General features: G+C 44.7%; 1 protein-coding gene across 1 annotated transcript; it reads right to left on the bottom strand.

The window, feature by feature from the left end:
- Nucleotides 1-53,952: 53,952 nt before the first annotated feature.
- On the bottom strand, nucleotides 53,953-68,587 carry GDF6 (growth differentiation factor 6). Its single transcript, XM_024572099.3, has 2 exons — nucleotides 68,215-68,587; nucleotides 53,953-54,962 (listed from the first exon to the last, which is right to left on the bottom strand). Exons 1-2 carry the CDS (start codon nucleotides 68,585-68,587, stop codon nucleotides 53,995-53,997), a joined length of 1,341 nt encoding a protein of 446 aa, XP_024427867.2. The 3' UTR covers nucleotides 53,953-53,994.
- Between the last annotated feature and the right edge of the window lie 3,502 nt (nucleotides 68,588-72,089).

The following is a 72,089-nucleotide window of genomic DNA, read 5'->3' as shown; positions in this document are numbered from 1 at the left end:
GTCAACTGCAGTCAGAAGACATCAAGTGGAAAATTCCAGAAATAAACAATTAAATTGTACGCCATTATGAGTAGCGTGATGATTCTTGAGCTGTCTCGCTTCATCCCACTGGGGACATGAATCTTCCCTTTGTCCAGGGCCTCCACACTGTATTCGCTCCTTGCCCATAAGTCACTTAGTAGCCGTCTCGGTTATCAGATCGACTGTCACAGCATTGCAGTGCTTATGTTCAAGTAACACTTATTTTACTTACTGATGGCCCCCAAGCCAAGAATGGTGATGCTGGTGATTCAGACATGCCAAAGAGAAGCCATAAAGTGCTTCCTTTAAGTGAAGAGGTGAAAGCTCTTGACTTAATAAGGGGAAAAAAAAAGTGTACGCTGTGTTTGCTAAGATCTACAGTAAGAATAAATTGTGAAAAAGGAAAAAGAAATCTTGCTAGTTTTGCTGTTGCACACAGACTGCAAACTTCATGGCCACACAGCCTGATAAGTATTTAGCGAAGGTGGAAAAGGCATTACACTCGTGGGTGGAAGACATGAAGAGAAAATGTGTTCCGAATGATGGCAACACGTGTTCAGGTGTTGCCCCCGAAAGCATCGAGCTTCTACATTGTAGTCTACGAAGACTTCAGCAAGCAATCCCCTGAAACGAGTGACCACATTTATATCAACTTTTATGACAGTATGTTATTATAATTGCTCTATTTTATTATCAGTCATTGTTGTCAATCTCTCATGGTGCCTAATTTATAAATTAACTTTGTCTTAGGATGTAGATGCAAAAACAAGCCCAACTGTGTAGAACCCAAAGGGATCTTAGAGACACATTTGCGCATCCTCCTCCTTTAGCAGATCATGAAATAGAGGTCATTACACAGTTAATTATTCTTATCTATAAAGATCACCCCAGAGCCCACAGAAGTCAGCCGAACTAGAGAAGTATCCTTACCAAGGCTCAAGAGGAAAGAGCCCCGTGAGTAAAGTGAGTCATAACGACCTCTTCTAATTGTGGGAACCAAACAGCAGCAGGTTGTAAAAGGAAAACGCAGCGTGTTCCCATAAGCCCTGGGGTAAGGCCCGGAGACAGCGTGTAACAGGCTCAAGAGTGTTCTCCTCTATCTTATCAACCATGGTGCTATCCTTGGGGAGGTCACAGGCTAGTTAATAAAACAAAATATGCAGTCCTCGCAAGGACTGTGAATCACCCTGAGAGCCACTTTCATTCAAGAGCAAATTAATAGAAAGTAAGTTACAAAGAGAGAAGCATCCAGAAATAAAGGAATGTCGTACCGCCCTTTGAAAGACAAAGAGAGCCTGTCACTCATGGCCAAGCAGGACACCTCTCACTGCCCATCCACTGAAGACTCGCTCTGGCTGCTTTTCTTAGTAAGAAAGAAGGGCTGCACCAAATGACCCCGCTTGAGCGTACTGGCTTTAGAGTTTAAAAGAGGCCTCTCATAGCAGCCCATAGCTACATTTCTATCTTCAAATCTGTCTGTCCTTTTGAGAGAGCAACATAGTCATGGGTAAAAACGCCATACTCTCTGCAGCTAGCTTCCTGAACTAAATTAGAAGGTAACATAAAAGTGACACCAAAACATCACGAACTTTGACTTGAGCCTTTCTTGCCTAAGACTGTGCCAGGAAGAACCAACTATCAGAGGTGTAGTCCCAAAGAATCATTTCTCACCTCATGTGTGGACACACAAGGTTGCCTTCATACTTGTCAGAAATAATTGCACTCATTCATGCACACTGCCTTATGCTGGTCTCCTTTTAGTTTGCTTGTAAGTCTCATGGGACTTACTTTCTAGAAGAATGGTCCAAAGTAGGGTATGGGCTAGGGGGGTTCAGCAGATGAAGCATCCTGGGGTCCCCACTTTCCTCTGCCCATGGGATTAGGTTCTTAAAAGAGAAGTGCCACAGGCCTGGGATGCTATAATTATCTCAGCCATTTAAGGATTACGCTCCTGGGAGACTATAATTATCCAAATATTGTTGCATTCAGGGATATTTTACTTACAAGGGAGTGCTTTCATTTTTACAGGATCTTTCAAGGGGGCCGAAAGGGTGTGTCCTCTCTAATGTGGTTCCTAAAAGAAAGTAGAAATAAACAAGTGCATTTGGCACAGGGATAGGGCCTGGCTGGATACAACCCACCCAAGGACTTTCGACATGGGAAGAGGAACCAGCTTGCTCCGTTGTCTTAAGAAATAGTTATCATCCACTCTAGACCAAAACCCAGGGACTTTATTCTCTCATAGTCCCACCCTTCTCCTCCTTCATACCCATGCACAAATACTTCTTCTGTCTGAAATTCATCTATTTTGAGAAATTTTTAAAGAAGTTTCTGAGCATTTAAGATGCAACTTCTTCCTGTGGGCTACATATCATATTATTCACATCATAATATGCCTCCACCTGAAGGCTGACCCTTATTTACTCCCTCTAAATTCAATGAAATGCTACTTGCTGTAGAAAATTATATAGCCTGCAATATGGGTGGGAGCTAGAGAGAAAGAAAGAACTACAGTATAATAAGAAAGGTGCTAAATTCACTTCAGTGGATTTTCTTGATTAAATACCTTTAAAATGCAGTTTTTACCAAATGGCAAGCATTATTCCAAGAATTTTATGTATCTCATTAATCCTGACAGCATCCTTATGAGGTAAGTACTATTACCATCCACATTTTACAGATGAAGCCAAGAAACAGAGAGTTTAGGGGAGTTATTCAGTATCACACAGCTGGTATGTAAGAGGAAGTCTGATACCTGGCACCCTGACCCCAAACCCACTCTTAACCACCAGGCCATGAAATACCCTAATCTTAGGTGCTTGTCCCATGCCAGGCTGTGTAAGCAATGTGATGAGAGGAACAGAACAACTAGAGGACATGGCTTCTGCTTCCGGGACCCTATGAGCTACAGGAAAGAGATATGCAAAAATCACTGCAGTACAAACAGAATGTGGCAGATGTGATTAGAGAAGTGTAGACATACTGCTGCAGGAACTCAGAGAAAGGCCAGATGAATTCTGGTGTAGCATTTGGAATGGTCTCAGAAGTACTGGCATTTGACATTTGAATAGACACAGACAATGCATGGGGTGGATGGCATTTTGCACAGAGAAGAAAGAACATGATCAGATGCCCTGGGACATTAAGGACGAGCTGAGACATAGCATGCAGTGGGGCTGTGGGCTGGGGGGGTGGGCACTGTGAGGTTATAAAAGCCTGCTGGAGTCAGGTGTGCAGAACAAAGAAATGGCTGGGACTGGGACAGGAAAGGACACTGTGGCTGAGGGGAGGCAAGGATGAAGACAGACACTGATTTTAGGGTTCGGCCAAGTTTTGATTCACTGTGATCAAGGAGAAGAACATAAGTACCTGCTGATTCAGTCAGAAAGCTGTATTTTCCTTATATCTGTGACCACTTTTCCCAAATTACCTCTCTTCAAGGTTTCATCCAGGCCAGTTCAACAAACAGCTATTGAGTATCCTCTTTGGTTATTGAATACCAAGCACCCCAAAACTTACTGATTAAAAGAACACTTACATATTTGCTCACAATTCTGCCATTTGGGAAGTTTTTAGTGAGGACACCTCCCCTCTGCTCCGCATGGCATCAGCTGCGGTAGGTCAACTGGGGCTGGAAGATCCACTATCAAGATTGCTTCACTCTCGTGGCTGGTCAGATGTTGCTGTCCATCATCAGGGTGCTCAGCTAGGGCCTCATTTCTCTTCCAGCTGGCCTCTCAATGTAACCAAGTTGGGCTTCTTATAGCATAGCAACCTAGGTATCAGACTTCTTCAGAAAGGGCTGCCAAGTCTTCTTAAAGACTTGTTCTCAGAAGTTCCAGAACATCACATCTACCAGTCTGTTGGGCAAAGCAGCTGGAGGACCAGCCCAGATTCAAAGAGAAAAGACAACCCAAGGGCAGCTACAAAAGCAGTGACCTACCATTAAACCTATTGTCGGTCAAGTTCAAGACTAGAGATAAAATGTATTAACATATGTTCCTTGCCTCAAGTAACTAGTAGTGACCCATATCATGGGGATTTGTGTTAGATTAAAAGGGCATGAAGAGACACAACAACTGTAAGCAGTGCCTAGACTTTAATTTGATCCTGCTTTTTTTTTTAATCCAGCCAAAAAGGCATCTCCAGGACAGTGGGAATTCAAATACAAACTCGGTATTAGATTAAATAAAAAATTGATATTAATTTTTAGGTATAATAGTGGTATTGTGGTTGTGTAGGAAATTGTCCTTATTTTTGAGAGAAGAATTATGAAGTATTTTCAGGAAGAAATACTTAAAGTTACTTTCTGAAAGTTACTTTCAAGTGATTCTGGAAAAAAATATCAATTGGTAGAGCAAAATGGACCAAATGTTAACAATTGTTGAGTATAGCTAGCAATAATTTGATTGACCAATATACTACTATTCAAGTTTTCTAAAATGTTTTGCAATAAAAAATTGGAGATGAGAAGATAATAGCCTAGTTCTGACCTCTCCATGGAAGAGGTTTTCCTAAAATAAATCAACAAGAAATACATATAAAAAGAAATTATAATTAAATGTATAAGATTCCTCATTGCATACTCTGACTTGGAAGGTTCTTGTCAGTAAAAACAGTATTCCTTCCCAAATACTATGCAGAAACCTCAGGTTAAAGTCTGAAAAGAGACCCTCCTGGAGAGGAAGGGTCACTGCATTGAACATTGCTGACTACCCTGAGCTTAAGTTCCTGACTCAGGAGGACCAAATGCTTCTCCTTCATTCTCTTCTGCAGCTGAGAGAGACTACAACTGTCGAGAGACTCTCCTTTATGACAAGGGAAAAACAGACTCATAAGAGATCTACAATCAGCAAAACAACACAGGACAATGATCCTACCACAATTTCCCACCAAACCTGCTACCTTGTCCATATGAAAGCATCATCTTGATGCCAACCATGGTAGCTCCCCCAGAATGGCTTAAGTTTGGGACTATCAGGAGGTGCTGACTATACGCCCTCTCATACCTCCCTAGAGTCTTGCTTCTGTCGTTCTGGTCTTGGGCCTGTGGACATACCTCTTTCTTAGACAATGGTGCTCCAAATGATCACACCTGTCCAATGGGACTCCATGCTTGACACCAAAACCACAATTTAGTATGATTTAAGAGCCATTGTGTTCCTGTAAAAATAATACACATACATCCTTCTCTCCACAAAGCCTCCTCTGCCTTCTTCCTTCTCAATAAAAATCACTGCTGCTCCTCTCTTCCTCCACCATGCCTCCCTACCTAACATTAGTTATAAGTTCATTTTGTTTTTTGTTATTGTTTTAATTTTTTTAATTTTTATTGTATTTTTCCAGTACCACTTAACCCCCTTATACTCCCTACCCCCTACAATCACCTCACTGTTGTCCATGTCCATGAGACTCTTTTCCTTTTTGCTCAATCCCTCCATCCCCTACCTAACATTAGTTATAAGTTCATTTTGTCCTCCACCCACTTCCTAGACACCCACACAGTTTCATTCAAGTTCTCTGTTCCCCTGGATTCCATTGTCCTCTTTTAAACCATCTTCTATGTTGCCAATCTCCTCATGCTCCGTGTCTTTCTCTAGCTCTTTTTCCATCTTAAATGAGCTGTTCACCAAGTATGTGTTTTTTCACTCAGTTGATGGTTTTCAGTTCTGGCTGAAGGTCAGAATAACCTGTGGTACTTTGGAAAGAAATATGCATCAAGTCCTCCTCTTTCTCGCTAGAGTTTCTGGTCCAGTGTGTCTGGGGTAGAGAGCAACCATTCACCAGCTGATTCTGCCATACATCTGCAATGGAAAGTGCTGTTCTGCCCTTTCTCTTCATGAGAAATCTCATCAATAAATGAATCAATAATGAGTAAATGAAGGAATGAATAGCTTCAACAATTATGCCTATGTTGATGACACCCTTCTCAAATAAACTACAAGTTTTCCCTGGATATAAATTTAGCATCTTAAGAAGCCATTTATTAACTTTCTTGTGCCACACAGCTAAGATTTAGCTCCAGCCTTCATCACATCATTGGTTTCCTATAAATAATTATGAACAACTATTGTAGCCATGTTATTTCTAGCCCTAACATCCCTTACAGGTTCTAGCCCAACATGTCCACTGTTCACAAGCATGTCAAACTAAATTTACCTAAAACTGAACTTACCATCTTTCATGCAAACACTGAGTTCCTAGCATCACCACTGTCTCAGTCTCTCAGAACTAAAACCTCAGCATCATCTCTGTCTCTATGTGTGTGCAAAGAGTAGATCTGACTAGTTGCTAAATTCTTTCAATTCTTTTCAGCAGTGCACTTTGCATCTTGCCATAGAATACCCACTTTTGAAATACGCTACTTCCAGGTGCTAGATGCAGTAAATTGTCCTGTATTTTGAAGAGGATGTCTTGGTATGTTCTTAGACCACTGGACCTCTGAAGTTTGACTGATAAGGCAGGCCCTTGAATCTCCTACAGTTTATCTCCCATCCTGTGGAGTCCACAAATGTTATCAGTGCTCTAAATTTACTTGCCACTTTTTAGTCATTTGGTTGCTTGGCATGTTGTCATCAGTAGAGTAGATCAGTGTTATGTTCTGAATGTCCAGGTGGACCAGGTTCCTTTGAACTATGTTATAACATAGAACAGGTGAGATACTGTTACAGAACGGACCTGGTGGGGGCGGGGGGTGGTGAACGATATACTATTACCGAATGGATCCATCCTTGTGCTCCTGGGGTCCCCCACCCCATACTAGGTTCGTCCTGCCCGCTGCCAGGGAAAGACATCTCTCAATGCCAGAGACTGGTGAAAAGAAAAGGGATTATTTACTCAAAGAGTTATACAAACTTAAGAGTAATAACTTAACGTCTTCACTGAGATCCCAAAGTCCTTTAGAATACCCACAAACGCACAGTCCTTCCTTCCCCCTCTGCCCCATCCCAGGTATCGTATCTCAGAAAAAGAAATAGAAGTCCATGGTTCTTCTCTGCCAAAGCCTTACTTCCCATGGCTGCCACGCCTGGGTTTAAATCCCAGTGTCAATCTTCCTCTACCACAGTGTTTCCACCTCCTCCCACAATTGGCCACAGCTGCCAGCATTCCTGTATTTTTCCAGTGTTACTGGGCTGCCATAATAAGTTCGGGCAGGTGTGACCCTGTGGTGTGGATCCAATCATCTCCAAGCTCTTACGCAGGTGCTGTAACCAGGGGGAGTTGCCTCCCAGTTACATCATGGGTTGAAATCACTCCTATCCTCCTGGCTCAAAGCATGGCCACAGCTGTTTAACATATCTATGAAACCAGTTAAAGGTTACTGATATGTTAAATGACCATTCTAGAGGTTATCTGCAAAACTATTGCTACTCAAAACAACTCTCAATGGCCCTGCTCTATGTATCCCATCCCCCAGCTCAGACTTGTTGGGGTGAGGACACCCTATATATTTTTTTTCTAATATTTCCTGGATACCGAGTTCTGGACCCCATTACAAATCCCTATTTGGGACCCCCTTGGCTGCATCCTGTTACAAATCCCTCCTTTCAGATATACGACCCCTTTATAATCATATAAAGGACAATGGACGAAGGTCTTATCTTCTTGTAACTACTTCCAGCTGGACATGGATGTCATCCTACCTACCCTTAGGTCAGGGGTGCCCTGAAAGCGGGGGGGTGCAGCACGGAGGGAATCCTTCCTGTAAAGGGAAGGACCTTACAGAGTCCAGGTCAGTTGGCTGTCACCAGGAAGTTGCAGGCTCGATGTCCAAAGACCGGCATTACTAGACAGTTGGCACCCTTGTCATATTCTGGAGGTACAGAATGGCATATCTGGAGGAAGGTGTGCAAGGCATGCTACACCTATCCAAAACCTTTGTGGCCCACTAAACTTGGGCTGAGGAGAATATATTGGAATTTCCCTCCTTTCAGATTTCTGGGCCCTTTCTGTCCAAGTCGTTAAGACAGAAAAGGGAAAATCAGTTTAAAGTGAAGCCCACAGACCACCCCAGCCCAACCATTTAGTTCAGTCAAACCGTTGAGTCTCAGGGACGATGATGAAGATGGGCTCCTTAAGTGAGGCCTATATTGCAACCAATCACTCAGGTAATGAGGTCTTAGGCATACGCCCTATAAAAACAGAAGGAAGAATACGTGTTAATTTAGGTCAGTCTCTGTACCTGTGAGACTGTCTACTGGGAAGACATTCAGTTGCAAGGCCCTTGCTGCAATGACATCTAACAGTAGCAATTTGACAGGTCCTTCGTGCCTGTAAATTGAACATCTTCGGTGATATTATAAAACAAGTTTCAACTTTCAAATGAAAACAAACTTTCAAGACAGTTAGCTGCACCATTCTGATGTCCAATACTGAGCATTGTGATTTTCCTTGAACCAAGATTTTTCTCCCTAAGATCACCCTCATTGTTATTAAAGGGACTACATTGAGTCCAGCTTTTAATTTTGCCTGTTCGTTTGCATAAACACACCAGGAACAGCCTGAATCACCTACGATCTTCAAGCCCTCTTTGCTGGAACTCACACAGGGAACCTTCAGGTTGACTTTTCAGTCTGCCCCTTGGGGCACAGAAGCAGAGCCACACATCTGCCATCTGGCTTCGCCTGTACCAGTTGTTTCACTCAAATCCTGGAGACTTCCATTGTGCCTACAGGTTCCTTTTTTTGCCATCTTTCAGGAAAGCAACCTTAGTTCCTTCCCTGGAAAAACTGCCACGAACCACACAGCCAACCAAAGTACCAGGCTTCTTCTTGTGGGCTTTCACTAGTTTCGCAAGTCAATCCCAATTCCTCAAGACTTTCTGGTGACAACCAGAACCCAAACATGCTCCTTCAGGCGTGACATTCCACTCAAAATCTCGGTTCACAAACCACCATTAATGACTGGTCTTAATGGATTCATGCAAAGGAACCTTATGCCATCACTCACTCCTTCAGAATGCCAAGTTCTGGAGGGATCAGGTAGGGAGAAAAATACCAAGTGCGAAGGAAAATCCTTTTCCTTCTGATATCCTTTCATACACCTTCTTCATTTACATATCTTACACTCTCCCTTGTTCGCCCTCCTACAGCGTGTGAAGTTTTAACCTTCCCTGGAATCTTCAATTTCCTTTTCAGAGCAGATACAGAGCAAAATCCAAAACACAGACAGAGTTCTAGAAGAACAGTACACGGGTAGAGTCATTCTCTTGTACCAGTACGTCCACTGGTGCCTCCGCAGAGACGTGCTCCTCCAGGCCCAGTCATGGCAGAGACATGCTCCGTTGCCTCGGGCTGAAACACTCATCAGCCCTGAATGACCCTTCCTGGGTCCTGAGCGGCAAAGGCATTCTCCCCAACCGGTTACAGGCGACCTTCACTAGGTCGTACAGATGACCTTCACTAGGTCTTCAGGTACAGAAGACTTCTGATCAGAAACAAAACCAATGGCAGAGACTTGCTCCTTTCCCATAAAACCAGAAAATGATTAGTTGAGGTTTCCTTTCCTCTGGATTTGAAACTTTCACAACCTTTCGTACATAGTTTTACCCATCCAGATAACCGTGGGGCAAGGTTGGCCACCTGTTGTCCATTCCAAGTGAATGCCAACTGTTTCTGATCCTCTTTTCTGATATGGGTGGGGGAAATCCTTTACCAGATTCTCAGATCAGTAGCTCCATACCTCTTGTATATCTGAGGCCACGTCAATCTGTTTTAGCAAAGACACTGCATCTGGAAGAGCAGCCTTACATAAGGGCTTCTAATTGGTTGGGTATGTAAGGATCTACTATCATTTTCCATGATCACCTGGTTTTTGTAAGGATCAGACTAATGAATTAAATATGGACAAAATAGGGGCCACCATCCTTGCATGTGTTAGACCTTTAAAGGTGGCAGCCTTCTCTATCACTCCCCTGCAAAGCAATATTGGTTTTGATTTGCTCTCTTGGCTGGAAGGGGAGGGCAGTTGCAGAGACTTCCACTTGCCTTTCTCCACTACAAGAGCATTTGCTCCAGAAGCCAAGCAACCAACTACTAAGTGTTTCCAGGTGTGTTTATGTTCTCAGGGGACCCACTAGGAACCCGATCTGAGCTAGAACTCCACTTGTCACTGAGGCCCTGTGTGTCCTTATCCAAAAGCAGGCCACGATGACACTTTGGGTCCCCAGGTATAAAGTCAATCATGCTTTGTAATGTTTGGCTACTTCCCTTTCTCCGTATATAGTTACAGCATCCATGACAGAAGGAGAGTTCTTTATGAGAGATTTCTAGCTAATAAAGCAGAAAATTATAAAGCACCATTTGTGGACCCTAATGAAAGACTGAATGCGGGCAACAATTGTCAATGGGCAGTAAAACCATTGAAAATGGGCAGTAAAACCAAATGGATGAGGGTGAACCTTATATAATAATTGGGTGAGGCCGACAGCACCCAAACCCATTGCTCCACCTTAGCAGCTCTAAAAGCAGTACACATTATGTGACTCCTGACACAATAGAATAGGAAGTACAACTGGTCTTGCCTAAATAAAATGAACATGAATCTAATTAATCCTAGACCTAACCTAACAACCAGTTTATAGGAAAATAAAAGGAATAAAATAGTGAGTTAAAGGACACCAAAGGAAGCAATCAGCCAAACCTAAAATGTGAGACATTCTACAAAACAAACTACCCAGGCCCTTCAACAAATAAACAGCACGGGGAAGGGGGTGGCTTACATAGATGAAAGAAGACAGGAGACATAAGTAAATGCAATGTATAAACCTTGTTTGGATCCTGATTTGAACAAACCAACTGTAAAATGACATTTAGAGAAAAATAAAGAAAACTGAAAATTAATTGTGTATTCATGGTATTTAGGGAACATTGTTCATTGTGATACATGTGATGATGATACTGTAGTTAAGTTTAAAAAGCAGCATTTTGGTCAAATGATGTGGAACTTGTTTTAGAATGTCCAGCTAAACCCATGCTAATGCATGTTTTTTTTTTATTTATCCTGCTCCCTCCCATTACGAAATATCAGCTAACGTGACAAAATGGAACAAGATGTGACAAAACCGAACTAAAAAAATCCCCGTAGAACATAATGGGAAGCACCAGCGAACAAACACTTCAGGAGGAATTACATTATTTTGGGATGAGACACTGGCAAGCGGTTTAAGCAACAGATATTCAATAAATCCAGTTCAGCAAGCTGAGAGCCCTCAGAAAGCAGATCGGTTCCAGGGCAGTATCGATGAACCAGCCATGAACCCGAGCTTTGAGTGATGCTCATGTGAGCAGAACTTTCTGCCTGTCATGTTGGATTTTTTTTTTAATTAGTGGTTAGGAGCCAGTTTTGCGCAGTATGGCAGGTCTCCCCTGAAGAGAGTTTAATGCGCATATCTTGCTATCCAACACAGGATATAGAAATCAAAATTCCAGAAACAGAGAATATCTCCGGATATCGCTCCATCTCAGCATATCTGAATTTCCTCCAAATGATAATGTGAAACCTTCATACGATATGATCTATTAAAAATCAAGACCTCAAGAGTCAAATACCAATGTGCAAGTATTTAAAACAGCACTTGGAGGCTAGGGGGTGGAGGGATCGAGCAACAAAGAAAAAGGACTCGTGGACAACAGTGTGGTGATTGCAGCGGGGGAGGAGAGTAGTATAAGGGGGTAGATGATAATGGAAAAAATACAATAAAATTCTTTTAAAAATTAAAAAAAATAAAACAGACCTTAACCAAACTTCTCCCTGCAAACCTATATACATAATCAACCTAAACTTTGTGACCAACAAATTGTATGCAGATTGGAGGCCTTCCCAGATTAAATCTTTGTACAGAAAGGACCTTTTAAAAATCCAAACAAATGCAAACTAAATCCAATATAGGTCCAAATGACAATTTTATATAAACATATTTTCATTCACGCACCCGTTTGATCTTAGTCATACCATTGTGCTTTAACCACTGTCCCATCAATAAACACTTGTTGAATGAATGTTTAGGGTGTAGTATTAGTCCAGACTGTTGAAAAAGTATCTAGTGATTTAAAAAGAAAAACTCAAACTGGTTTATGACTTAAAAAAAAACTGATGGTGGTGCAGATTTATTCTCTGACATAACTAGAAAATTTCAGGCTTAGTCTGGCTTTAGGTCCGGATGCATCAGGTGACACAAACAACGTTATGGGGCCAGGATTTCTCTCCATCTCTCCGTGCCACTTTCCTTTGAGTGTCTCTATGTGCAGACATGCTCTGCCCGGGGCCACCGGCACTCCAAAAACACATGCTTCTCTCTGCAACCCCAGCAGAAAAAAGCATCAGGTTGGCCCAAAAGTTCATATACTTTTCTCCATAAAATAAAAGGCACATTTTTCATTTTCACCAGTAACTTTGTTGATTTGGATATTTTGAGTTTGTTGGCTATCTCCCGCATGGTATAACATTGATTGCTCTCAATCAATGTCTAGATTTGATCACTACCAACTGTAACTGTTCTATCGGTTGAACATCATCCAGCGAGAAATCTCCAGCATTAAATTTCACAAACTACTTTTGACATGTTTGATCAGTCACAGCACCTTCTCCATACACTGCACAAATCTTTTTGTGTGTGTGTTTCAGCTGTGTTGTTACTTTCTTGAAATAATAAAGCATAATATGCCAAAAATGTTGCTTGTTTTCTTCCATCCTCAATATCAAAATGGCTACTCAAAAATTCACCAATTTTGATACATTTTTTAATGCATGCTGATACGACAGCTGTCACAATACAATCTAATGGAATTGTTTCAAATGACGGTAAAGACAACTAAGTGCTACTAGAACCATCTTACAGGGAAAAAAACCCCTAACTTTTTGGCCAACCCAATATTGCACAAAAGGTCTGGCGTTCATTCCAATTAAATAAATTTACAACCCTTTGCCCATCCCTGCACCAGTCACAGGGACCAAGAGAATGTGGTGTTTCTGTTTGCCACCCTGAGCCTATGGAGACTCAAAGCATTTGGTTTCCTGATTGGCCAGCCTGTGTCTCGTGTCTATTCCTGGTGTGGAGAGTGGACCCCTACAGACTTGCAGAACAGAGGACAGGAAGGGTAATCCCAAACAGAAACTTGAGCATTGTTACCTACAGCAAGGGGCAAAAAAATGCAAGCCTATTTACATTCGTTTCATACATAAGTTCATGGTTTTGCAATGAAAGAAAAAACTACTGCTAATGTCAAGTTATTTTGCTTATCCACCACCTGAGATGATTCCACCGAGTGGAAAAGTTTGAATTCAAGGCAGTGACAACACATTTTAGAAAATTAGCCCCTGAAAGCATGCTGACATTAACACAGAGATTTTCTCTGGGACCTGGTACAGTGTAAACCCGGTCTTTCTGTGTCCTCCTACAATTCTGAAGGACAAATCTAAAACTAATGCAGAGGAGAAAGGAAAGAAGACACAATAGGAGTCTGACTAGAGAGTAACATAACAACCTTTCAAGAACGTGAGCCTCTAAATGACTGCTTTCTTCAAAGCTGCCATGGGCAAGAAGTACCGTGACGCCAGCAGACATACCATCAGGAACCCCTTTGAAAGTTGCCTTCAGAGTCCATTCGCAAATGGACTGGAGGCCAGGGACCTTGTCCGTCTTGCTGGCTGTAGAAGCTTCAGAGCTGGCACAATTCCTGGTACTTACTAGGTGTTCAATAAATGCTTTTGAGTGAATAAGTAAGATACTTCAAATCTCCTAAGATTGACTTTTAATTTTGACACCACCTCTTACCTCCTGCAAAGTAGTCAGCTTTAAGTGGCTTTTGTCTGTTTGCATCCTAGTAAAGAGGAGAAAAGTTCCTGAATATCAGTAAGGTATCTCATACAATAAAATGTAGAGATGTTTTCAGCATGCTATCACATATATTCTTATCAAAATGATTCAGTTTGGGACAGGGCATTAATATTATGATGATGGAACTGTTAGATGCTAGAAAACTGAGGTACTAAGGTCACGTGGCTACTAAGTGGATCAGTCAAGGTCAGTATCCCCTTCTTGCTCTATCTTATACTCTCTAATCCTCATGTTGCTATAATCCGTGCGACCTGCAACAAATGTCTAAATAGTGCATCCATCTCTAAAATAGTTGAACTAGGTACAGTAATTTTTTAAATATTTCATAGCAGCAGAATCCATTTTTCAAACAAAATATTAACCACAGCCCCAATTTTAAAAATAAGTAAGTAACGTGAGTCCTCCCTGGTTCAAGGAGGAGTGAATGCTTAGATTCCTGAGGCAATCCTGCTGGAGCCGAACTGAACCAAAATTTGATAATCCTAAAGTTTCTTTCCAGTTCCTGGTTGAAAAGAAGAGAGATTTATTGTCATAAGCAAGATTAATGGCCATTAGTAGCTACTACTCAGGACCATCACCACTGCGTTTTCAATAATATCCCACAGATCCCAAAGGCTCTGCCAACAAATGAGTTTATCCCACCTGCCCAAAGCCCCACAAAGCTTTACCCTTTTTAAACTAGACCAGATTCACCACATTATTTTTGATGTGGGTAGAGTCAATGTGTATCTTCAATTTCAATGTAGTCATCTAACAAGTATATCCTGAGGGCCCATTCAGTGCAGGGCACAATGTTAGAGCAGATGATTCAGAGCTGAGGAGAATGAGGCATCTTCCCTAAGCCAGGGCCAGGTCATATGGAAGAGAGTGACACTGGCGTATAACCAGTGACAGCTGTGAGAGGAGAGCCATTATAGCGGGTTCCATGGGAGCTCCAAGAAAAGCTCTCAAAGAAGAAGAGACTTCCAAAAGAAAGGTTGAGTTGGAATTTTCCGAGTGGGCAGAGATGAGGAACATTCCAGGCTCTGGGAGTCACATGGGAAAGCATCCAGGCAGGACAAAGCAGCGCCTTTATGAGCAACTGAGGGACAGCTGAGGGGCTGCGAGGCAGGGGTCAGGGGCTGATTCTGGAGGGCCTCGGAGATCTTTTGCAGAGTTGAGACTTTATACTACAGGTAATGGATGATTTGGAAAGTGTGATGATAAGATTTCCTTCCTTTTTAAAAAAATTATAGAGGCTAGATTGGGATGGGTAAGGCCAGAGACAGGGAGACCAGTTTGAGTGGGTTTAGCCATATAGTCGACATTACTCAAGATCACCCACACACTATTTCCTCTCCTCCCTGAGCCCATGTGGCAGCTACACTTTCTCAGCTGCCTTACAGTTGAAAAGTAATGTGGTGAAGGCGGGGGAGGGAGTTGGGTGGAGGGGGACAAATGGGCGGATAAATGGGGGACATCTGTAATAGTGTCAATAATAAATAAATAAAGATATATACAAGGCCAATTTTTAAAAAGTAATGTGTGTCACTCCCAGGCTGAGGCTGAGGCTTAATAATCAGCAATAGCGTGAGCAATACTTCATTCCTACCACCAAGGACCTTGTCTATTAAAGAGGGGAGAAAATACCAATGAATCCATCCAAGAATAATACAAGCCAATACGCAGCTGAGAGTAAAATCAAGTGGACAGGTTGTCATGTGAGGAGTAGTCTGGAAGGCTTCATGGAGTAGGTAGCCTCTGTCAGAACCTTGAAGAATGTCAAGTAGAACTTGAAGAGGTCACAGAGGTCATTGGGCAAGTGGTTGAAAGGAACATCACAAGTATGCCTGCTTTAATTGGGAAATGCTTGACTTCTCATGGGCAGGAATCTATAAAAGGATGGTGATAGCTCAAGTTCCATCTGATTGTTTTTCCAAGTGAGGAAGATCGAGCCTGGTTTGTTTTTTTAACAAACCATATTTTTAGTGGAGTCCATTATGAATCTTACATTTTTCAAGCTGTCTCAAAGCTTATTTTATGTTGACATATTTCAAAGCTTGCAAAATTCTTGCTCAGGCCGAGATGGGGAGTTCAAAATGAAAGGAAAATGCATAGACAAGAGCATTACTTCATAACCCATTTAAGAAGAGGGAACTCGAGAGAGAAATGCTCATTTGTGGAATCCCTCACGTTATCATCCTGCTATTTTAAAACACTCCTGTTTATAGTCAGCCCTGCTCAGTGAGAACTCTCTGCAGCCCAGGTGGCCACCTTCTGCTCAGTCCCCTCCTCAGAGTCTACTTCAGAACAAGTCACCCTCCCTGATAACCATTTGGAAGGACTGGAATCAGGGTACACAGGGAACCCCTACAATTCCTTTGTCTCTGTGCCCTATGGCCTTACGTACCACACGGCAAAAATGCAGACTCCCAGACTTAGTACTAGACTTGACTCATTTCATATAGTTCAGCTTTTAATACCCGATCCTAATTAATTTGTTTGATGATTCATTCAACAAATGTTCAATGACGAACTACGTATGATACACAAAACGTGGTACTAAGTGCCAAGGAAGAGATGAAAGTGAAAAAGATGTAATTCTTCTCTACAAGGGACCCAGGTTTTCTATTCTCTTAGCTATGTGGTTAGGCCAGAGGTTGCTTCAGAGAGCTGTTCAGGTAAATCTGAGTTTTCCCTCATGTGGGAAATCAAACTACATCCTCTTGATCTTGGAACTATGCCTCTCTACTAGCTATTTCTTGGGCTAGAGCCAAACTAAAGTCTCAGCCACAGCCAAAGTCATCACCCTCTCTTCTTCTAGCCAGAGTGAGAATACCAGTGTGGGACCTCCAAGAGCCCCAGACACTGCTGTGAATATCAAGTCGTCTCTCTGGGCTTCGAAACCCATCTGGGTACCCCAGATTTTCACACAAAGGTAATTCAAGAGAGAAGCTGTTCTCTTGCTGGCCTGCTGGATGGGGTTTTACTCAACCATCAACCAAGTTGGTTAGCAAAATTCATAACTAAGTGTGGCGGACTAAACAGAACTTACACAAAGGAGCTCTATGTTATCCAGAGAGAAGAAAATGTTCCCCCTAAAATCTGATAAGTGACAGTCTTAATTTAATAATCAGCAATAGCGTGAGCAATAACTCGTTTCCTCCACTCTGCTTCCAAGTATACCTGGCTCTGATATGAACAGGAAGAGAGAGTGAGGTTGGACTCAACAGCAAAAATATGCTTCTACTTAAAGGCATGAGCTAAGCAAGTCAAAATACTAACAATAACTTTATCACCTGAAAAAAAATAAGGGCTTTTATTTTTAGCCATTATTTTTCACTTAAGTTCAATAAATCATACATAATTTTTAACATGACAGTAAAATACATAAGTTCACAGAAAACCTAAAATGAGCAATTATGGAAAAGGGATTAATGGCAGTGATTAGTGATGCTCCTATGAAGAAACTTTTATCTTGGTTTTCCTATACATTTTATCTAGTGGCTGGTTTGTCGTATGTACTATCTGATTTATTTGTGGGCCCTGTTTTCAGAAGTGAAAACATTTATTTTGTTTTGTCAAAGAATTGCCTTAAAAAACACACTGTTGTTCTGAGACATTTAATTGAACTGGCATCATCCCGTGTTAAAACATCGCAGTGTTAAGTAAACTTGACCTGTGGCACCAAAGCGCTCTTTCCTCTCCAGCTGTGCCATGCCACCGAAATGCATTTGCACATATGTCATAGCATAACTTCTCCAGCTGAACGAGAGTAAACCTCCCTCTGAGAATTAATAAGGACCTTCTCCTCACCTACCAAACTCTCAGAATCTTACCTCTTTTTGAAGGCAAAGCTCTTGCACCAAAAGTAGAACATTCTTATTTCCTAGTCCCTGGGCAAAGAACCTTCCCTGGAATTAGCTGCCAGAAGTAAATGTCCACCCACAGAACTGGACTCGCCTAATGCACCATGGGGTTGGGTTAAAAATGGGGCAAAGAATCCTAAGAAACAGATAAGGATACATGTGCAAACATATTCACTACAACATTCTTCATAATTTCAAAGAAAAAAGGCAAAATGCTCAATATTGAGAGACAGTTGTATAAATTATAGTTTAATTCTTATGAAGAAATATTGTACATCCTTTAAAATTACGTTAATAGAGAGTTTAGATGGCACGTGGAAATGAACATTATATAACAAGTAAAAAAATCAGAATGCAAAGTACAGAATGGTCTTTGCTTCCTGAAAAACTAGAGGGAGAAAAAAACTACTGAAAGTAATAAACTAAAATGTGTATCTACCTTTGTGATGAGGCAGGGATGGGGATGGAGACTGGGAGGTGCGAGTGATTATCCTGTTCTGTATTTTTTATATTCTACAAATTTTCCACAGTTGCATTTATTACTTCCATGTTTGGTTGTTGCAGTTTTGCAGATATTAAGGCAAAGGAAAAACCAGGGTCTGCCATTCCTGGAACACGGCCCAGTTACCACCACGACCAATGTCTAACTTCTTTCAAGATGGTTTTGTGATCTTGGAATCGCATAGTCACTTACGCATTTGAGAGAAGACTGAATTGGGGGAGAATTCAGAGACACAAAGTCCTTTAACTTCTATGTAAAAATGCATGAGGGAGGGAAGTATAAGAAGGGAACCTTACCGAGAGGAAATGGCGTGGAAATCATGAGGACACCACAGCCTAGCCTCGTATGAGGTCGGGACCAAAATAGCAGGATTTGAATTTACAGCTAATACCTATGTGTCTAAGGGGGAAAAATACATGAAATGCACATGCTCACTCACACTCACCAAGTTGTAAAGGCTTTCTTCTCTTTTTGGGGAGTACCTAATTCCAAGATTCCCAGACGTTGCTTCCCCTTACTCCAATGCTCCAAGCAGTCAAATAAAGCTTGACAAGCCTCAGTGCTATAAATAAGCCTCGCTGTCCCTCCCCTCTTTCGATAGGCAGATAGACACCACCTCGCAGAGAGACGAGTGTTGCCGGGTTCGCTTAGAAAAACGAGAAAGCTGGAAATAGAACCAAGTTATGGAGTCCAACCCTTGTTCAAAATACCCCAAGATATGAGAGAATTTCCTAAAAGCAAAAATAATGAATGAAGAGGAGTAGATAATAAGTTAAAGAGAAATGCTCTGTTCTTAAATTTGGTGCACCTCTGGGTTGTTAGGTTATTTAAGAAAAAAAGAAAAAGAGAAAAGAAAAAAGAAAAACACAGAAAAGAGCCCCTTGTGGTTACAAAAATCACATAGCTATGTTATGAGGACCAATAAAACTATTAGCTATTGGCCCAAAGCCAAGAATCCATTAATGACAGACTGGTATCTATCCAGGAATGTAAAATGTTTTACTAAATAAACACTAGGGCAGGAAACATTCAACTTCTGTCATTATGTAAAAACTTAAGTGTGATTCTATCCTGAAGTGGAACAGCAAACAGGCCAGTTCAAAAAGAAGAAGGAAAAAGAAGCTCTCTGGTACCAGGAGGAATCAACAAAATTTAAATATTCTACAGTGTAACTTACACAGCCTTCTACATAAAGTGCAATACTATTGTTAGAGAATGCCAATGGTGGCATTTAAAAAACGAAATGAAAGAAGAAACTCATTTAGAAGGAAGTGGAGTTAGCCACCCGGGATAATGGTTAGTAATTAAACTATAATGACTGATTTTTACAGCTTTTCAAGGCTATACAAACAAAAGATTAAGGCTAATTGAAATATGAGATTAAAATAACAGTTACTATTTGTTACTTGAGGCTAACTACAGCTTTCTCACACATATTTACATTTTTCTTCAGTGTAATGAAATCTTGTGAATATTACCAATAAATATGTAGCAAACTCCCTGAAAGCATAGAGCATCTGATAACAAATTAAAGCAGCATAATGCCTAAAACACTGAGGACTTTGTATGTACACTGTAACACTTAGGAGTTTCCATGTGAACTTGATCTGCATTCTTGTAGACTACTGGGAATAGTTTTCAGTCTGATTGTGCTTGAATCAGCATTAGATTTCATCAGTTAAGGAGATCTATAGGGGTTATACAAAATTAAGTGTCATTCAACCAAACAAGTTATTTTCAGTAAAACCATCACATTTAACTAAAGAATACCCATTTTTCTATTTCCTCCTAACACATTCTTCCCATCTTCTGACATGAATCTGTTATGTAATTGCTATACCCTCTGGATGTCTTTCATCCTTGGTAAGCCAAAATAAATGTTTTGGTTTTTTTTTTAAATGACAAGACCTGAATTATATTCTTGAAAGAAACTCAGACTGTCAGTCAGTGATGAATTCGCTCAGACTTTTCTATATGTAAGAGAAGATCATTTTCAGGATATTGTTTTTTATCCTCAGCTGTCAGAGGAAGTGAAAGCTCGGTCACATATTGGATGTGAATTCAGAGACAGCCTTCAAACCTGAAGCTATGAAATAGAAACACGGTCAGGGCACCAGCTACTGCTATAACCTGACAGCCAAGCACGAGCTTCATTAAGGAGCCAGGAATTTAAGGGGTAGATCTTTAGAACGCCAGGGTCAAGTTAGGAAAGTTAGACCCTTGATCTTTCAAATATTGTTACCACCTGTCCATAACACAGAAGTAGGAAAATCTTCACACGACGACAGCAACAAAGGTCTCCCTGGCAACAGTGCTCTCCCAAGCCCTTCCTCAACATTATCTGTATTCCATTGTGATGTCCAGTTTTAATGTTTTTTTTTTACAAGACACAAAAAATACCGCCAAAACCTCACTTTTGAAATCTATTTACTGTACTTGCTTTTCTACTACAGCAATAATTCAGGCAACTACTTTAATTAACAGGAAGAATAAAGTCTAAATTAGTAGAAAAGCTAAGTGATAGAATTTTAAAATAAAATCTTTTTTTATTTCAAATATATAAACTTCTTGCTATAATAAATAACCTGTTTGTAATTAGAGAATCTCTATAAGTTTAAAGAACCATAATCAAAACTTCCAGTTTTCTTAAATTCTGTTGAATTTTTACTGCAATTCACCTTTAGAAAACTGTATCAATTTGCAGAACCTTAAGTCTGCATCAGAAAATATCTTTTAAAACTTCCAATAAACCCATATCCTAATTATTTTTTTACAATATTTTGTTTTTGTTGTTGTTCAATTACAGTTGTCTGCATTTTCTCCCCTCCCCTCCCCGCCGCCCCCCCCCCCACACTGGCCCAGCCAAACCCCCTCCCTCCCTTGCTTCCACCCTCCCCCTTGGTTTTGTCCCTGTGTCCTTTATAGTAGTTCCTGAAAACCCTTCTCCCCACTGTCCCCTCCCCCCTCCCCTCTGGCTATTGTTAGATTGTTCTTAACTTCAATGTCTCTGGTTATATTTTGTTTGCTTTTTTCTTCTGTTGATTACATTCCAGTTAAAGGTGAGATCATATGGTATTTGTCCCTCACTGTCTGGCTTATTTCACTTAGCATAATGCTCTCCAGTTCCATCCATGCTGTCACAAAGGGTATCAGCTCCTCCTTTCTCTCTGCTGTGTAGAATTCCATTGTGTAAATGTACCATAGTTTTTTGATCCACTCATTTGCTGATGGGCACTTAGGTTGCTTCCAGTACTTGGCTATTGTAAACTGTGCTGCTATGAACATTGGGGTGCATAGGTTCTTTTGGATTGGTGTTTCAGGGTTCTTGGGATATAATCCCAGCAGTGGAATTGCCAGGTCAAAAGGCAGTTCCATTTTTAGTTTTCTGAGGAAATTCCATGCTGTTTTCCACAGTGGTTGCACCAGTCTGCATTCCCACCAACAATGTACTAGGGTTCCCTTTTCTCCGCATCCTCCCCAACATTTGTTTGTTGGTTTGTTTATTTTGGCCATTCTGATGGGTGCGAGATGGTATCTCATTGTGGTTTTAATTTGCATCTCTCTGATGGCTGGTGATCCTGAGCATCTTTTCATATGTCTCTGGGCCCTGTGTATGTCTTCCTTGGCCCATATCCTAATTATTAATATCTACTGGCCTATGCAGGTTTATGACTATTGTTCAGAATAATATCCCTGAGAATATATAATATTCATAAATTGAATTCAGTTACCATGTTATCCAAGACAGAAGAGGGGGAAATATTTTTACAATGTTTAACAAAAAAAGAAAACTTTGTGCTGCAAAAAAATTAAATGACCCTATCAAGATTTTACCGTACTGTTTCAATGTTCTCCACAATCTGACTTACACTATTATTTGCTTAGCAAACCTCTTATTCCATGCCAACAGCATATTTATACCCCATTCAGGCCCTGGCCAGTGTGGTTTACTTGGTTGGAGAGTCGTCCCATAGCTGAAGGTTTGCGGGGTTGGAATCCAGTCAGGGCACATACCTGGGCTGTGGGTTTGATCCAGTTCCAGGTGGAAACGGGGGAGATGCAACCAATCAATGCTTCTTCCTCACATGGTTGTTTCTCTCTCTCGCTTTCCTCTCTCTCTAAAAGCAATGAAAATAAAAATGTCTTCAGGTGAGGATAAAATAAATAAATAAAGTGAAATAAAAATAAACCCAGTTCATGATGAATTATCACAACTAAAGTAGGAAACTCTTAATTAATGGGTTTTTACAATCAATGGAAATCTCTGCCCACAATCTATTTTATCAAAAATTCTGCTACCTATTGCTGGTAATAATCATACCTGATTGGACACCAAATTTGAGAAAAACAGTTCACCAAGTCCTGTAACATCAGTGTGACAAAAAAATTTTTAAAGGTGTTTCCAAAGCTTTTATAGGTAAGAATGATTTTTAAAAAACAAACTCTGGACTAGAAATTTTTTTTGACATGCTACAATAGCACAAAATTGACAGCAATTAGTAAAAGAGGAAAGATTAGACTAAATCTGGAAAACCTCAGAACGAAAGTGCTCAGGAATAGGAGTGGCAGCAGCTTTGAAATAAGGAAGAGACACAAAATAAAGGGCTGCGTATTATAGAGAAAGCTTGGTAACATAAATGCTTACATTCTATGGTAACATAGAACTTTTTACCTTCTCTAATATCTGGTGAACTGAGTCCTATCTAAGAAACAAAACGTGAACTCATGAAGCAATTATTTGCAATATATGCCAAGAAGCCACAAAAATAACATTATTTGAATGGATATATACAATACATACAGGTTTATTTCTTTTGTTTTAGAAACTAAAATACACATGTAAGATTTATACTAGTTCCAGAAGACAGCAATGTCCTTCCTAGGTCTTGGTATTAATGTGGATGTGGGTTTTGTGTGCGTACGTGTGTGTGTGTGTGCGCGCGCGTGTACTCCAACAACTAGCCACAGTGTTCTGCAAACAGACAACTGTTCAGGGTAGGAAACGCAAAGGTGGAAAAGTGGTAAAGTCCTTACGACTCTCTTAAATGGAGTTAAGACCTATTAGGTCAAACCCTGCTGGGTAAATAAACTGCTCCCTGGTGTAAATTAGAAACTTTGGAGGTGCATTAACTTTTTCAGGCCCCTGAGGTACTGTTTAGTAAATTACTGTTCCAGTGAACTAAATGATACCCTAGGGGCCTGAAAGAGTTAATGCACCTTCAAAAATGAGCAATTTACTCTCTTCTCACCAGTAGGATATCACACACCTGCACACCCTCACCTCCCCAGCTGAGCATTGTAGGTGAGATGCATTAGTTCATTCACTCACTCACTCACTCAGTGACCATTCGCTGGGCTCCACTCTGAGCGAGGCAACGTTCTAGACAAGAGCGGCGGAAGGACAGACAGATTTTCACAAATGTGACATTCTAGTGGGGAAAGACAAACACTGAACAAGTAAAGAGGACAAGCCCAAACTGATACCTGAAAGAAAGACAGTAAAACGAGGTGATGTGACCATCTTAGGGGATATGGTTACAAGCACCACAAGCCACAAACACAAGGCCTTTCCCGGGAACAAGCAGGAGGTCGGGGCTCCTGACGTGAGAGGGGACAGGAAGGAGGGGCCCACTGTGCACCAGAAACTCCCAGCCCAAAAGGGAAGTGGGGCTGACAGCCAGAACTTTTAAAAATTAAAAGAGAGAAACGTCTTTGGGATGCGCTGCAGCCCTCGGACGGAGCTCTCCAGGAGGAAGGAAACTACAAGCTGCAGGTGACCCGGGTGAACAGGTAGATGATCAGTAATGGCTTTTAAAGGTATCCTGTCCTAAAATGGACAGGTTCCATATTGGTTGGGGTTTTCCAGAGAAACAGAACCAACAGTGTGTGTGTGTGTGTGTATGCACATGTGTGTGCAGAGATTATATGAAAAAATTGGCTCGTGATTATGGAGGCTTGGCGAATCCCAGATCCTCAGGGTAGACGGGCAGGCTGGAGGCTCAGGGAAGAGTTGCGACATCACTCCAGCAGTCAGCTGGCAGAATTTTTTTTTTCTTGCTGAGGAAGGTGGGGGTGGGAGTGTCGGTCTTTGTTCTTTGAAGTCCTTCACCTGATTGGATACTGCCCACCTACTTTATGGCAAGCAATATGCTTAACTCAGATCCTACAGAGTTAAATGTTATGGAAGCTCATCCAAAAGCACCCTCACAGAAGCATCCAGAATAATGCTTGAGCAAATATCTGGGCCCTGTAGCCCAGACGAGAAGACATGTGTAATGAACCATAACAGGTTCTCAAGAGGAAATGAGAGCAGATGACATGTGTCAGGGGCATGAGGCCAATCCAACACTTCCAGAGGCGTGAGTACTGCTTCTTGTCCTCACAGACCTCACACCAGCAGAGAAACTGAGGGTCCCGAGGCCATTCTGCTGTGCTTCAAGGTCAGATCTCTAAGAAGCCTGGAGCCCACAGCCTCTGCTGCTCTGATGTGAATCGGACTTTGGAGTCAGCCAGACCTGGGCTTGGTCGCTGACTGTCACAGAAGAGCCGCATGAGTGCAAATAGGTGATGCAATCTCTCTGAGCCCTAGTTTTCTCATCTGTGAAAGGGGGCACCGACAACCACCTCAGGGGAGAGTTTCGGGTGACTCTAAAATGAGATGATACAAACTGTGCCCAGTCCATCCAATAAATGCTAGTTCCAGTTGTTCGTTGAAGAGTCTTCCCGTGTCTGCCCTCCAAAGTCCTTGAATCCTGGTGTGTGTGCACATGCACATTTGTGTGTGTACAAGTATGTATATGTATGCGTGCATACACACAGATGGCAAGAGCAGGGATATGTCCTCGGTAAAATTCTGCTGAACAGGTAAGGAAGCCACAATTCCCCTCATGATCCAACATATTTCAACAGCCAAGGAGAGAAGACGTTTCTTTGGAGGATACTTCTCAGGCCTCAGAGAGCAAACTAACTTATCATTCCCTCCTCCTCTATCCTTACCCCTCCTTCTCTGAATTTTCCCAAAGGCCCCTGTTCTCTAAAGATTTCAGGAAATTGTACAGGCCCAAGCATTGGCTTCTGCATTCAGGAAACTAAAGGGAAGCAGGCTATGTTGATTTTCTCAAGGGTACTGAGGGAATTGGCTTCAGAGAGTCTTTTAGACACATATATAGAGAAATTGGGAAATAAAATAATATATTCTAAATAAGTTCAAAAAGTATTTGCTAAATAATCAGTCAATGTTGCTGTTAAACATCCACAGGAATCAAGTATTTAGTAGGTAGCATAATAATAAATCCTAATCATTACATGCCTGTAGTAAAACCAACATCTTGCTGCTAAAATACTGCCGAGAAACACGATGGGTTAAACCTGAGATGTGTCTGAATGAGGATGGAGCCCTGGGTCTCTCCCCTCAGGTCACTCACATATTTTTCGGTAGCCAGTGCCTTAAAAGAGAGAATCTCTTTGAACAAGGAGAGTAAGTGCAGCCTGCAAGTTGTGTCAAGTTGGGTCAGACAGCCCACATTGTACTGCACAAGCCTCCCCACTGAAAGCACCCCCACATGGCAAGGCAAATCCTGGCCCCACTGCGTTGTAATTACTTTGCTGAATGTAAAGTGGCCTATTAGAAGCCGCTCCACTTAATGGGACAGGTTTTTAAGCTGGCCAGTCCCTTATAAAAGTGAGAGGAAGAGGCAATTACTTCCAAGAACTGAGTATTTAGCAATTGCCTGTGGGTACAGCCAATTGAAGAAAGCCAATAGACAGTCAGCTTGTCACTAAGCAGAAGATAACCTGATAAGATTGTTAAAAAGTGCTGTATTCTAGTCCAGTTCTAAGAGAAAAAAAAACCACCCAAGGTTGGTATTTAAAATCTAGTGGTTGCCAGATATTAGTAGTCCTACATCTCACAAGCTATCTTGTTACAATTGCTAGATAGGGAGAAAGCCCTCAGATGCCAGATCAGAAATGATGCTTTTGGGCTTCAGGCCTTGGCCAGTTCACCGGGTTGTGTGTGACTTTAAATATAAAGTTTAGTGGAGAATATAATGTATGGGTAAAAGATGGCAGACATGACATTTTCCTACTCATTTCCTATTCACATTGTCGATAAACGCTTAACACACAGGTAGGATGAAGGGAGTGATGCTCAGGTAGTCTGCCCAGAGTTCCAGGACTGCAAAACAGTGGAACCAAAACCCAATGCCCTTATTTTCCAATTCATTGTCAGTGCACATCCCACTAAACTACAGTGTAAATTATCATGCATCTTTGAGGGCCAGAATCACATGCCACAGTCTATGTGAAACAGATGTGTGTGCTCGTGTGTACATGTATATTCCCATCCCATCATGTGAACAGCAAGCTATTATTGAGGGGTTTGTTAGTTAAGGACAATAACCATGTAAATGGACATTTTAGAAAGATAGTTTTATGATATTGGAAAATGTCCATGGCATTGTTAAGTCATAGCAGCGTTATTTACAATAGCCAACTGCTGGAAGCAACCTAAGTGCCCATCAGTAAATGAGTGGATCAAAAAACTGCGGTACATTTACACAATGGACTACTACACAGCAGGGAGAAAGAAGGAGCTCCTACCCTTCACAACAGCATGGATGGAGAGCATTATGCTAAATGAAATAAGCCAGGTGGTGAAAGACAAATACCATATGATCTCACCTATAAGTGGAACCTATTCAACAAAACAAACAAGCAAGCAAAATATAACCAGAGATATTGAAATAAAGAACAAACTGACAGTAACCAGAGGGGAGGAGGGAGGAGGAGAACGGGGGAAAGAAGTAGAAGGGTCATGAAGGAACATGTATAAAGGATCCCTGGACAAACCAAAGGGGAATAGGATTGAGGGTGGGAGGTGGGAGTCAGGGGCCAGGGCTGAGTGGTGGTGGGGGGGGGGGATGGAGACAACTGTACTTGAACACAATAAAATTTTTTTTAATTTACATAATGATATATACAATGATTCCAATTTTGTAAGAAGCAAACCATATGTTCATGTGACTGTGTGTGAGTAGACATGCTTAACCATAGAAAGAAAGACTATACAGGGGTATCAAACTCGTTTTCACTGGGGGCCACATCAGCCTCACAGTTGCCTTCAAAGGGCCGAATGTCATTTGAGGACTGTATAAATGTAACTACTCCTTAACAGTTAAGCGAGAGCTCGGCACTGCCACCAGGTAGAAACAAAGTGCCGGGCAGATAAAACAAGGTGGAGGGCCTTGTGTTTGCCACCTGTGCTCTAGAAGATCCATAGCAGCCTTCGAACAGTGGCTGTCTTCAAGTAATGGCATCATAGGTGGTTTTTAGTTCTTTTATACTTTTCAATATTTTCCAAACTTTCTACCATGAACATATTTTCTTTTATAACAGAGAAAGAGATAATACATACATACTATTTATAAACCAGTGAAATCTCTTCTTCACCTATAAAACAGTACAGTCCTTTGATGCCAATCTAAATTCAAACAATGAACTCTTATAGATAGATGACTCATGAAAGTATACATTTCTGCAAAGCTTTTGGGAAGCAATTTGGCAATATGTTTTATGGGAATTAAAATTGTTTGTACCTTTTGACCAGTAACTCCACTTCTGGAATTTATTTTAAACCACTCATTCCAGATTCATGTGCCTAATGATATACACAGTATTAATTATAATAACAAAATATTGGAAATAACCAAAATGTTTAATAATAGGGATTGGATTTAAAAGTTTTAAAGAAGAAAAAGTCTTAAGGAAAATTATGACTTCCACTCAGAGACATATTAAGCTAGTATAAAAAATGATGTTTAGACAGAAATCTTGAACATAATGGGATCAGAATATAAAATAAAAATATAACGTGGCCAACAGGTATGGATTTCAGTCCACAAACCTGACTGAAAAAATATTTTTTCTATGACAATTCAATTTCTCTTTTGAGATCTGTTCCTCAGAGTTTCTTTCTTTCCCCCAGCTACTCCCAATATCAACCAGGTGCTTGGGCACCCATGGGAAAGTCCGTGCCCCAGTCTGGCCGGGGCCTCATTTCCAGCCCAAGTCCAATTTCAGTCTCAAGTCACCCTGCTGCTTCCAAACCCTGGTGAGGTACAGCACACTCCGTAAGGGCACTCTGGTTTAGGCTTTGTTGCCTGGACACACTCACAGCCATTTCTCCTCTGTAATTTTAGCACCTCCCCAGGTCCCACCTGGAAAACGGGAACAAGCTCTGCTTTCAGATCCAACAATCAGCCTTTAGTCATTGCCATTTTCCTAAGAATAAACCTGGATAACAGGCCTAGAGCCCTTCCCTCTGGAATCCTCTGAACTTCTGGTACTTCCTTTCTCTTTTCCCAGGGTGTGTGTGTGTGTGTGTGTGTGTGTATGTATGTTGGGGAAGTGGGGGGAAGGGGAAGTTCCTCCACTTCTCCAACCCTGTTCTCAGAACTCTGATCTATGACTTCTACATGCTAAGTGCATTGGATTTTCACACCTCGAAGCCAGGGAGAGATTATTTTCTCGTCTCTCTGCTCAGTCACATGTTTCTGCAGAATCAGTGAGCCCAGAATAGTCCAGATGGTTGGGAAGTATACATAACATAAAATATGATACTAATGTCACCATTAATAAGAAAAAAAGAATTAAGCATGGGGGAAAACCCACTAGAAGTAAACATGCTAAAATGTTAGTAGAGGCTATTGATTCTAGAGAATGGTCTTATGGAAGATTTGTCATTTTAATTTCTTCCCTCTTCTAAGTTTTTTTGAAAGTCTGAGACTATAAGCTGTGAGACATAAAACAGCTATTAGGTGGAAAGGACACCAAATAGGTGCATATACTGTGGAAAAAATAAAATCAAGATGTTATTGAAAATATTCACAATGTCAATTTTTAAAATCTTTTCGAAGATAAATTAAGCCAAGGCGTAACGTGCAGTACCTTAAGAATGACATTGAAATAATAATGTAAAAAAACTCTTTAAGCACTTCTAGGTTATGTATTGCACTGTGACTATCTCAAAATATACAATTTACATCTCTTAAGGCTTCACCTAACAGATAACATCTGATTGCAAAAAAAAAATGTTTATTCTACCTGGTGGACTTCAAGAATTGATTCAACACCAGTACCCAAAACACTTCCAGGTATTCTGATGGGTCTGCTCATTTAAAAGAGTTTGAGAATGAGAAGCATTTAATGGGGTCAAGCAGAGAAAGTCTCTGAAGAAGCAGATTTGAAAGTTAAATGTACAACTGTACTAGTGCTGCTAGCTTATTAACTGCGTTAGCCCACGAAGTCACCAGGACCCACAGGTAATTCTTCTTTCCTTTGGCTTTGCTTATTGTCTTGTCAGTTGCATAGCTTTTGCAATGTATTGTCTAATCATATGCTGGTCTAGATGAGCTTCAAAGAAAGAGCTTTCCTATGCTACTGAAGGTTTGGTCCCACCCCTATTAAAATGATCTCTTTCCAACTCCTGAATAGGCAAGTTTCTATAAGGAGGACTTACTCTCATCTTGTCATCCACTAGCTATGTGATAAATATGGCACTTCCCCCTTCCGGGACTCATTGTTTCCTTATATCCAAACGCACACTCCGGTGCTCCATTTTAGAGATTCTCTTCAGTAACTGCAGGCTCTTTCTCAGCCTCCTGCTCTGGTCTCTCTTTTTCTTTGCACCCATTAACATTAGTTCACCCTGGGTGCATTTTAGGGCCTCCTCCCTCTTTTAGCTACACTCGCTCTGAGGATGACTTCCTCCAGACCCATGGCTTTCTATCTGTGACATGTATATACAGATGATTCCCCAACCGACTTCTCCAGCTGGGACCTCTCCCCTGAACTCAGATGTCCCTGCTGAATATGTGATTATCATCTCTGACTCAATATGCCTCAATCAAACACTTGCACCTCCCCCCAAAACCTGCTCTACCTGATGCTCTCTCCACTTCAGTTAACAGTAATTCTTCCAGTTGCTCGGGACAAAAATCTCGGGGTCACCCTTGATTTGTTTTTTCTTTCACACGCCATTTCCAATTCATCAAGAAACTGACTTTACCTTCAAATTTCATCTCAAATCTAGCCACTTAACAATTCCTCTGTTTCCACCTGGGTCCAAGCCACCACGATTCTTTCATTTGTTCTCCCACCTCCTTTTGTGCCTCCTACAGTGTTTTCTCAGCACAGCAGATGAGTGATCCCATTAACACAGCCCTTCAAAGTCCTCCAGTGGCTTCCCTCTTATTCAGGGTAAAAGCCAGATCCTTACAATGGTTTCCAAGGCCCAGTACAATCTGTTACTCCTGGTCCTCTTATTCACTTGGCTCTGAACTCCCTGGGCCCTTGTCCCTCAGACATGCCAAGCCACCAAAGGCCTTTGACCTGGCTACACCCTCTGCCTAGAATGCTCTTCCCTCATAGCCATATGGCTCACTCCCTCGCCATTTACAGGTCTTCACTCAAATATCGCTCTCTCAATGAGGCTTGCCACCAAGACCTCATTTTTTAACTTGAAACCCCAAATCCATCCCGCACACCCACTCCCTGTCACATTGCTTTATTTTCTCTCCACACCATAATTACTTTCTAACAGAACTGCAATCGTTGACTTATTTTTTTATTTTTAATTGTGGTAAAATACACATAAACCTTAACATCTTCCCCATTTTTAAAGGTACATTTAGCAATGTTAATTGCATTCACACTGCTGTTCAATCAATCTTCAGAATTCTTTCAACTTGCAAAACCTCAAACTCCACACCCCTTAAACACAACAATTCCTCATTCCTCCCTCTCCTCAGCCCTCGGATGCTACCTTTGTTTTCTGTTTCTATGAGTTTGACTACCCTAAGTATGTCACATAAGTGGGCTTATATAATAGTTGACTTTCTGTCACTGTCTGTCATTTAGCATAATGTCTTCAAGCTTCATCCATGTGGTAGCATATGCCAGAATTCCTCTCCTTTTTTAAGGCTGAATAATATTTCATTGTGTGTAGAGACCACATTTTGTATATTTATTCATCCATTGGCAAACACTTGGTTACTTCCACATTCTGTCTGTTATGAATAATACTATTATGAACATGGGTGTATAAATATCTCTTTGAGGCCCTGCTTTCAATTTTTTTTGGGGGGAAGGGTAATATGATACACTCAGAAATGAAATTGCTGTATCACATGGTAACTCTATTTTTATTCTTTTGAAAAGCTGTCATACTGCATTATATGGTGGCTAGACTGTTTTATATTCCCACCAACAGTATATATTGTTTCAATTTCTCACTAACACTCATTATTTTCTGTTGGGGTTTTTTTATAGTAGCTATCTTAATGGGAGTGAGGTGGTATCTCATTGTGGTTTTGATTTGCATTTTTCTAATGGTTAGTGATGTTGAACATCTTTTCATGTGCTTTTTGGCCATTTGTATGTCTTCTTGGGAGAAATGCCAATTCAAATTCTTTGCCCATTTTTTAACCTGGTTATTTATTTTGTTGTTGTTACTAAGTTGTAAGAGGTTTTTCCTTAACATACTCCGGATATTAATCTCTTAACAGATACGTGATTTTTTAAGTTTTGTTCTATTCCATAGGTTTCCCTCTTCATTCTGTTGATTGTATCATTTGATGCACAGAAGACATTCACTTACTAAGCTCGCTGTTGTGTTGTCGTCTCCCCCTCTCGCGTGGAAGCTCCACGAGAGCAAGGCCACGTGCATTTCATCCACAGCTGTATCAGGACGGTACCTGGAACTTAGTGGGATCTCAGCAAAGATTTGTCACATAAATGAACGAGTGAATGGACAGATCACAGACGTGGCCCAGCTATCTGCCGTTCCTAAGACCCACATGCATTGTGAAAGTGTGTGAAGTTCAAAGCATAACTAATAGTTATTTAAAAGAATAATGCTCTAAAACAATAGTTTACAAATAGGTTTCCTGAATTAAAGGCTTTAAAACAGTCTTTTCTCCTGTACAGCTGAATTCCCAGGCTGCCAGGAGAGCATGTCTGCCTCCTTTGGAGTCCATTAAAGGACAACTCTCCATGCGAGCAAACACAAACTGTGCTCTCCCTGCTCCTTTTCCTTCCCTGGGACTACTGGCTCTCCTCCCCTTTCCCTGCCCCTTAATGCCTGGCCTCTCTCCCAGCCCACTTTCCTTTCTGGGCTGCTCCCTATGGCCCTCTCTCAGATTGCAGGGCCCGGGCTGTGTCCCCATATCTGCTTTATGTCGAAGGTCCCAGCCCACTCTGTCAGGGATCACTTTGCCTCCATTGTTCCGCTGAGGACCACACACCGGGGCAGGGCTCAGGTACCCTTCACTCTAAGGAGGCCTGTGGGAATCTGGGAGAAAGGAATGAAAAGGGACTATGATTGAACAGTATTTAGGAAAGGGTTGTTAAATGTCAACCCCGATTAATGATAATGGTAATTTAGAATCTGCTTTTGGTTTCCATTGTCAAGCCTTGCCAAGTTTCTAACACGGTATTTCAAAGGGTTCCGGGTCTGGCTGATGCTGTCACTGACTTGCCACTGCAGGGGTATCAGCGGGGCAGGGTGTGTGTGGTTTAACAGGAGTGGCATGCCCGGCAGTGTGTCCTGGCATTAACGTGGGTCCTGCCGGGTCAAGCGCGCCTCCTCACTCATGTTCACAGTACCCACCCACCCCAGTGCAGCCATTTAGAAACAAGAATCCTCGCTTATTTTCACTACAAGGACAAATTGTTGGCTTGTCCCTTCTCCCTTACCCTTTCCTCTAGGTTTCTATGTTGACCCAAGGGGGAGGTGGCAGAAATTACACTCCCCAAATGAGAACAATGGACTTTCACAAGCTTTGTTTCAGAGGAGGGTTAGAACCAGTTTTTAAGTGTAAATGTATTGCTTTGTGATCTCGAGATTCAGATCCTGGCCCATCTTTCTAACCTTGGAACTCGCAGCAAATCATCTAATCTCTCCAGGATTTACTCTTCTAATCTAAAAAAATGGTGATGATATTAGAACCTAGCTTGTTATCTGTCATGAGAAATGAACAAGATATCACATGTAAAAGCCTGAGAACGGTGGCTGACCCATGACAAGTGAGGGACAAATGTTAGTTACCACTGTCACTGTACAGTTAGTGAAGAAGGGCTGGGGGCCTCCTCCTGCAGAACATGCTTTCTGAGTTCAGCACTGCTGACATTTTGGACCTGATCATTCTTGGCTGCAGGAGGCTGTATATTGAAGGATGTTTAGCCACATCTCTGATTTCTACTTCCTAGATGCCAGTGACAATCTCCCTTCCACCTTTCAACCCTTCTCTACTTCCCCACCCCAGTTATGACAATCAAAAGTGCCTTCAGACATTACTAAATGTCCCTAAAAGGGGGTAGGAGAGGGAGGGTAAACTTCTCTCCTGGTTCAGAACCTCTGCTTTAGCGTAAGAAGCAAAAACTTCATTAAGGTCCGTATCAGTGGCTATGCGCTACTGGACAAAAAGTTTTCCTTAACCTGGGAATTTCAATACTACCAGAGTGGCTTTGAAAAGTTGTGAGATCACAGAAAATTATCCCAACACACTTTATATCCTTGTAGTCTTAGCCAGCCAGTCTTAGTCTCTCCATCCCACTTTCCTCCCTGTCCTGCAAATGGTGACCTGCCATTCCTTAGCTCCCATCTGGCTCAACTCCCACCAAAGAGGAAGCAAGACCAGCTGCTGCAGGTCATGTGGTATGTATGTCCCTCCCTGATACAGAGCTGGCACATAGTAGGAGCTTCGTGAAAGCTTATTGAGTGAAAGCAGAAGAGGTGGGTCTGAGTACTTGAGCTCAGTTCCTTTTCCCATTTTCTCTTCTGTTTTGACTCATAGAACAGCATCACCTTTTCAAAAAGCAGCAAACTGCACACAAAACAGAATCTAATTGGTAGAACAGGAAAACAGAGGCACAGAAAAAGCCCCAGCAATGGAAGAACAAGAGAAATTGACAATGGAGTGATGGGGTGGTGGGGTGTCCTCTGAGCCACCCTGGGGAAAATCTTACTCTCTTTGTAGCAGACAATGCATTCCTTTCTCTATTTTAGGGCTGTAATGAGCAAAGGGAGAGGAGGAGGAAGGCCATCCCTAGAAGCTTAGGGAGATCAAGTCAGTTCACTGTCTTCACTTTCCTGCCTGGCTAAGAGGTAAAGCAGGAGAACTGCCTCAACAGAGTGGGACCATCTCCTCCAGAGGAAAATGAGAGCTGAGAGCAGAGCTCGGAGGAGAACTCAACAATGGGAATGATGCTACCAATATCTAACCCTGGAGCAAGGTGGAGGAGAAAGGGAAGGAATATATGAAAACCCGGGAAACATCTAGAGATGGTAAATGAACAAGAATGTCAGGATTGACCCAGCAATTCTACCTGAGAGTTCATCATCTTGGTCCTTTTTTTCTCTTGGACATAATCTGGGCTCAGACCAGTGGCCATCTGAACTGTGAGCACTTGGTAGTAAAATCTTGGGTGGGAAAATGATCCAGATAGAAATATTTTACTGGATTTTAATGGGGGATAAGGAGGACGTTAGAAAGGAATACATATGCCCCTTCAAAAGCAAAAATTCGTTTTCCCAAGAGAAGAAAGAGACAAGTACCCCATGCCCCCAACCCTCCCAGTAAAACAAATGAAGACAGGGACAGAAAATGCTAAGGTTGTGGGGGCGGGCAGAAACAGGGCTATATAGAAAGCTGGATGAGCTTAGAAAACTGAGGTAGAAGGAGAGGCATCCTTCCTCAGGCCTTCTTCCTAACCTCTGTACTGAAATTCCCCTCCTCTTTCTTGTGGTATCTGACACTGCTGATTGTCTGAGACAAAGGTGGTGTTGCTCTCATTTTCCAGGAATTCCATTTCATTCCTGTCCTGTGCTCTAGCAGAGGGAGCTTTCAGACAGGACTTAGCACTGAACTGCTTAGACTATGGGATTCCTTGGAAGAGCTCTTGGATAGTGGATTTGTTAATGGGCACCTTGAGCCTTGTGGTGGAATGCTGTCGGCAGTTGTCTCGTTGTTGGAGTCTATACTTTGCTACTGCTCTTATTCTTCAGTGGAGCATCTGTCTATCCACTTCCTCATAGAATCTGCCGTTAAAAAATGGCGGTGACACTGCTAGCGGCATGACATGGGTCACATGCTGCCACCTTGCTTTCGCATCACTTTTTGGGTCAGCTGTGCCTCAGTCAGAGCTCAGTACCCCCAGTTGCCTAGGCTAGTGGGTGAGGCAGTACCTGGCCAAAAAAAAGTGAGATAAGAAATAAGGACTAGGCAGACTACCAATTTGTGGAAGTTAGTATTTAACTGGCCAAGGAAATGGAGACAGGCAGACCAAGATGAGGTGGTACAGTGTCTTAGTTAGTTCAAGCTGCTATAACAAAAATACCATAGACTTGGTGGCTTAGACAATGAATGTTTATCTCTATCAACTCTGGAGGCTGAGAAGTCCAAGGTTAAAGTGCCAGCCAATTAAGTTCCTGGTGAAAGCCCACTTCTTGGTTTGCAGATGGATGCCTTCTTGCTGTGTCCCCACATGGCTGGGGGGCGGGGAGAAAGCAAACTCTCTCATGTCTTTTCTTATAGAGGAACTAATCTCATTACAGGGACTCCACCTTCATGACCTAAATACCTCCCAAAGTCCCCATCTCCAAATACCATCACAATGGAATTAGGACTGCAACATATGGATTTAGGGGGAGCACACACTTGCAGTTCATAACATTGGGGTCACTATCAGAGTGAGCAGCTTGAAGTTTCAGGAGCCAATTAGAGCACCCTATCATTAATGGTCTCCACCAACCAGTAGACAGAGAAGGCCGTCCGTGGTGTCTGAGTCTTTGGGTCTGGGTACCATCCTGAAGGTTACCATGAGGTGGCCAGGGTCCTTGTCACAGATCTTGCTGGTCCCTGCCAGACTCCATGTCTTTTACCCAGCCAGTGAGTCAACAGGAAACTGTGGAGCCTGCAAGAGCTATACATCCTTACTGTAATGGTGTCTTAATGGTTATCAAGATAACTTTAGTACCTTATTATGACAATGTCTACAATCTCTTCCTTTTTCTTTCTGTGACCCTTGCCTGCTCTAGACTGACTAAAGACAAAGTTGCCTGGCCTGAAGATCTTACCAAAAGGACTTAGGCAAATATATTTCATAGTCTTTGGCTTATAATCATCCTAGATGACATGGGGAATAAGGTACTGCCTGTGGTTTCATTATAATACCTGCAGATCCGGTCTGGCTACAGATCACTTTTCCATTATAAGTGCTGGTGGGCTCGACGCTGTGCTCATCACTGAACACCAACCAGAACTTAGCACTCACATGCTTGCCACAGTGGACGACACAGCTTGGATAGACAAGGTTTCCCTCAGGGGAGAATTTACTTTCATTTTCTACTCATCTCAAAGTACGTGGAGAACAAGAGAATCATACATTTTTTTTTCTTCTTATTACACACTTTAAGAATGGCACATGCCCAGGAAGCTGCAGCTACTATATCTGAGTTCAGAGACTCAAGGACTGCGGCAGCTGTGGTTCTTCTTTTATTTTTCTAATTGTTTTTGCCTATGTTAAGTTACAAGGGTCTGAAGGGCAAAGACAGTGTCTTCCCCATTCTATTAACTGGTACTGGAGCTAAGAGAGTATTCAAGTCTGGTTCAGTGATTCCATAATCACTGACTGTTTAAAATGAAACAATTTTGCAGACTGTCAACTTAACAGATATTGCTCATGCTCTGCATTTCTCAGATGTGACACGTGGGTAGATTTGGCTTGAAGGAGAGAGAGATTTTAGTGGTATCAGGACAGCAATTTTTCAGGGCTCCATTATTTTCTGTTGCTCACTTTTCTTGTTGTCAGAACTGAAGAAGCACCAGCTACACATACATCAAGATAAGAGCTGTGCTTCCATTAATGAAAGGGGAGGCTTCGGTGGGAATCAAGGAGTTTTTTACATTGCAAATGGTACGAGGGAATTTGTTTTGGGGTCTTATCTGGCTTTTGATCATCTGGACAGGCTTACAGAAGGAGAAAAGTTGGTATTTATTTTAAAGACAAAAATTGCTTTTCATTGCAACAAATATGTGTTGCAGCTGCTTAGACACACTTCTTTGGAGGCAAATGGGGTGAGCCTGTTCAACATACATATACAAGGCAGCATAAAAAGAACTGTACTTAAAGCACCCAGCTTGTAAAAGTCACGGGCTTTCTAAATCCACATCTGACTGCTGAAATGAACAGCATCCTACAATAACCAGAGGTTAACCCAGTTAATAAGGAAGTGTCCATTTGCATTAAGAGAAACAGAACAGGAAAACAGAAAAAGCCACGTTCATCTGGTTCCTCTTTCCAATGTGGGACCAAGACTTCAAGAGAGAGCAAAGCTCACCTAGATTGCCGATGCCAAAACCAGAAGTTGTTTCAGGCATCTGCTAACTGCACGACTCTATTAACTTATTTTGGCCACATAGATACCACTCTGTGGCTCCCTTTGAGGTTGAACTCACGGCCATCGGACTGCTGCCTGGTTTCGGTGAGGCACTTCGAGGGAGGAAACCATGTCTTTTACACCTTCTGACTTTTAACATAGTCTTTTGCAGATGCTAATAAATTTTTACCAAGCAAATGAAAAAAAATAATAAATGGATGGATGGACGGACTTATATTGGTATTCCAGAGTGTGATTATTATCACTACAAGTTGTTCTCCTTGTGTACACAAGAGGAAAAAAAAAATGAATCTCCCGGGCAGCTTTAATTTCTAGGCTCACATCCACCAGTGAAATATGCTCCACTCCAAGGGTGCCCTTCAGATGTTAAATGTCTGGCTAGTCCAGTTAGGTCATCCTTGCCTTTTACCCCGTTAGCCTTATTTTTATAACCTCCGGCAACCTCTTTGCTTCTGCCTCTCTTCCATCCCCACACTCAACTCCCTCCCTTCTTCTTCAGTCACCTTCTTGTGCTTCCCTAACATTGCCCCATATCCTCTTATCAGACATAACTCTTTCTATGGCAAGTAGGAAAACCCAATCCAAATGGCTGAAGTGTAAGAGAATCAGTTAATTACTCACATAACTGAAAATCAGGGCTAGACCTAGCTTCAGGCACGGGGCTCAGATTGTATCATGAAGACCCAGCTTTCTCTCCATCTATTAATCATCCAGTATGCTGTCTGTATTCTCTGAGAGATTAGAAAGTGTCTGTAGCAGCTCCAGTTTATATCCTCCCAGGTTCAAGTTCCGCAGAAAAGGAAGGGTCCTCTCCCTCAATAGTTCAATAATGAATCCCAGAACCGAGCCTCCCTGGCTCTGATGAGCTATATGCATACACATGCGCCAACCACTATGCTCAGGGGTGACATACACTGTTAAGATTAGACCAAGTGTCACATTCCAGTGCTGGGGCTCAGGGCAGTCGAGACTAAATGCTAAGCACTTAAGCTGAGCATTGACGAAGGGTAGTTTCCCCAAAACGTGCTCAGAGCATCCTCATCTAAGAAAGTGGGTATGGACGTCAGGTGGCAAAAACTGCAAACACCCACTAGCGTCCTCAACTTGCTTTCTAGTTTTCTTATTGTTTCTTGTGTCATCGGCACCTACATGATTCCACGTATTCCCTCCTTTTCTATTCTTTTCCTGGTATCGCTACTGACACCTTGGTCCATGTGACAAACACATATTAATTCCATCTTTGTCCCTGGTGCTCTGTGCCCCGAAGCAATGTCTCTTCTTCCACCTTCTCTCCCAATTGTCACCTGCATTTTAACTCGCCACCACTGTCTTCAAGAATCGGCCTACCTGCTGGAAGCAAGCCTACTGCCAGAACCTTAACATCTGCTGGAACTGTTTGCTTTCTCTTATGACCACAGAATCTCCCTCATTTTTTATCAGCTTTTTCCTTCTGTTTCTATAACCCCATCAAAACCAAATATACCCTGGCTTCCCCATCCATCTTAGGAAACAAGACAAAACCACTTTCATTCAGCCTTGGCAGCATGCCAGCCCCCACCCTTCTGCTTCCTGTTCTCTGTCCCCTCCCCCATCACACTATCATCCCATCTCAACCCCTCCAGGCTTAAGCCTGTCTCTGCTTTCTTTCACCAAACTCATTTCTTACATCCCTGAAGTTCTGTTTCTGGGGCTGTCTCTTTTCACCACCCTCCCAAAGATTTCTTCACAGTCAAAATATTTGTCCTTTTTCTCCCTCACCTTCCACATCCAAATTGCCCACAAGACCCTTCAAAGAGACCCTGTAAGTGTTCCTTAGCTCCTTCCCTTCTGCTCTATTCCTTCTGCCATATCAGGAATTCTCCCACAGCCCACCATGGCTCTGCCCGTCCATCCAATGCTCAGAGGTGATTTGTAAAATTCCGCTTCTGTAACAATGTTTTAGGGTGAGCGATGGGATAAAATTCAGATGGTCTAGCTTAGAATGCAAGTCCACTCATCATATGCCCTCCTCGGCTGGTATAATCCTAGAGCTACTCCGCACTCCAGCTGCATCTCCCTGCAGGTGCTCACACTGATCCCTCCACCTGGGATAATGTACTCACCCTCTGCTCTGCCAGTTCTACAGCCAAGGAACTCATTCTTTCTTTGAGATCCCCATCAACCATCTCCAACTCTTTGAGACCCCTCTCCCCACCTTGAAGCAAGATTAAGCCCTTCCTGACTGTGCTCCTGTAAGAGTTAGCACCCTGATTTATAACTGTGTACATGTGATTGTCTTAAAGTACCAGACCATGAGCACTGCGAGAGTTGCCTCCATGCATCCCTTGAGCCTGTCTTTCACGCCTTTTCCGAGCCTGGTATAGACAGGAAGTGAGATCTGTACCACCCTCTATTACCAAAGCTTCATCTGCTTCTTCCACTTCCAAAACCACAGCCCATAGAGTTGCTCTCCTGTCCCCTTCATCTGACCCATTAGGAGCAAGAATCCACAGAGCCCTCCACACATTTTCCTAGACATATTTTACCTGGAAAGGCAAAGCTTCTCCCAACTGCTCACTCTCAGGCTTTGATCTCCCCACTTCTTCACATCAGGATCTGCTGCCTCCACCTGCACAAAATTTCATTCATCTAACAAGTTTGTATTGTTTATCAACATTTTCTTCTTCTTTTTAACAGTGAAATATCATGGAGAGGAATCCGAGAGAGAAGAGGGTAGATACTTCAGAGTGATCAGGAAAGATCACTTCTTTTAAAAATATATATATTGATTGATTTTAGAAAGAGAGAGAGAGAGGAAGAGCAGTATCAATTTGCTGTCCGGCTTATTTATGCACTCTTTGGCTGGCTCTTGCAGGTGCCCTGACTGGGGATCAAACCTGCAGCCTTGGCATATAAGGACAATAATCAACTGAGCAACCCAGCCAGAGCTGTCAGTACTTTCATTTAATAAATACCTGTTGTCCCTAGAGATGTTGCCATCTCATGGAGCAATACATCATTCACTTGTGGTCTCTTTGTGACAAGAGATCACGGGTTAGGTCACTTTTTCAATCATCCTAACTTTTTGTTTGTTTTTACACCAATCTGTCCAAAACCTATCCCTCCCCTTCCATATGTAAACTAAGGTGAGGGTGACTATGTCATTTGCCAATCAAACCAGATGTTTGAACAGTGAACAAGGCAACTATCAATAGTTTCACCTGAGCAGCAGGTACAAACTGGGACCTTCCCTCGTCAATCAGTGCATCTGGCCTACCTACCTAACTGTAGCCTGATTACTTGAACTCTCCGCTGCCAGGATCCGCCCCTTTAAACGTTTCCGTCATCATCTCCTTACTCTTCACTCCAACCTCACTACTTTTTAGTGACTCCCTACTGCTCTTAGCACACTCCTCTTCCCAAAGTTTCCATACTGCTCAGATTCATACTCCTCTTCCTCCTGCACTTTGCCGCACGTCTGCCTGACCCAAAGTCTTTGTTCCATCAAGCAGAAGCTGGAGACTTTTGTTCTTTTTTTTTTCTCTCTCTCTTCTTCCATCCAGTCCTGGCCTATAAGAATCACTTCCCCTTCATAGTTCCAATTTACTTTTCTTCCCATAATTAAAACTCACCCTGAAGTTCCCCTTTATCGGGAATCCGCCATGATTGTGAAGAATCAGGCAAGAACATAGTCCTACCCAAAGCCAAATGTTAGTCCTCCCATTTATTTGCATTCTGCATTATTTACAAGAAAGAGACACCAAGAAAAAGGGGAGGCATGGAAATTACAGTGTTTATCCGCATCGCCTCTCTCACATTTTAACCCAGAAGTACCTTGCAGGTATGACCCCCGGCTCCTGCACGATTCAAACACTAGCACACGTGTATCTCGACAATAACAATGTCAAGGATGTTGAAAGCTTTCGCAAGTAATTAATGCCCATTTAGGGGCAGCTTCTATATATTTCCTAAAGTTGCCCAAAATTGTACCTAGCGGCTCAGAGTCACCAGAAAGAAAACTATTGATAATTTTCTGTTCTCAGTGACATTTTTCAATTTAACAAATGTGTTTAGTTCAAAAATCTGAGCATTTTTGGATGTAGGTGCCCATTCTACCACGTGCCTGTCTGCTCCTCACCTTCCCACGGAGGCTGCTCCCTCTTCTGGTTAACGCTGAGGGTCAGCAAAGAAGAAGGACCATCTCTCCCCGCCCCCCACTCCTGGAGCGCCCTGAGGTGGAGTGTGAGAAAGACGTGCATCTGTCTTTTTAGCAACACAAACACAGGGATGTGAGACAGGCTCCACTCAATTGTCACTTTTGGTTGAATCAGCTTTGCGAGGATTTCGCACTCTTGGAGTCAGAGCGTGCCCACCATCCCTCCCAGCAGCTGCCGGAGGGTGAGGAGGGACTCTTCCTCTCCTGAAAGCCTGCAGCCCTGCCAGCCAGTGTCGCTGGGGCTCCCGGCCCACGCCGCTCCCTGTCAGCTCCACACCGGGAGCCCTGCCAAGCTGTAAGGGTCGTTAGAAAGACGCCAAAGAGTGCTCAGAAAATGAACAATGAATTTCGGCTGTCAAAACAGACACTAGAGAAGCCCAGTTAGAGTTCAAGCACTTTTTTTCTCCACCAGGAAACCCAAGGCTTTGTTGGTCATACGAGATGGAGCAGATTCTGGGATGTTTACGAGACAATATTACACAGTGGTTAAGACCGCTGTAGGCTTGGGGATCATATTGCCTTGTGTGGGTCCCAGCTTTGCCTTTTCTCTGGCTGTATCTGCTGGCATTTTCTCTAACCTCTGAGCCTCGGTTTTCAGATCTGCAAATTGGAGTTTTTCTTATCCGTATGTAGGGGAGGCAGAATGCATGCAAAGCGCTTAGCATGGCTCCTATTGTATTGTAAGAAGTCAATAAATGGTGTTGTTTTTCATTATTGTTGGTGTGCTTCTCCTGAAAAGCGGTAGGTTCCTTTTTTCTTTTCTTTCTGTCTTTTTTTTGTTTCCTCTTCCTGAATGGTTAGCGCTTTGCCCACATTTCAGAAAATTTTCTGAAAATCAGTTTCTTTGGGAAACCCTCACTGGTAAGTAACAATTTATTGACTCACTAAAAACATTCTACGTGAATGTAACACTGCAAAGAAAAGAGAAATCATTTTTGCTGTTATTCTCCCTGCGGTGGGGCTGCAGCATAAATGACACCTACATAAGCAAAATGGAATTTGAAAAGTAAGAGGCAGAGTATTTTGAAAAATTAAAAGTTTCTTATACATCTTTACGAAAATGCATCTGTGTCAACACAATAAAAATAATAGCCAGCCCACTGGCTTTCATCCTCCAGCCCTGCATAAGCACTAATTCTTTAGCCCGTCCACTGCTGTGCAGGGCATGGGAAAGCGCCTGCTTCTGCTCTTCAGGGTGCATAAATGAACGCTCTACCCACATCGCATGAGACTTCTCCCTCACAGGGTCACAATTTTCCAGATAACTCAAGAAAGCGATCTGTTAAAAGCACATCATACAGTAACACTTAATAATATTAAAAATAAATCACCTTTATAATTGAGAAAGGCTGGCAATTTTTTCTGGATTGTTTAAAAAAAGAACTCATCCAATATTCCTGGCTCCTCTTCCCTTTTCTATTCCCAAAGATGCATCCCATTACACTAGGGAGAATTTATGCCAAAGCTCTTCTTAAGATCCATGCAGTCTGGTGGTCTATACTCATGCGTATTATCTCAGATACTTCAGATATCTTCTCAGTATTGATCTGCTCCCTCCTTCTGTGGTTACAGGACCTCAGTTTTATTTCCAGCCATAATGTACCCAGGTAAAAGACTGTATTTTCCACCTTCCCTTGCAGCCAGCTGAAGCTTCGCGACTAAATTTTAGCCAAGGAGATGTAAGTGAAAATGTTACATGGAGCTTCAGAAAGGCTCCTTCCTTAAAGGTGGCTAAACACTGCTGGGCTGGGGTGCATCCTTCTTCCCTTTTCCTCTTTCTCTTTCTTGCTTACAAAAACATGGATGTGATGAATGGAGCTCCAGGAGTTATCTTGGATTCTGTGACAAACTTGAGGTTGAAAACCATATTAAATAATGAAAAAAAATTCCTTGATGACTAAGAAATCACCATATTAATGCTGAGATTTTTTTTTTTTTACAAGAGAGAAATAAACGATCTGGTTTAAGCCATTGTAATTTGGGGCTTCCTGTTTTAAGTAGATGAACCTGATCCTAATTGATTCTTTTGTGAGGAGGGGGCCCAGGAAGAATTCTCTGCATTCGCTCATCTGAGTATCTGTTCCCAGAGGTCATGCTACCCAAGATAACACAGCAAGGTTTAGTAGAATAACCACTCCGTAACCTTTAAGATAGCTTATTAAAATATAGAGTCCACGTAGACATAGAGAACAGACTGATGGTTGCCAGAAGGGAGGGGGTTGGGGGACTGGGTGAAAGAGGTAAAGGGATTAAGAAACACAAATTGGTAGTCACAGGGATGTAAATTACAGCAGAGGGGATATAGTCAATACTATTGTAATAACTATGTATGGTGTCATGGGGGTACTGGAAATACCGGCGGGGATACTTCGTAAAGTATGTGATTGTCTAACCACTCTGCTGTACACCTGAAACTAAAACAAAATAATGTCAAGTGTACACTGTGATTAAAAATAAAATTAAAATATAAAATACAATACAATAGTCTCAGAAGAGTTAGTCCAGCATGGTTAATAAGACATGTGTCAAAACTTTGATTCTCCAAAGCCATTGTTCATTGTAAAGGAGGCAAAACATACTTTTGTGACCACATGCTGCACGCTAACCTTGGTAGCCCACGTCACCAATGTGCGAGATTAGTAATCAGGGGGGTGGCTCACCATAAACGCGAGGGAGTGCCACTTTTGTATGAAGGAGATCTACTTCCTCCTCTTTAGTATGTTATTCAGCCTCTAATAATGCTAAGGACATCGTGCTGCAATGATTTTAGCAAGTCTTCTGTTTTCCTATTTAAGTCTACGTTCTCAGTGCCAAGCACAGCAGCTGCCAATGATGAATATCCCAAACATATTCGCACTCTTTGATGAATGAGGTACCTGACTGGGGACTCATTTGAACTATCATTTGTATCTATATCATTCACCAGTCAAAAATTAATGTAGCTTTCAAAAATATGTCCACAAATAATATAATAATGATAATCATAATAAATAATTGCTGAGGTCTTTCTACATACTAGGTCATTCGTTAAGCTTGAGAAAACTGTGAGGGAGGCACACACACGTGTGTGTTTCTGTATTATTTCTGTATCTATGGCTGACGCTTCAGGTCACACATATCCTCATAAGTAGCTATGCAATTTGGTGCCATGACCATTGAAAACTTCTCCTCTCTACCCACCACCCCCAAACCCACAGAGCCTGAACTGGTTTCTGAAGGTCTTAGTGAGCAGACTTTTTGGAAGAAATATTTGTCGGTAATCTACCTTTAGGAAGCAAAATAACATATGAGGTTACTGGGCACTCAAGTCTTGGCCCATGAGAGGAACTCAACTGTTAACATTTATATAAGTTTATCACTTTTACCATCTGTAGAATAAAGATTGAAGTATTAAATAATGAATAATGTATGATGTTTTAGGTATGACACAAAAGACAGAATTTGAATGTATATAGGCACATTATTTACAGGACTTCACATAATCCTACTAGGATTATCCCATCTAGGCTGTGAAATGATGCTTTGGGTTGTGTTTTGTTTTTTATCATAGACAATGTCACAAGTATCACTGACATTACAATTGCTTGAAGTAAGCTGGTCTTTTCATCTGTCTTACTGAAGATCTTTCGTTTGGAAGCTATGGAGTTTTCAGTTCTCAGCTATGGTTAGTCTCACTCGTTCTTACCTCTAGCCATTGACCACTGGTCAAAAGCCTAGTTAGGCAATAGATTTTGATCAGAGTTAGTACGGCTTAGCACCTACAGCTCACTAGAGTTTTCATTTATCGTCTATCGTTGGTAAATGACAATAAAAGCAACACACTCGTGGCACTGTTGCCTAAAAGTGCCTAAAATAAACTAATTCATAGCAGCACTGCCCAGCACGGGGGCCAGAGCACACAAACAAGTGATACTGTCTGTGGAACACACTGGGACAGATAGAAGAGTTGGATCTTGGACAAAGTGCTCTGTGACAGGTGTGGACTGCCCCAACCCCAAATCTCAACACACCTGTAACCTTTTCAGGGCCCATTAGTTGCAGAGCTCAGAGTTATGAGATTATGTATTACCTTATACAATATATAGCACACGGAATGTATAAAGATGTGTAGTATATCTGAGTGTATAAAGTAACAGGATTATTTATACATCTATAAGAATCTCTGTCTAGACACACATACAGCCCAGTAAGAACACCTACAGTGGGAAGGTTAAAGTTAGGATGGGATCTTCTACCTTATGCCTTTTCCCTTATTAGCTCCTTCCCACAGGAAAAAGTCAACCATTTGTCTTAACATGGACTTGCTCTGTTCTTTCAGTTTAACCTTCTTTACTCCGGCAGCTAAGTAGCTAAGTCAGGCTGGTGTGCCCTATAGATCCAGGCATTTTCAATCTGGAGGGAGGAGGAAAGGCCTTTGCCTGCCAAGCCTCTGCTTGGTGCTCCAGTCAACCTTTTTCTGGAGAGCCTGCATTTCTCCACCGTCACTTCAGAGACTCTGGCTCCCTTATCACTACACGTACTCTGTGTGAAGAGCTGTCTGGGTTGGAAAGCCTCAGGGATGAGGAGGTATGAGTGGTAAGACTGGGTCCATGCTTTAACACCACAGCATTAAGAGGTCACTTGTTGCCCAATAGAAGAACAGCCACATACTAAATGAAGTCAGACTACACTTCCTAATTTCCCTTGAAGTCAGGTGTGCATATGTGCTGGAAAGGCTGTTAAAGGGAAGCTGATCCTGCTGGGAAGAGCACCGTTATGCCCTTCTGGTTTTCTTTTTCCTGGCTGTCTTCTGCGATATGATGTCTGAACTTCAGCTGCCAACTCGGGCTATGAGGTAGCTTAGAATGCACTAGAATGGTGGAGCAGAAAGACCGAAGGAATCTCAGGCTCTAGAGGCATTGTGAAACCATAATTAAGCCCTGAATTACCTATCAATGATAGACAGTCCAGGGTTTACTGGACTTTTAAAAAATGTTTAATGTTAAAACACCTTTCTTATTTTAGCTAATCCTCACCTGAGGGCTTTGTTAAATAAATCTAAACAAAGGCCTAAGTAATATAACCATCTATTATTGTCAAAACTTTATCTCTAATTTCTAATGGTTAAAATGACCGACTTTATAAACACCATTATCATCATCGTCTATAACCTTAATAACAGAGAAGTCAAATCTCACCACCAGCTACAAAGTCCCCCAACACCCCAGCAAGACTGAGTAAGTGCCTGTCTAATGACCCCTCCCTCAAAGTCTGAACTTGCTAGGAAGACACAAACCCGTGTCTACTTCCTTGCTACCTGCTAGAAAACAAGGGTTGACTTACATGGACCCAGGAAACATGGTCGTAGGGTGGCCACTCGCAGACTGTGTCACACCAAGAAATTGAGAGACACTAACATGAAGGGGTTAGATCTGCCTGTTCCTGCACCACACCACTAGACAAATGGCCCAAATTCAAAGGTTTGGGGTAATCTGAAGAAATTCTAAAATACAGTCACTGTTCAGATCATGCCTCAAAAGGGTCTTCTTTATCCACTCTGCTGGTTCACTGTTTCATCCGGGCCATTTGCACCGCCGACCAAGCTACAATAACTGCCAATGTGCTGGCTCAGAAGCCATTTTCCAAATAATACCAATAAACCTTAGCAAATAAAAAATTGTTTTTTACATTTAAATATTTTGCTAGGCCTTTAATATCTGTCCATATTATTTCTGTATATGATGTGAATTCAGAATCTACTTTGATATTTTTCCTAAGGTAGTCGATTTTCCTAATACCAGTGACTGAATTGTACATTCTTTTCTCCTAATTTGTAGCATCTAACCAGCAAAACTTCTATGTGTGTTCCAAGCATGTTATGTGTTTTGCATGTATTAGTTTTATTCTGGTCAGTATTTTTGCCACAGAATTTTATAATTTTTGAGAGTATGATAGAATAAATGTATCTTTTTTCCTTAAAAATTGTTTTTTAATAATATTGTTATCTTCTTTTGGGGGAAAACCATTTGTTTACTGCAGTGTCAGAGGTTGTAGCTCAATGGCAACTCATTCTGAACAATTATCAGTAGTTGGGTGTTAGGAAGAGTGGAACTCTGGGATTGACACGTACAGTTTTGATTGATCCGAAACCAAACGTTCTTATAAGATGAACGTGGTTGATTTACTCTGGCCAGCAATTTTAAAGTGAGCACCATTAAAAGTTCTTTCTGATGTGAATAAACTACGAACTGAGCCCTCCAACCAAAGGCCTTGCATAACTTTAAATCTTCTGCTATGATTTGAATGCCGTCTGTGTCCAGTAAACATGAACCATTAGTAAGACCAAAAACAATACTATAACTCAGAAGCTAATTATCTCCGTGGTTTGCTCAACTTACCAGATATCTTAGGCATAAAACTGAATTTAAGGGAAGCTTCAAAGCTAAACTGAACCTCTGAGACTTTTAAGGCTATCTCGACATGGACAAGTAAATATTTCCCTGTGTAGATGACTGTATTAGTTTTGAAGGGAAGGAGTGAAGACATTTGGCAGTCCACATGCCCCTTTCTCCCAACACACTGGAAACCATCATTTCCCAGAACTTACTAAAAAAAAAGTCAGGATCAAGTCAAGAATTAAAAAAAAAAAAAAGACTTAGGGTACAACTAGCTGGTTTAAGTCACTTGGTTTTCCCAAGTAAATCATCAGGTCTTTTGGATAGAGACACAAGATTGTGACACAAGGTTAGTTTCACACCCTTTGTAATGTGGAACCTGGATCGAATGGTACAGAGTGCCCATGGCTGCAAATGTTGCCCTTTTCCCAACCTGCAACCCTAATCCCATTCTCCTTGCTTCTTCAAACAGTTACAAAGGAGAGGGGATTAAGCTTGCAGGGATTTTGTGAGTTGGAAAGGAAAGGAGTAAGTCATAAAAAGTCTATTGTGACCATAGAACTAGATGTGGAACGAGGTATATGGAGTTTACATTAGATATCTTTTAAATATCTGTAAGAGTTACAGCTCTTTGAGACAAAAAGAGCATAGAAACATGTGCAGAATTCCGATTACCAGAGCTTAATGATAAAGCTGGAAGAGGTTGTGGAAGAAGAATGTAGGAGCAGAATAATCCAATAAAGTGTCAGTAAAGCAATTTTAAATCCCAAATTGAAAGCAAAGAAAGTCCTAAGATCATTAAGTAGATGTGAAATCCAGTTAATCAGTGAAGATTAGCTATAATCTTAATGAGAGTATAGAATTCAATTTACTCAAATCAGAAGGAAAAATAAGTTAATGGCCTATCTTGAACCCAAGAGAAACCAACTCATCAGAGAGATGGATTTGGGGTTCCTGTCATTAAAGTGACCACTGCAGGTAGTTGGCATGTTGGTCAATGTCTTAGAAAGAGTCTTTCTCCTTCCTAGGCCAAAGCCTCTGCTGCATGTGCAGCCGTAGTCTGCTGAAATCTTGCTGGTGACACTATAATTTTTCAGTAGTGGATTAGTGTTTGTAACCCAAAGACACTGTAGAATAGATTACAAAGATTAAGCAAGTCAAATCTAAATTGTATTGAGTTCAAATGTCATTTTTTGAAGTCATTGAGACAATCTATATATTTGGTATTTAAGATGTTTGCAAGTTTTAAGAAAATGTAGTTTATTAAGTTATGTAACACATTAGCCTGCTATTATCAATTTAAATAGGTCATTGAGTAATTAAGTTTAGATACTTGATGTTAAGTCAAAAGTATAAACAGTATTAGAATGCTTACTAGAACTTAAGCATCATCCCATTTAGAAGTTTATTAGCTCTACTTGGAGTGGTTTCAGTATATGGAAAGCTTTTTCTTCCAAAGACATTTAAAGGGCTTTAAAGAGATAATCGAATACTTTAAATTGATGAAAGTAATGTACAGTATTTCTAGAAAGTTTATAAACTAGGTCTATATTCAGAATTGATTGATTAAGGGAGGTTGGTCCATTCAACTTGAGATGAAACTCTCCTGGAAGTGCTTATTAAAATTCCTGGGCTGATAAGTAAAATAACATTTCTAAATTTATTTATTCAACATATTCATGGAGTGTCTATGATGTGTTGGGCACTACTGTGCAAAAGATGCTCAGAATACAGCAATGAACAAAACAGGGAGGCCGGTATTGGCGGCGGGGGGGGGGGGGGGGACTACATCCATTAAACTTGAGAGCTTTAGAGAAAAAAAAAACTAAGTTATTAAGCCTTTGACTTGAATATGTTGGATATTAATGTTAAAACAAGTTAGCTAGTCTCTCCAATGCATAAAATGTCCCACAAGGACACCAAAAAAATCACACTGACAAGTGTCCCCATTCATCCTTGTATCATCAAGGCCCAGCTCACACACACTCTCAGAATTATGTATAGTTTCAGTGTTGTTTTTTCATATATTGTCTAAATTTTTTTTCACATCACTCACAAGTAGTCTGAGTTAACCAAGATTTTCTTTTTAAAATCCAAGTGTCTCTAAGGTCGAGGAGCTAATATTTACATGTTTATGTAATTCAATTAAATTGTGTTTCTCCTAACATCTGAGTTAAGGAATAAAATTTATAATGGAGGGCAGAAAGGAAAATAACTTTGGAGATGGAAACATTTGTGCAGAAAAGGGAAATCTGTAGACTGGGGACACATTAAGGAGGAGGGCTAGGTGTCTTCAGGGCCGTTGGGGGGCTGGGAGAACTGGGAGCGGCATACAAACAGTGGTGGAAAATGCAAAGAATTCTCAACTATTTCAAACACAGCCTGTGTTCAGGAAAGAGAAAGACCTCTGTTTGGTTTTCCCAAGTGATTCCTTGTTCCCCAAATCCAAAAGTCAAAATTTCCATTTGGGTAAATAAAGCTTTTGTAAAATGACCCGGAAACATAAACGAACGTTGATTCCATAGGAAAATGTTTCTCAGTTATAAACAGCCCACTTACAACTAGTCTACGGAAACATGACCTGTTTGTAAATTGACCATTACTCTGATTGTCAAAACACAAAAACTACACCCAAGACAGTTTCAGAAAACTGTAGACAAGAGAATCCACAGAAGCCCATCAATGACCTAAACAATGGGTTTCTCAAGGCAAGCCTGAAGCTAAGAACTCACTGAGTTTTGCAATCCATACCCAACTATCCCAGCTGCCCCAATTCATATATTCATTCCGAAACCACAGGCAACCCTGGTGGCTGCTGTGGCAGCTTCTCCTCCACCCGCTGGCTGCCCCCAATCATTGTGGCTAATTACAAATTTCCCACCCTGACATGTAGGGACCAATTAGAGAGCAGATGTGTAATCTGGGGGCACGATTATACAAAGGCGAAACTCCTTGGGCTCCAGGATGTGAAAGAACTAGGTTTGAATCTTAACTACTAGTCCCTGGCTGGATGACCATGGCTGGCTATTTAAACTCTGCACCTGTTTCCTCATCTGCAAAATGGGAATTATTATAATAACTACCTCATGAAGTTTCTGAGGGCTTTAAAGGAGATAGTGCGTGCACAACATTATTTCTAACTTGTAGTAAGCATTCAGAATTACACGTGTACCTGGGTTCCCTGATTTACACAAGGCGAACATCCAGAAAAACATTTCATATCTTCTGCTTCCAATAGGCCATGAATGTAAATAGTAATTACCAACAGCTTGGTTGGCCTAGGTAATTCACAGCCTTCTTTTTTCAACATTAAAGAAACCAAGAAAGAAGCCAATTTCTATTTGGGGTCTTGAGATGCTGAAATGGGGTGCAGGTCTATAAACACTGTCCTAATAGCTGAGAGGGATTTGGTGAAAGAATATTTCATGCAAAGAGAGTCATGGAAGAGTTATGGAGAAAATGTGTAGTTCTGTAAATGATGGCTCTTTCAATAACCAGTGTCTTTTCTGACATTCACTCCCATACTGGAACAAAATACCACTCACAATGATTCCTTGAGAAAATAATTTTTCTAAGTAGATCCATATAAACCAGGCTGAGTTATTAAGGGAGAACACGAGTTTAATAATACAGCATTAGATTGAGTATCATCCAGGAAAAGTATACTGTAAAAAATGTTTTGAATATCAATTAACCTCTGATAAATTTAGTGTTGAAAATATTTGTATTATAGTGAGGTAGACAGTTTAAAAAAAACAACTCTCCATTAGACAGACTTAAAATCTTGTAATAATATTTAAGAAAATGATAACATTAAGAAAGAATGAAATATCTGATTAATGTTTAACTTTGTACAACTCAAATATAAACTTTTAAAATATTAGAAATTATAACATTTGAGTGCATATAACATTTTGTACATTAAGATGAATTGCATGCTATCCATTTCCTCTTTGCACTTTCAGTCGCCTTAAATAGACAAATATATACAGCCTTTAACAGAACAACAGTGCATCCAAAGCAAATGTGCATTTTAAATTATTTCTCTGGGCCAAGTCTTTTTTTTTTTTCAGCATTTTATATTAACATTTATTATCATTCTAACCCTTCCTTTGACATACTGTAGTTCTCTGAACCAAACAAGCAATAGATTTAGATCAAGAGAGAGTAAAACCACTTTGGAGAAACAAAACTTTTTTAATGGTTGGTACAAGTTCCCTTGTTTAAACCACTTCATGGTCAAAGATGAGAAGGAAGCAAACTTTTCAAGGGGCTTGCTTATGGGCAATGTTTGAGAATAATAGTGGTGCAGACTGGGGAAGAGGTCTTGTTTTTGACAATCTGGGAGTGGGTATTTCAATTGCTCCGTGCTCTCTCTCTCTGTGCTTCTTTCCTGGAGATGAATTCTACCCCTGCCTCCTTCCTCACTGCCAGATCTCCATCTTGCACCCCAAACTCGCTGTTGAACACTTTGCTCTTTTCACAGTTTCTCATTACTAAGCTTTAAAAACATTGCCTAACTGGTAATTACAATCTGAAACAATTCTTTTGGGGGAGCCCTGGGCTATTGCTGGCTGGTAATCTTTCAGGAATGTCAGAGAGAGGAGAGGAAACACAGATTTTAAAGAAACTTGGTAGACAGGGACTCGAGTCCCTGTTCTTCCTTCTCTGGTCCTGGCCTGCCCCTTCTCCCCATCCTCCTGTGGGGCCCACCATCTCCCCTCCTGACTTTGCCCTTCTACCTCTAAGGTCATTTTCTCTCTGCACCTCTTTCTTACCTTAGCTATATTGTTCCCCACCCCTATTCACTTTTTGTTTAAGTGGAAAATTGCCTTCCCCTTCAAATGAGATGTCTGAATTTGGGCAAATTCTGTTCAAAGAAATCAATTAGAAACTGACATCAGGAGGGGCTTTTCCTAGGCTACCTCCAGCCAGGCCAATGCACCTCAGTGTCAGGTCTCAGAGACAGGCCTTGTGGTTTCTCATTATCCTTCAGGGGGTTCCATTTGGACTCATTCCTGTCATTCCATCCATACCAGCTTCCCTTTCCCTCACCAGAAAAAGCAACTGTAAAGGCAGTGTGACCTGAGCCCCCTGGAGTGTAAGGCAGGTTGCCAGTTCCCTACACTGGGAGAGGCCAGGGCAGAGCCCATCACACTAGTGAAAAAAAGCCAGCTTGGGCCCACCTCTCTCAACACTCTTCTAAAGGCAAGGCCTTTCTTGGCTTTCCTATTCCGGGTGCCGATTCCTCCATTTGAACACTCTCTGCTCAGGGGGTCACAAGGCATGGGCTATGGCATGGCCGGAAAGACCCATCTTTTTTTACACAGGTAGAGAACAATTGAACCAACATGTGGTTGGTCAAAGGTGATTCTTCCTCCCAAATTGTTTTCCTTCTTAAACTATTTTTTTTTCAATTCATGAAGCAGTTGAGAAACTGGTGTCTCCCTTCCCTCCACCTCCTATTAAAGCCTGTGGGACACACAAAGAAAGCCAAAGCTGCAATAATAAAGATAAAAACTAAAGAAAGCCTCCTTGGCTTGTTTTTCCAGGGAAGCCAGGCAAGGTGTGAAAATCTGCATCTCCCTCTGGGTTGGCAGGTGAAAGGTTTTGGCAAGGCTAAGCTCCCTCCTCTCCCAAGCGGCTGTATATTCAGGCTGTTCCCCCACCCTCTGCCCCCAAGGCCAACTCCTCTTCTGCCTCTCTTCGGTGAGGCCTCCTGCGATCATGGGCCAAGGCGGCAGGAAAGGCGCCGCTGCTACCTGCAGCCGCACGACTCCACCACCATGTCTTCGTACTGCTTGTAGACCACGTTGTTGCCGGCGTCGATGTACAGGATGCTGATGGGAGTCAATTTGGTCGGCACGCAGCAGCTGGGCGGGGTGGAGCCGGGGTCCATGGAGTTCATCAGCGTCTGGATGATGGCGTGATTGGTGGGCTCCAGGTGCGAGCGCAGCGGGAAGTCGCACACGCCTTCGCAGTGGTAGGCCTCGTACTCCAGGGGTGCGATAATCCAGTCGTCCCAGCCCAGCTCCTTGAAATTCACGTGAAGGGGCTTCTTGCTGCAGCGCAGCCTGGACTTCTTGCCGTGCCGCTTGCCGTGGCGGCTGGCGAAGGCCGTGCGCCGCCGGCGGCGGCCGGACGAGGGCAGCCAAGGCCCGGCGTCTGGGGAGCCCGACGGTGGGGGCCCCCACGACCCTTCAGCATCTGCTCCCGGGCCCGCAGCCTCGGTAGAGCCCAGCTGCTCGCGCAGCTCCGTGAACAGATTCTTGCTGTGGGATCGCGTGAACACGACGAGCAGGGCGCGTTCTTGCGGGGATCTCACCCTCCGGCTGAAGCCCAGACTTCGCAGGTCCGGGGACGGTGGCTGCTGGGGCCCAGGCGCACGCTCCTCGGCCTCCTTCTCAGCGTCTGGCTCACCCCATGCGGCCCGCAGCTCCAGGCACAGCTGCTTCCACGGCTGGTGGCCCAGGCCCTTCCACACGTCGAAGACTTCCCAGCCGGCCCGGGGCGCCCCCTGCAGGTCCAGGGTCCGCGAGTCCAGCAGCTGGGGCGACAGGCAGGAGAACAGCTGCAAGTGGAGCAGCCCAGCGGGTGGCCCCCAGGGCGCTGCGGGCGCCTGGCGAAAGAGCCGCAGCTCTGCGCCCACCAGCTCTTCTTTGTCTGAGAGCGTGGACACATCAAACAAATACTTCTGTCTCCGGAGAGCAGTGTGCGAGAGATCGTCTGCAAGATAAAAAATAATTACAGTCAGTTTCACTTAAGGGGGAGATCAGCCCGGTGCTCTGCGGCTGCCCCCGGGAGGAAAAGGGCGGGGAGCAGGGCCGGCCGGCCCTGAGTCCAGTTGGGCCAGCCCGGGGCCGACCACCCGGGCTAGGGGAGGCGCACCAGCGCAGGCCCCCTCCTCCCCGTCAGCCCGGGACTCCCAGGGCGGAAGTCGGTGGCTGCTGGAGAGGCGGCCGAGGCGGCCTCCCGGCTTTTCCCCCAGGAGCTTGCAAGCAACCACTAATGTGCCCTTTGTGGTTGCGAACCTGGGCCGCACTTCCCCCAGCCCTCCTCTCAGCTGACTCGTTCTCATCATTCACGGCTCAGTTTAAATGTCACCTCCTCCGAGTGGCCATCCTCGACCACCTTGATGTATAGTAACCTCCCTCGGTCACTATCACAGGACCCCGTTTTATTATCTCCCTGGCACTTAACACTATCTGCAATGAGCCTCATTAATATTTCTCTTTAGTGGTCTGTTTTCCCCAGCAACACCCCTCCCCCCTCCGCCAGCCAGTGGGAGCTGGGAGCATGTCGCGTCCATCTCGTTCGTTATAGCACTCAGAGCCTTGCTTGACCTAGTGTACATGCAGGTCAATAAGTGAGAAACTTCTAGAATAGCCATTCTCAGTCTGGCTGCCCGTGATAATCACCTAAAGAGCCTAAAAATTACCAGCTGCCTGGGCTTACTTCAGGCAATTGAATCAATATCTGCAAACAAGGCCTGGGTATTGGGGTTTTATTGGGTTTTCGTTGTTGTTGTTAGCTTTTTTTTTAAGCTCCCCAAACTGTTTAAAGGTGCAGTCTAGTTTAGACCCACTGGTGGTGTAGGGGGAAAGTTGCTGCCCATCTGGCAGTTTTGCTGAAGCACTTGACCCAACACAAAGTAGACAGAATAAAGAGTTATATGACTTTTTTCTTTCTCACTCTCTTAAATTCACCATTTAAACACAAACAAAAGAGCAATGAGATTTTCAGAAGCCTTTCTTCATTCGCAGGGGGTCAAAGGAAGAAACACACGCACCAGATATCTATCATTGAGAAGATCCTACAGCCAGTGAGAAACAGACACTTCTGGAAGGAGAAAACCTCCGCCACACACACAGTGACATTCTCCACTCCTCCACCCACACAACCTGAAATCTTCTTGCTTTTCAACTAATCCTGAAGATAAATCTTTTGGTCACAGATGAGAAATAGAAATCTAGGGCATGTGAGGGGGGTGGGGAATAACAGGCTTTTCAAATCCAAAGTGAATTCTTTGGGATGAAGACAAAACTGAACTTTCTGGGGGTTTTGTTGTTGTTGTTGTTGTTTTGACACATGTGCCTATAAAGCCAACTCCACTTCAATGTGCAAGGCAGAAAGTTAACCAGATTTTTCTGGGCTGCTTGCTCATAAAATATTTACAACCGAGCAAATACAAAAATCCCCAAAGCCCCCAGCTTTCCCCAGAAGCTAGTAAAGCTTGGGTCAATTTCAATAGTAAAAGTGTCACTGGGTCCCAGGTTCGACCTTCACTGCCAGTCCAGATGTAGCCCCAGGACTCTAGCTCTGGAGCCTCAGCCACACCCAGCCCCTGCTCTGGGCTGACGGTAGGGCTGGCTGCATCACTGATACACAAGTCCCAACCTGAGAGGGAGCTGCAGGAAAGGTTAGAGAGGTGAAAAGGGAAAAGCTGCTGGAGGCAGTTGATTTATGGAAGCCAAGACCTTCAAACTTACCAGGGTCACATTAAAATCAGTGGGGACTCAGCACACTTTCTTCCCCTCCTTAACAGAAACCTGTGTCTGACAGTGCTCTGCCACCACCATCCCTGAACCTAGGGCCTTAGGCTTCACTTTCCTGCCTCTCATGTTTCTCCCCAAACCAAGGATGTGGTGAGAGGGACAAACCTAAGGCACTTGCTGCACCAGCTAAATGTTGTGAGGCTGACATGTTTTTTCATCCTTATGTTATCCACCAGCACAGAACAGTTCTCTGAAGTAAGTACCCCTTTGCTCCCATTTTACAGATGGGAAACTCAAGACTTGGAGAAATGAAGTTAATTACCAAAGTCTGAAGCTAGTAAGTGTGAGGTTGAAATCCAAACCTAGGTCTATTTAATTCCACAGTGGAAACATTTAGCTCATAAGCCCCATTGCCCCAGTGCCTCCCCATTATATTCTAGGTACAAGAATCTAAAAGCAGCCAGTAGTTGCCAGGGTATAAGGGATGTGACATAGTCCAAACTCTATTTGCAGGGCTTCCTAGGATAAAAGGCATGGCTGCTTACATAATTCTTGAGAGAGTTTCTCACTGGCTGGGGAATATTAGGCAGGGGCAAAGGATGATTTGTTTCTCTGGTGCCACACAGAGAAATTGGTCTGTTTTTGTTTGCATTTTTTTAAGTGAACTAATCAATGTCTATCTGCACAGCTAAGTCACATTTCTCTGGTCCTCAGGAGTGGTCAGAACAGAGAAAAGTATCTGTAGAGAGAGGGCTCCATTGATTCTGCAGCCTTGGGCATTCTTACTCTTTCCAGGGCTTGGGAAAGAGTGCAGCTGGGGCTTCAGCCTGTGTCCTGCTCCTTCTCCACAGCAGCTTCATTCCCTGGTTTCATGGGCCTCACCTGCAAGTGCAGGGATACCCTCACAGGACCAAACTCCCAGGCTACAGGTGCACACCTCAGCGCTGTGATACACTCTTAGAAGGACAGATCTGATGGAAAACCTCTTTAGGCCCTGGAAGTGGGCTCAGGGCTATTTGGGCAGAACTCTATGGCTCAGGTACCACAGTAGAATAGTAGCTCTTAAAACCACTAAATCTGCTGGCTCTCCCGAATCTGCATCGTCAGTCTTACACAGAAACTTGTTAAAAATGTAAATTCTCTTGGACCTTAGAGGTTTGTGATGGGGCCCAGAATATGCATTTTTAGTAAGTTCCCAGGTGATGCTGATTCTGCTGGTCTGGTCTGGGGTCCCACTTTAAGAACAACTACTCTAGATGAGTGCTCCCTTGGCTCTTCAAATTCCCCAGCATTTGGGGGAGGGCACCACCGGAAATGGACAAGAGAGGGGTCTCCAAAGCACAGGGCCCAGGGCAGGGTTGAAGGTGGTACAGCAGAATCAAGTCACCTTCTTGCCCCAGCCCGTTCCTGCCTCCCCCCACCTCATCCAAGTATATATATATATATATATATATATATATATATATATATATATATATATTTAACTCTTTCAGCCACATGTTCTCTCACTGGGTCTCCTAAACACAGTGTCCCAAAAGGTGGTTGCCCTGTGCAGCTCCTCCCAGACCACATTCCCCACCTGTCTGGACCCGCTCTGGAGCCATGCATCACAGAAATAGCCCCAAGGAGGTATCTGACCTGGGGAGTGAACAGACCACTGTCCTTCTCCTGTGACCCTGCAGACACCTTGCCTATTGACTGGGCATCACAAGGCCTGGCTCTGCTGCCATGGCCACCTATGTAGGAAGCTGGCCCTTTTCATAAGCCTCCTCTCCCATTAAGTCCTGTATAAATGAGGGCCCATGTTATCAAATGGCCCTCTATCCCAAGCCTTTGATGAGAACCATTGCACCTTTCATTCCAAAATCTGTTTGTGGCACTTTCTTACATCATGGAAGTGAATCATTTGCCTTAGCCCTTGAAATAAAATTGATCAGTAATACATCATGGAAATTTTCTGTTTTTTTATTTTTGCTCTTAATTTGCATCAACCTGGCTTGTTACAGCTTGGCTCAGATCCCAGTTAGCTCAGTGTTTGTTGAGTATTAGACATGTAGACCTTTAAAGTTACAATCATGGGATTTGTGCTTATCAGCCTTCACCGGTGGTAGAAGAAGGGATGGGGGAGAAAAGGAGAGGGAGCAAACCTCCTGCATATTTGAAGAAAATTCTTCATAAATAGGCCAGCCTTTTCTGAGTTGAAAGCAAGCTGGTCAAAGGCAGAGGACACTTCAAACATACACATCAGGTGTGGAATTGGTAGAAAATTTAAAAAGAAAGAAAATAAGTAAATGGAGGGAAAAGAGCTAATTGTTTGCAAGGTGGGGACGTATTAAGCCCATGTGAAGTAAATGAACTCCCCAAGAAAGGTAAAGGCATCCCTGCAGGCTCACAGCACATGGCTGGAGGAAACCAGAGAAGCAGACAAACACTAGATAGGAAAGGACAGGATGCCCAAGGGGCCATAGACCAGACACCCTGGGAACCCGAGCCCCTGGAAGGTGGCCTAAGGGAAATGCGCCAGGCCGGCCCACCTGCACTCCACCTGATGCCTGGCTCCCCTGCACCACCTTGTAGATGGTTTCCCGAAAACCTGCCATTTCATTTCGTCTGGGGCAGAAAGAGCCCGCACTGCATTTTTTCCAAGACATGTTTGAGCTAAGGACACCGCCCAAGGTCCCTGTTGAGAGTCCTAGTTGGAATTTCTGTCACTTGGCCCAAAGGTAAGCCCGCAACGACCTCTCTCAACTCCAGCGACCCATTGCGCCAAGGACTCTGGGCTCCCCCAATGTTCCTCCTCCCGAGTCCAGCTCGCTGTGACCTGGGCCACTACTGTCCGGTGTCTGGTCTTTCCCCATCCGCCTCCTCCAGCCCTCCTGCAACACATCACGCCCCGCACTGTCCTCAAATGCACAGACCCTACTTTCCAACTCCAACTCCCCTAAGTGGAGGGGGCCAGAATAATCACGATCTTTATAAAGGGAACTCCAGAAGTCTTTGCAGCTAAGCCTCTCCCTCACCCCTCATTTTGAGCCAAAGGAAACAATGAAGTTTATGGGGCATCGCCTGTGTGCCAAGCACTTGCTCCCGACTTTGATGGCCTCGGTCCCTGAATCCTCACCTTGAGCATCCGAGGTCCACCCTACAGCTATACTCATTTGTAGATGAGGAAACTGGGGCTCCAGGAGGTGTCTTAACTTGTCCACTATCTCAAAGCTAGTGAGGCACAGGGTCTGGAGGTCTTAATTCCAAATCCTGCCTTTAGCCCTGTGGCCACGCCCCTCTACCAGGGTTCTGACAGGGCCTTGGAGCAAAAAGGGAGGGAGGAAAAGGAACACATATTCATCAGCAATGCCATCAACAAAAGGGCCTGGCTTCTCCCAGGAAGTCAGCTTCTTCCTCCAGGAGGCACTTCTTCCCTAGGTCCCTCAGCTGCAGCACTGCCCTGAGATGCCACAGTTGGAAATAGGGTCAGGTGTACTGGTGGGGAAAAAATGAGCCACCAGCCCTTTGCCTCCCACAGGCCTCCTTTCCCAGTAAGTCTGTATAAAGGAGGCCTCTGAGTGCTCCAACAAGGACACTGTCCTGGGACACAGTGGTCTTCGGGGCATCCCTCCCTACTCTTGTCCTGAGTCAGGCCTCTGTTAAGATCTGAGCCTTGCAAACGGCTGAGCTTGCTAAGCATCCACACAGAGGCCCCAGTTTAGGGGGGTGGCCTCTCTAGGGTGCTCCTGCTTGACCACCCAGCATAATAACCCTAACAGCAAACACTGATGTCACACTTATTATGTACTGGGCATAATCTAAATTCTTAACTTACAATAATTCATTTAAGCCTCAAAACCACTTATCAAAAAATATATCACCATTATGTCCATGCTATGAATCAGAAAAATAAAACTGAGCTTAAAAGCAACTTGCCTAAGATAGTAAGAAGCCTGACTCCAGTATCTGTGCTACCAACCTGGACATCCCAGACTTGATCTCTGTGTCTGGCAGAATCCAGGTCCTCATCAGCCCAGCTCCTCTCTGGGTCACTCAGCTTCCCCGGGATTTCCCCCAATGAACTGTCCTGCATTTCTCAGCTTCTTTTCTTCTTTCAAAGACCAAAGGGGCCCAAGGTCTTCCACAGAGTGTTGGAGAAGCTTACCCGCCCACTCTCCAAGCCTCTCCAACTCCACCACCCTCCTTCCAGGACTAGCCTGGGCCTTGTAAACCCTACAGGATTCAGCCAGTTTGGTGGCTTGCCTGAATCCTGCAAAGAAATCAGCGTTAGCAGACTAAGCTCTGTCTCAGCGTGAGGCAAGGGAGTGAGGTTGGGAGAGGGAGAGAAGGGGAACCCTGACTTCCACCTGACTGCATAACCGAACTCCGCGCGCCTTGGAACCTCAGCCTCCAACGGCACAAAGGCAGTGCCCGGAGGCAGACGCAGGCCAGCCCCTCTCTCCTGAGCACTGGGCACTGGGCACTGGGCATGTCCAGCAGGAATCCGAAGGAGCTTCAGGGAGGCTCCTTTTGCCTCTAGAATGAATTTGGACTCCTTTATAAAGAAGTTTCCACGAACTTGGCACAAAACCCTGGCTGCTCCTTCTGAGAGGGGCCAAAGAGCCGGAGACGCGATGTGAGATCCAGGACACTTCACAAGGCGTCTCTTTCCACTGCGGTCCCTCCCTAGCCTCCGGATCGTAGCAGCTCAGATCTTAATTTGACGACACTTTAGATGAATCCCAAACAGAAACTCGGTATGGTCCCCACACGCTGCCCACTCTCCCCACCTTTCCACTCCTCGAAAGCAACCTGCGCCCTTCGTGCCTCTGCTCCGGGGTCTCCCAGAGGTTGCTGCATTTCCCCCGGGGCCGCTCCCCTGCACCGTCTAACAGTAGTGCCTCCCGGGAGCCCTGGGGAGCGCCAAAGGCCAGAGGTGGTAGGGGGTGGTGGGAGTGGTGGCGGGAGTACACAGGAGGAGGGAATCGCGGACGTGAAACCCTGCCCTGGGCAGGAACGGGATTGGGCCTTTTGACTTGCGAGCGTGAGTGTCAAAAGTAGAAAAAAAGTTTACCACTTCAGGTGATTTCCCTTCTCTGAGCAGTTCTGACGTTGCAGGTGGGGGGTGGGGTTCAAAATGGCTTGTGGTTGTGGGTGACCCTCAGAGGCCAAGGGTTCTGCACGGGAGAAACCTCACTGATGTGTTCTTCAAAGCATTATGCCTGGCGCAGCTTGTGAAGAAATCACCCAACTCCGCTCCACCCGGGGGGACTCCCGATATAATGCCATAGCGAAAGGAGTCGTGGTAGCCGCTATGGGCCAGAGTCTAGCCTCGTTCAATATGGTCCCCTCGGGTGTGTGGAGTGGGGACAGGACCCACTAGCCTTGAAGCCAGATTTGCAAAGCAGGCGGGCCGATTCTCCTTGGTGTCTACATTATTTAGGAAGGGATATGTAAACAATTACCACCCCCCCCCCAAAGTCAGCGCTCTGCGCTGCCCCGGCTCCCGGGCTCCCGCTTTCTTCGGGGCTCTGGAAGCTAGACCCATCCAGCTTGAGCCGAAGGCCCGCCCCTCTCCTCTCGCTCACGCCCACCGTCGGATTCCTAAACCACGCCCCGCCCCCAGGCGCCCTCGCTACTACTAGCTTCGCGGGTGCGCAGCTCTGGGAACGCTGACCGGTGCCGCGCACCGCCTGCCTCCTCCAGCTCCCACAGCCCCCTCACCCCAAGCACACCCAACCCTCCACCCCCAGCAGCGCTAATGGACTGTCCTGGAAGTCAGGAAACTGTAACCCTGGAACCCATTAGGCTGAAGAGGACCTATTTAATTCCTGTAAACAGGAGATACCATTTAACCAACATTGAACTTAAAAAATAAACACCCAGGGCTTTTTATAAGGAGGGGAGAGAGGCAGTGGACGCCAAACAACGAAATGGCCTGGTGGATCCATATTCCCGCTTTCCACACCTCATGGCCTGGGCTCAGATCCCTTCTTCGGGTCCAGGGAGTATCGTTTGAGCAGGGTTGCTCGACACGCGAGGGGCTGTTGAACTAATGCCCTTCACTTCACTTAAAGCCCCAGGATTATTGTTGATTTGCTCCTCTTTTGGTGCCCGCAGCAGTCCCGGAGAGAAACACAGGTTCTTATCCTGCCCCATTTCTATCACACCATCTTTCCCCCACCTGTCCATCAGGTTCCCTTCTCCCTCTCCCCAAGCCACTCTAGCAAGACCCCACCAATTTCAAAGAGCTGTGCCGCCGCTAGAACCCCGAGAACTCCAGCTAGAGAAAAACAGGGTACGCTAGGGCCTCTGCCAGCGCAACGCCCCACGTTCCCCAAAGGTCCTGTCAACACTCATCCCCTCTGGTCGAAAGGGGAGCTTTCATGTCTTGGTTTGGTTTTCTGGGAAAAGGATTCACAAGGCCTGTCGTGGACTGTGGCTTAGGTTAAAAAAAAATTTTTTTTTTTAATGTGCAGAAATGGCAAGGCTGTGTGAGCGCGTTTTTCGATCCCTGTCCCCACCAGCAACTCAGAGGCGCAAACTCCCAGAGCCAGAGAGCCTCCCGCGGTGGGGAAAATGCTTGGTGTCCTCAGGTTAGCATCTCCTGCGCGGAAATCTCACCAGAAGAATTCCAGCGCCAACCTGCACTCTCGCTGCAGATGACTCTAGACGTTCCGAGCTTCTTGCTAAGGCGGCCCCTGTAGGGGTCCGGTAGAGCCCTCCCTCAGGCCCTAAGGATGCGTGTGACAATAACTGATATTTAACAAGAAGCCAATGGCTACGCGGTTGGTTTGTGGCCTTAGTGTTTTAATCATTCCTACCAGAATTGCAGAACAAATTGTGGTCTAAGGCTTCCTTCCCTCATCCCTGGGCTTTTTTCCGGACCCTTTCGGTCCACCTGGCTAGAGGGGGGTCCTGAACCTATTGGGCAACACAGACCCCACGCCGGCGCTCACCGGGGAGCGCGTGCGCGCTCAGCAATCCTTTTCCAAGGCTGTTCCCTCTTTCCGGGGAAATAAAGCCTAGATTGGAACCTTCTGCCTGCTTCCTCGCTTGGCCGTCTGGTCTGCATTAGTGTTTTTATAAGGGACTCAAACAAATCGAATACAAGGTCACCAAATAATTAACAGTTGTGAATTCCCTCCGTCCCCATTAAAATACTTCCCCGCTTATATTTCATTTTCCGTTTGCCAACGACAACAGGGTCCGGGCAAAAAGTGCTTCTGCGTTGATTACAAAAGCTCTCTGCGGCCCAGGTCCCCCCTGGTTTGCGTAACCACGCGGTACCAGACGAACTTCAGTCGGGAGGGGCACTCTGCCGCTCTTAGAACACCCCCTTAGCAGCCCTGCTCCGCTCGCGATTGTCCTGCCCTGCCCCCTGATAATCACGACCCAGAAGGCAAACCAAGAAGCCAACACACCATCAGCCCCAAACTCTCCCAACATTCATTTCTAGGGCGCCAAGTTCTTCAAGGATGTTCCCATCTCGTTTTGGTTTTTATCTGTTCCCTGCTGCCTCCTTTCTGAGAGTGCTATTGTGACAACACCCCCCCCCCCCCGCCAAAAAATACTTTTAAAGAGTATTCTTATTTAAAAAATCATCTGGAAACCTAAGTCGCAGCAATATTCTGAGACTCATTTTGGTTTCCTCATCCTTGGGAGGTTTTTTTGTCCCCCTTATTGGCATTTGGTGACACTTTTCACTACATAAACTGAAAGTCTGGGTTTTGTTTCGCTCTCTCTCCCCTCTATCTCTCAGCCATGTTGAATTCATAGACGTTCTAATTGTCTGACTTTCCCAGGCCCCAGGGGCCAGTGTTTTAATGAGTTCTATCTTGTACTCAATGTAATTTCTCTATATCCAGCCTGCTCCGTTCTGATCCTATGACGGTACTAACACACACACACACACACACTTTCTCATCTTTATAGATCTGAAATCATTTAAAAGAACAATATGAAGGCATTTTCAGAAGATCGGGGGTAGCATAGTCTGAGCCCTTTATGAGGTGTATAGAGGAAAAAGGGCAGACCCTTCAACCCAAAGTTCCATTCCAACTACTGAGTCTTCGGGGACTGCGGAGGAGACTGGAGACTATTAGATGGGCTAGGAAATCTGTCCATTGTTCTGCTTCTTGCCACAGTCTTTTAGAAAACCCCTGCCTACCTATTTAATGCCATAGACAAGCACTCGGGGTCTAGGACCAGATATGAGCTTCACCTCTCACGAGCTGTGGGACTTGCTCTCTGTCTTCCTTAATTCACCTATAAAACAGGGAGTGTAGCCTTTTCCTGGAGACCGTTGTTAGCATTAAACACATAACAGACTTTAGCATAGTCCTTGGTGCGCAGTAAAGGGTCAGTATGTCTTGGTTACTGTTATTCCCCCTAGAGGTTTGGGTAACAAATCAAAGGGAAGTCCACTTTGGGGTGGGAGGAGGCGGGGGGCGGGGGAAGGTGCCAAGGAGTGTGCGGGACAGAACGTGGTCTCCATAGATCTAAAACGCTCCTCGTTCACTCTGGAAAGAGTTTATCCCTATTCTTCCACGCTTCATCGAAAGCTTCAAGTGAAACTTTGGGGGATCTGGATTTTCGGGCGAGGAAAGCTTTTTACCAATACTGCACGTGAATAAGTAGTTCTGCCTGGCGAGCCGGCTTCGGCTCCTCCCCCGGAGGGACCCCTGCTCCTGGAAGCCAAGCCTGCCACATTAGATGGCGATTTAAACATCCTCGAGGCAAGGCGCCAAGTTAGCGCGGCGGGCCCAGCTCGCGGCTGGCCGCGGTTCTGTCCTTCTTGCCACAGCGTCCACGGGCTGGGGGAGGGGACGTTGAAAGGTTTGGCGCGGTTGAGAGTCCCCACGTGAAAGGGGCGGAAGTCCTCGCCAGGGGCCGGGGATGCGCGGCCGGCGGGTCCCTTCCATCACGGGAGACTAGACACCGTTTGATGTGTTATGACATGAACCCTCAATTAGATCACTGAGTTGAAACACTCCAATCAGGGGGCCCGATGCTAAGCAAGCCCCGGAAGGTCCAGCCCGAGGTCACCGCCGGTGACACATCAAATCAAAATCAGTGAGAGGGAAAGTGAGGCTTTCCCTTTATCAAGCTGGGGCTGTAGCCTACAACGTACCCCTCCTCTGCGCGCCCCTCCAGCACTCCTTCGCCCTCGCGCGGTGTGTGACCAGCCGCGTAGCCTTCCCAGTCAGCCAACTGCCTGTCTCTGCGTTCTCTGGGAACCCGAGGGCGTGGAGGAGACCGCGCTTTGGAAGCTGCGGTCCAGGTGGTCACGCCGCTTCTACTCTGGCGGGGGACCGCGCGCAGCTTCAGCTCTCTGCGGCATTCCGGAGCTGAAGCCGGACGTCTGGATCTCGGTCCGGCTAGCCTGGAGACCTTGGCTCGGAAACAGAGAGTCCCCCCACCCCCAGCCTGGGCGCGCAGCCAGGCGCTTCCCTACCTCCGGAGCCCAGGGGCGTCCAGAGCGGTGCCCGGGGAGAGGCTGCAGCTTAAGCAAGGGTGAAGCGAGCCCGTGTCTGACCCGACCTGAAGCCCCCAGAGATCCCCTACACTTGCCTGAACGCCACAGGCTTCGGTAGACACCTCCGAACCGCCTGCAGAGTCCCTTGGTCCTGTGCCAAACTTACAGGCTCAGTGAAGGAGCGAGGGGTGCCTGCTTGGGGGAGGGGCGGAGAGCCTTAGAACTTCCCTTAGGAGAAGAAAATGCGCGCCCAACTGCCCGCCAGCTTGGGCCTCCGGGATTTCTTCCCCTGGGGAAAGGCCTCTTGAGAAATTTTCTCTGAGCCTCCTTAGTATCATCTTCGACTGGGGTGGTAGAAAAGGCGGACAATAAACCGAAAATTAGGAGGGAGGGAGACTGAAGCAAAGGTGGGGGTGAAGGGAGAAGTTGGCCGGCTGCGCTGGTGGCCAGGGACCTAGTTCCAGCACTACAAAGACACCACGTGTATTTGCAAAGGTGGCTTTAGTAGTCCTAAAGTCACCGAATAATACCCAGTGTTAATTTGCTGCGTGGACCTTTCAGCAGCTCATGAACCTTGCTGACCTCTGGCCACACGCAGCAGCGAATCTAGCGTGGGCAGGACCCTAGCATCCCCGACCCTTGCCCGAAAGGAAGGTAGCTGCAGGGGAGGAGTCTGGGCTCTGGAACCCGGAAAGCCCCGGGCCATCAGCCGGCTCTGAAAAATTTCGAGGACATGCGGGTACCCAAGGCATCCAGAGCAGAGCAGCGCCCCCCCCCCCCCCCCCCCCGCGCCCCAGCCTGAACCCTGGCGTTCGCAATTTCCTGGGCGATCCCACTTTCAGCGACTAGCAGTGGGAGGCGGGGAAGGGTCAATGCGTGGAGCCAAGTCTGGGCAGGATAGCAGAGTGTAAAACAGCCTAAAACTTTATGCCCTCCTTCCTTTCTTCTCGTCCCCTTCCTCCCCTTTTCCCTTTTCTTTCCCTTTTCTCCCTTCCTTTCCCGTCTCCAGCCGCATTACTGTCTCTCCACTTTAGGAACCAAGTTCTGGCGCCTGCAGATCCCGCTACAGTTTCTGGGACTGCGGAAACCTCGAGGTTCTCTGGAAGGCATCCCTGGTGCTGCAGTCCAACAACCGCAGAAAAGGGGCGGGCAAGTGTTTCCGCAGACACGCAGGCAGGCGCCCGCACTGGCAAAGGGGTCCTAGAAGGTGCGCGGACAGAGGAACGTTGGCTGTAGGCTGGCTGAGAAAGATGGATGAGCCCATCTATGCTCCCATGTGGCTCAAGTCCTGTACCAGCAAACCCCAAACTTAGGTGCGCTGCCCCCGCCCCAGGCTCGCCCTGCCAATTGCCGCGGCTACCCCTGCAGAAAGCACTCCGCCGCGGCCTCGGAGCCGCGGAAAGCGCGTTGCGGTAGCTAATAAGCCCGAAGGCGTGGGGCTCCTGCCTGGCTGACAATCCCCATATCCAGTACAGGACAAGCCCGGAACCCGTGCAGCCGCGGGGAGAGGGCACTACCGCACGCGCGGGCTCGCGGACTGGCTCCTGCGACCGCAGGACTCACGTCTGCCGGCTTTTCCCGGATCCCACGGGAACGCATGGTATTGCCCCAGGGCCCGCTCTGTCCCAACCGTAGTTCAGACCTCGGACCCAGCACCCCGGAAAACCCGGGACCCCGTGGCACGGTTCCGTCAGGACGCACCGCGACCCCTCTCTAGCCCAGATCGTTTGCCCACCACCTCCCGCCCGTCATGCTTCCTTTACGAGCCACCACGGGAGCGGCCACCACGCTACTTTCTGCAGAAGACACGAGGAAGAAGGAAGGAAGAGAGAGAGGAAAGAGGAACGGATGGTTGCACGCTCTAATTAAACCTGCAGCCGTATCCAGAAAGTTACTCGGACTTTTGAAGAAAGTAATTTAAGAAAAGAAAGGGGAGGTGTGCAGAGTGGACCGGAGCTGCAGCGGCGCCCGGGCTGCGGAGCTCCCACAGAAAGGAGTCCGGCGTCTCTTTGCCACTTACCTAATCCCCTGTCTACGAAGCTGGTGATCGTGTTAGCCGACTTGGAGGACTGGAAGAAGCTGGTATTGATGCCCAGCTTCTCAGCGATGGAGTAAGTCCTGTAGATCGCCAGCATGTATTCGTGGGGCACTACGCGTGGGCCCTTGCCCGGAGGCTCCTGTGCCAGCGGCTGGGGCTCCGGGAGCTCCGGGGACGCCCGTGCCGTGGCACTTTCTTGCGGCATCTTCCCGTCCTTGCGGCTTCGCATTCCCTTGGCGGAGCCCAGCTCGACAGCGGACAAGGAGGATGCGATGGAAGCCTGCTGGAAACCAGGCAAATCCCACAGGAAACCGATGAGGAAGACAGCTGAGAGCAGGACTCTGGGAGTATCCATGGCCAGCGAGTGGCAACGTCTCCCGGAGAGACTGCGGCACAGCGCGAGGAGCACGGAGCAGCTGGACAGCGGCTGAGGCCACGCTCCAAGGGCTGACTCCGAGTGCGAGGATCTTGGTCCCAGCCGCACAAACCTCGGCCCCGCCACGCCCCCTCCCGCCCCCAGCCGGGAGGGGGGCGGAGGGTGGGAGGAGAGGCAGGGTGGTGCGGGCAGGAGCTGTGGGGGAGAGGGACCGCGGTGCGCCGTAGTGGCAGGGAGACACAGCGCCCCCTCGGGACGCGCTCGGGGGTGACAGGCGATGCGCGCAGAGCGGGCCCGGGCGCTGGGCCGGGGAAGGCGAGCGCAGCCGCCCCCCACTGAGGAATCCAGGGGCATTCGCAGTGCCAAGGTCCCTCTAGCACTATTCGAAGCTCGGTCCCTCCGTGGACGCACAGGGTCTGGGTTCTCTCCAGCCGCCTCCACTTTCCTGGGAGCGTTCAGCCCCTGAGGAGGGACGCGGTGGCGGCGCCCCCCAGAGACAGCTCGGCATAGACACCCCTGGAGTTCACTGTGCTGGGTCCAAGCCGTGGTACCTTCTTTCCTCTGCCCCAACCTCCAGGCCGTGGTTCGCTCCGATTAGCATCCAGCGAGTCCTCGCCGCGAGCCAGGCACAGGGCCCAGCCCTGAACAGTCCCATTCTCTCGGTGGGGTGCAGCTCTCCACAAAGACGGGGCGCCTGTTTCCGACCCTCAAGGTCAGGCGAAGTCCACTCTTTAAAGTCTGGATGGATGCTGAAAGCGGCTGCGCTCTCCCCCAGGCTGCAGCCCCTCTTCTCGAAGTCCCCAACCTCTTCTGACGCTGGCTGTGGACGCTTCTTTTATCTGCCTGCTCCTGGGATCCTCTTGCCTCTGTCGGCCTGTCCCCCGCCTCCACCGCACCCCCATTTTTCCTCTCTTCCTTCCCTCTGCCTTCAATACTTCCTCCTTTCCCAAGTGCTTTCTGCGTTCCAACTCCTCTTTCCGCAGCCTGCTTCTCTTCTCACTCTGCCCTCCCGTCGCTCTCTGCCTTTCCACTCTCTCCCGCCCCGGCCTCCACCTCCCCGTCGGCGGACCCTCCCTTTGCAGCTCTTCCCCAATCTGTTTCTCTTCAGCCCAGCCTCGCCCCATCACGAGTTTCCTTTATCTGTCCCCCAGATTTTCCAGGCCCGTCTTCCCGCCCACTGCCCAGCTCCTTCCTGGGCCTGACGCCGCTAGTCGATGCGGAGGAAGGCTTCTCTCCCACAGCGAGTGCTCAGTGCCCTGGAACGCGAAGGACTGGCATTTCCCCGCGCATTGATTGGGTGCTGAGCCCCCAACCATCAACTGCTCTCCCTTCATGTCCCAGCAGCTCCATGACATTGGCCTTACTATTTTCACTTTCGCAGATTTAAAAAACGAGATTGAGAGGGAATACATGACTTTTCCAAGGACGCTTAGCCAAGAGGACATGCAGTCAGGGACAGAACCCAGGGCTCAGACCCCAAACCCAGTGTTCTTCCCATTCCGGCATAGAAGAATCCATCACGAGCTCATTATCTTCGCTTCATTCTTGCCTTCTTTTTCCTTTGTGGTTTTATTTGATCTGAGACCATTTCTCCCCACACTGCTGTGCACATGTGTGTTCTCCCCCTACTCCCTCTCACTCTCTTTCTTTGGCTTTTTCATTTCTTTTACTGTCCCTTCTGGGACCACTTACCTGACTGCTGACAGAGGGAGTTTTGCTTCCTTGCTACCTTCACTTCTTAACTTCCTTCGGGTCTAGGCTGTGCACTCCACCCTGGGCACTGGCCATGGGCCTCTCCCCGGGGAATGGCAAAAAGGAGAACATGTGAATTGGGCAAGGTTGTAAGCCCTTTCAATATTTTATTTCATTAATCTTCAAAGCAGTCTTATGAGGTATTACCTCTATTTTGCAGACAAGGAAACTGAGGCCCAGAGGCTGAGCCCTTCACCGCTGGGCTCTTGAGCTCTGCTCTTGATCTCCTCTGTGGATGCCCTTCTGACCCAATCCTGGTTTGGGTTTCATGAGTTTTAACTTCTGAGATTTTAGACCCCAAGACTCTGTACCATAACCTTTCCTTCCTTCCTGCAACAAATCAGATGGTTTTGCTTTTATGGGTTCCCTTCCATCCCTTCTTAATTTTTTTATGCACACATTATTGTCATATTATTGTAGCACAAGAATAGATGCTTTGTTGTATTCCTCCTTTAAAACTTAACATTATGGACAAAGTATGCCTGCTCATTCTTTTCTTGTTTGTTTGTGGCTTTTTGGGGGAGGGGGTGTTGTGTTACTGCCCAGCCCATTTCCCTCAGCCCTCTGCCTCTCTCTGTGGGTCTCACCACCGCGCTGTGGCCTGCCCATGCCACCTCTGCAAACGCACGGACTCAAAACCCCTCATTTCTCACTTGCAGGTGCAGCATTTCCCCTTCTACCTACCTGTCAGCCCTGGGATGCATCATGAACGTGTGCTGTCTAGCCTGCTCTGGGTTCCTGTCCTGTCCATCATGCCTGAGCATCGTTCCAGAGAAGGCTTTTCCTTGTGGTCTCTCTCTACCTCTTCCCTCAGGTCAATGAACACTTGCGGTTTGTATTATCAGATTTTAATTTCTATCAGAATGAGTCTAGTTAATGATGATTCATGGTTTCAGACTCTCCGTTCAATAAAATGTTTCCTGCCAGCAACTGCAGCCCTGTGTACTCTCTTTTCATTTTGCCCATAGCAACTATATCTGTTTCAAGTTATCCGTAAACAGGAAACAAGGTGATGAGCCTATTTGCTCTGGCTTAGGATCTCTCAGCACATTAGATGGAGTCATGTGTAAGAGTAAATGATACTGAGACAGTGACCGTAAAGGACACGGTCCGTCTTCCGGGGTTCAGGATTCCCCTGGGGGAGATATTACCCTCCTTCATTGCTGCCAGCCTCTGGTCTGCGCAAGGGAAGTGCCGGCTGCCCTTTGCAGGAAAGGGTTGCAGCATGGATTTCAAGGTGAGCAAAGAGAAAGACAGACTCACGTAGTGGAGGGGCTCAAGGTCACAAGCTGTCAGAAATCTACCCAGAACCAGGAGGCTGTCCTTTCTGACTCCCAGTCCAACTCTTCCCCTATATCAAAAAACACTTCATTTTTAATTAGAGTAACAATGACCCACAGTAACATATATAAAGCCTTTTCTCTTCCTCCCATTCAAATGGGAATTCACCCCAGTGTTAACAGGCCATGCCAAAGCCTTTGCTCTGTGGGTATATGGGTGTGTGTTTGTGTTGTAAAAATAAAGATACAAAGAACACACTACAAGTCAAAGTCTGCCTCTAGATCTCACATTTGGACAATTTGAAATAATACTATAGAATTTAAGTTTTCAGTCCAGTCTTAAATTCTTTCACAATTTCTTCAGCAAGTTCATCTATGAAGAATATGAAAAAAGGCAAAAGGTGCTTGAGCTTAATGAGAAGGCACGTTTAGCAGCTTAACCAGGGCGT

The sequence above is a fragment of the Desmodus rotundus genome, chromosome 8 (genome assembly GCF_022682495.2).
Source record: "Desmodus rotundus isolate HL8 chromosome 8, HLdesRot8A.1, whole genome shotgun sequence".
Classification (NCBI taxonomy): domain Eukaryota; kingdom Metazoa; phylum Chordata; class Mammalia; order Chiroptera; family Phyllostomidae; genus Desmodus; species Desmodus rotundus.
The sequence above is the reverse complement of the archived record's forward strand: the minus strand, read 5'-3'. Positions and strand labels throughout refer to the sequence as shown.

Coding starts and splice junctions, on each gene's coding strand:
- GDF6 (XM_024572099.3), bottom strand. CDS start 68,587: ATGGATACTCCCAGAGTCCTGCTCTCAGCTGTCTTCCTCATCGGTTTC. Junction 54,963..68,214: donor CTTCGTAGACAGGGGATTAG/GTAAGTGGCAAA, acceptor TTTATCTTGCAG/ACGATCTCTCGCACACTGCT.